This window comes from Asparagus officinalis, chromosome 5 (assembly GCF_001876935.1).
Source record: "Asparagus officinalis chromosome 5, Aspof.V1, whole genome shotgun sequence".
NCBI classification, from domain to species: domain Eukaryota; kingdom Viridiplantae; phylum Streptophyta; class Magnoliopsida; order Asparagales; family Asparagaceae; genus Asparagus; species Asparagus officinalis.
Window position 1 is genome coordinate 92,143,597 of NC_033798.1, and position 72,089 is coordinate 92,215,685.

The window sequence follows — 72,089 nt, forward strand, 5'->3', positions numbered from 1 at the left end:
TCATCCCATACGAAAGATACCCCTTTCTTCATGAGTCTTGAGAATGGTTGGCATTTGCCTGATAGATCGGAGATGAACCTACGAATGTACGCCAAACGCCCCAGTAGATTACGAAGTTCTTTAAGATTTTTCGGAGGCGGAAGCTCTAGAATAGCCTTGACTTTATCAGGGTCAAAGCGAATTCTGTTAGCTGTGACTACAAACCCAATAAATTTACCGCTGACTTTCTAAGAATGATTTGGTTGGGTTTATCTTCAATTGGTGCGTCCGCATGAGCTCGAACATTATTTTCAAGTCATGCAAATGATATGCCTTGTCATGACTTTTGACCACTAAGTCATTAACATAACACTCCACAGTCTTCCTTAAATGCTCTCGGAAAATAGTGGTCATGGTACGTTGATACGTAGCGCCAGCATTCTTCAACCCAAAGGGCATTACTGTATAACAATATACCATTGAAGGTGTTCGAAAGGAAGTATGCTTCTCATCATCACGATACATCTTAATTTGGTTGTACTCTGGGAATCCATCCATAAAGGACATACTTTCGAACCCTCGCGTATTGTCAATGATGACATCAGTGATGGGTAAAGGAAAATCATCCTTTGGACAAGCCGAATTTAAATCTCGGAAGTCGATGCATACTCGAATCTTCCCGTTCTTTTTCAGAACAAGAATGATATTGGCTACCCAATCAAGATGTTGTTCATCACGGACAAATCCTGATTTAATGAGCTTTTTGACTTCAATTTCGATTGCCTCCATGATCTGGGGTCGAAATCGTCGTTGCTATTCCTTAACAGGCTTACCACCTGAGGATCAAGACCCGGCATGTCTTCATAATTCCAAGCGAAGACGTTGATATATTCATGAACAAGAGCTACGAGATTCTCCTTCTCCTCAGATGATAGGCTATTGCTTATAAATATGGGTTTCGGGTTGGACTCGTCTCCCATCTTTACTTGAATAATTTTTTCATCAGTAGGAGATTCATGTTGTTCAAAACGATTTTCTCACTGCATGCCAAGTTGTCTACTCAATGGATCTTCAAACAAGGGTAATTGATCATCCTCTTGAGTCTCAATTGGCTGAGCTGAAGTCATGTTGACCATGAGTTCTTTGAATATGACACCAGTGCTGACATCTGAATCCCAACAGGTCGATTCAGATGAAGAACTAGTGAGGCTTCCTTCCGATTCCTCCATTGTCTTGAAGCACCATATTATTGGTGGGGATTCGTATCCCAACCCCTGCGAGTTTTGTGATAATAATCGTCAAGTTTCCCTTTCAGAACATAGGCAGACTTGATAGGTGTTTTCTGTCCTTTGCCGAAATTTAAACCTTCCTTGCGGATGAAGTCATATCTCATTTTCCTCATGAGGTATCACGCTATTGTTGAAAAGTACAAGAATTGAGGACCTCTTATTTCTTTTTTAGCTTCTTTGTAAAGAGTTTGCATTGGACCATCAGTTTGCCCAAAGATGATGTCTTTTTGACCATTATTCTTGGCTGATACTATAAAGACTACTTGTGAAGAATCGACCTGTCGTCGACTTGTCACAAAGGATGATCGATTCGGCATGTGCAAAGAGGATTCAGCATACAGTCATGAAAGAGGATCTGATATTACTTCAATACTACAACCTGGCATATCAGAGTTATATTCAACATACGGTAAGTAAGCTAAAGCATCATTGTTATTGAAGATAACTTCGCTGTCATCGGCGTCATTTATATTCAGACTTTCAAGACCAATTACGACGGGTTCAATATCATTAAAAACAAGACCATGTTCATACTCAGACTTAGTATCGGACTCATTGCCTCTATCAAGGTCCTCAACTAGTGGTTCATCAATTGGCTCACCATCAAGGTAGTGGATGGAATTTGTAAAATAATTCTCCACCCCTTTGAATGGTTGCTTTTCTGCAACCACTATTCGGACTTCACCACTCTCGTCTACATATTTCATTCATTAATGTAGAGTGGATGGAACAATCAAATTGTTATGGATCCATGACCGACCCAACAACAAATTGTAAGACGTCTCTGCATCAATAACATAGCAGGTGACATCTGTCCTCAAGTCGCCCATTTGGCATTGGAGTTTGATTTTGCATAGGGGATGAGTGTTTGAAGCATTAATGCCATAAATGGCGGTTCCCGTTGTTGGCAATCGATGCAGTGAGATCCCAAGATGGCAAATGAGCCTCAAAGGTATGATGCTTCGAGCAGAACCAGGGTCGACCTAAATTCGATCTACCCGAATAGAACCGATATACCCCGTGAAGTATAAGGGTCTATCATGCTTCAGATTTCTCACATGCATATCTTCCAAAGAAAAGGTAATGCATGGCATCCGTCCTCGAAAGATCTGATGACATTGAGGACAGGCCTCCAATGTTTCCTCTATCGGGTTTGGTGAAAGGTGAGCAAGGAAGGTCTCATTATCCACCAATGCTTTACGGAGGGCTTCTCTTGTCGATCGCAATAAGAGTAAGAGCTCGAACAAGGTAATTCTTGTTGGGATGTTAGCTAATTGAGCTAACACGTCAAACTGCAAATGACCTTTCAAACTCTCCGGAACATCCTTCTTGAGTGCCTTATTGTAACGGAGTTCCTTCCCCTTAGGATCATGGGCGGACACTGGCGCTTTATCTGCTGCCTCCTTCTCCGGTCTTAGCGGGGCTAATGCTGCTTCAGGGTACTTCTTCAAATACTCCTTTCCTCCGCGGGTTCCTGATGTCTGCACTGGTTGTGTGGCAAATGCTGGTTGTTCGTCTTCAGAACTGCTGAGGGACGCAGTTTTAACTTCCTCATCAGGAATGACAGATACAACATTGCTAGATTTTCGCCTGGATTTGGACTTCTTCGAGCCTGCTGAAGTCCATTGCCATCTACTAATAGATCAGGGTGAATCCACATGACTTCCCCTTTGGGAGTGGTATAAGGAACCATACCCTTCTCATCCTACTGATGAGGATCGAGGTTCATAGTCCTTGTCTCTACTTGAGGAATTGGCTTCACACCATCCTGAACTTGAACTTCTGCGAAGTCTCCGAACTGCAATGAGACCATGTTTGCCGACACCTTCTTCTAATCCGTTTGAAGGGTCATAACACATGGATCCAACAAAGCTTGAATTTTATCTTTCAAAATATAACATGCCTTGGTCGGGTGGTGCACCGTCATGTGGTACATGCAGTAGTTAGGATCATCGGCCCTCGAGACTTCTTCAGGTCACCTCAAATCGGGGAGCTTGATTTTGTTTGTCTTTATCAAAGACTTGAGGATCGGGATGATGTTCTCATCTTTGAAATCATATTTCTTCTAAAAACGATTATCAGAAGAATTGTCTTTTTTCTTTGCAGATGATTTAGAAGGGTTGGTATCCACCGCCAAAGTGTCTTTCCCCTTTGATTGCTTTTAAGGGTTAAAGTTGCTTTTATTCCCTCCCGTTTTAGGATGGTACTCCTGAGGTTCTTCTGCCTCTATCCTCTTGAGCATGTTCTCGACCTGCTCTCCCTGCCACACCAAATCTTTCCACGAATGAGCTTCAACTGTGCCCATTTTGGACAATATGTTGATGGAAAGGTTGTTGCGACACATCTCCATAAGGGTAGCTTCAGAGACTTGATCGTGTGAATGCAATGATCGATTTCTGAATCTTTTGACAAAGTCACTGACATACTCTGTCTTCTTCTGCTTTTCGGCCAACAGTGTAGCCATAAACACCTCAGTGTCATCATCAAAGAACCGAGCTAGGAAGAGCTTCTCCAAATCTCTCCAACTTTTGATTGACCCGAGCTCGAGTCTGTGAAACCATTCAAAAGCTATCCCTTTCAAGGTACTGATGAAAAATCTAGTCATAATGAGATCATTACCCACTATGTGTCTAGTCTGTGCCTAGAAATAATAGATGCATTGGGTTGGAGAACCCTTGCCATCAAATTGCACCAAATTGAGCGACTTGAATTTTAGGGGATATGGGACGGTATCCCATTCAACTGGATAAGGTTTAGCTACCCCCAGGTCTTTGAAGTTTTTGTGGAGCTTCAATGCATCAAGCTGCTTCTAGAAATGATCCAATTTTTGGTCCCGTACCTTCGTACGAGGATTGGACTCAGCTTCAGATGATTTAGAATGAATATGCAGAATCCTTTCCTCCTCATCTTCTTCATCATTGCCATCTTGATTTTGATGGCTATTCTCTTCTTCGGCACGTGAAGGTCGCCTAGGCCTTGATCCCGAAGCTTGGTGATAGACTTTCTTCTTTTTCTTTTTTTTCTCCCCGAGAAGTTTCTCTACCATTGCTTCCAAGCGTCTGATAGATTCCTGTTGTTGACAGATGGTTGATAGTTGCTCTTCCATCTGCCTCACCATGTCTTCCTCACTCCCAGCCATGTGAGCACTTGCTTGTTCACTTTGATTAGTATTAGACGGCTAAGAGGTTGTGATGGCTGAGTTCTCAGGCTCTTCATCAACATCATCTGTAATGCCTGCCAATCACCGATAATCAAATGAGATTACCACACTAGTACGAGTACGAGTATGCTAATATACTCTCTGTCCTTCGACAAGCATTTCACCTAACCCCGGAGAGTACTCAAGATCAGAAGATTCAGAAGAATCAACCGAGGTTTTGTTCTTGCCCTTGCTGACCATGTTGATCGTCACTTTAATGTGGCGATTCTTGGGTGCTTTGTTTTTTGGGACGAAACCATTTTCTTCTTGATGACGAGATCGTCAACGGCTCAGTCAACCGTTGAAAGACTAAAGATTTATGTGCTGACTCCCCACATGGTTATTAGGAAAGTATTACAAAAATAAGCTTCTCATAGCAATAATGAGATTGCATTTGACTCATGCTACGTTTGCGTGTGAGATAATCACAGAGGTCGACGGTAAGACAACCCCCAGCTAACTCCGTTGGCCTAGCTATACCCTAGCAGACCCTCTAAACGATAGAGGTTGACGAACTTGGGTAGATAGACAAACTTCGTCATTCAGATGTTTATGACGAGGTCCGTTGATACGACGAGCTTGGCGCATTCGCCTTCTCGCTCGACTTTTAACTTGAGGTTCGTTTTTCTGGATGAACCTCGGTACGAACTGTTTGTTGAGTTTGCTGAACCTCTCTTTGAGGACGAGGTTTATTTTCTGATCCTACTCGGGTACAAGGATGAGGTCCGTCATTCTGATATTCCTCAACCACTCGACCCTCGTTAGACTTGTTGACCTTAGGCTAGTCAGCTCTCGGTCAATAATGAAAACCGTTTAGCGAGACCAAGGCTCGAGCCCAATGGTGAGCTTGATTCTAGCACTAATATTGTCAAGCACGTCTCGACAGTGGACCAACAGAAACTCTCGCTTTAGCCGAGGTTGGATGAGGTTTACGGTCAAAAGCCAAGGTTTGGCTAGTAGAAGCCGAAGTTCGGCTAGGTTGCTTAACAACCCATTTCTTAGCCTGACGTCTAGTTGTTGGAGCCTCATTTTTGAGAGACATAGACTTTTCCTCGAGGTTAAAGTCACATGGGCTGAAGTCTCATAGGAGACTCGATGGCATTTTCGTGCCTTAGTGGGACTAGACTTACCAAAGGAGAGAAACTCCTCGTACTTTGTCTGGTCGAATTCTATCACCAAAGTTTCAACCTTGGTCCCTACTGCAATCTTGTCTGACTGCACCACCACCATCTTATTGGAAAGAATGGCTGCTCCCACTGTGGTCGTCATCTTCTGTAGGGTCAAAATATTGAAGTTTGATTGATTTCTTGTTTTAAGAAATGAGTTCGATCACTTATTACGAATCCCTTACAATCACTCGCTCCCGATTATAGAGGAAGAGAAGATTGATTTGACTTCTGTTTTGTTTAAAAGTAGGTTCTTGGTGACAAAATGATGCTTCTCTCGATGATCAAGCCGAGATTGCTTCCCGTTGACGATCAGATCAAGATCACAAAAGCTTCTGACAGTGGCTTAGATCACGAAGATGCAGACACTGATCTCTCTTCCCGCGATAGCTAAAGATCTTCCAAAAGTCCTTTCTTCATAGCTGCTTGCGGTTATTTATAGAGTTTTAGCATGTAACCAACGTGCTAAAATTATGGGTAGAGGGCGTAACTACCTCCTCCAATTCAACCCATGTTGGTTAATAGGGCGTAATATGCTCCTGAAGTTTAGCCCACGTGGCTGACTAGGTCTTGGAAACCGTTACAGCTGGATCTCCCGCGGACGACGAACCTCGCTGCATGGCAAAGTTCATCTGATTGAATGAGCCTAAATATGCAGCGAGGTTCGTTTTCTAAGGCCAATTGTGTAGTATAGCGAACTCTATCTTCATGATGTCATCTAATGAGCTTCGTATTCACTAACGAACTATGTCTTCGACAGCTGAGTCCAACTACGTAGCCAGTCATGTGAGTTTCCTTTTGACGGGTCTCATCTTCATTGATGAGCTTGACGTCTGGTGATGAGCTCCGAACCTCGTATCCAATGATGAGTTTCGAACCTCGTATCCAACAATGAGCTTCGAACCTCATATCTGATATGACTCCTCGTTGGGTGATGAGTCTCCTCTTTGACCAAGACGAGGTTCGTCTCTTTGACGACCTTCGTCATATCTTGAAGTTCGACATTTTTTAATGCCTACAAGTACTGACAAGGTTCATGTTAGCTATGACACAGGTTTGTAGATTTATGATGTCGGCTTTTCAGTGCTCTCTTCTCCTTCTAGACCTCTTCATTTATCTAACATACTTTTCCTTCAGTTGTTATTTTGAATTTCATCCCAACTCTTGTGTTGTTAAGGACCAATCCTCTGGACTCCCCCTACTTCATGGGAGAATTAGAGTGGACCGACTTTATTGCATCCAGTCACACCGACCCATTTCTTCTCCAGCTGCTTATTTGTTTGAACGTGTCTCTATTGATCGTCAGCATGACCGTCTTTGCCGCCCTTATGCTCATACCGTTAACCATGTCAGCTTCACACCAACAACCTTCCCTACTCACCTCGAACCGCCAACAATAAACTATGTTGCTTGTCTTATGGGAAAATCATCGCATCCCACTCTCCCTCCTATAGGCGCCAGAAGTAATTCCCCTCTATTAAGGGTGGCAAATAGGTCAGGTCGGATCGGATCGGGTCGGGTCATAGTTGACCTGACCCGTGTAAGTGTGACCCGACCCGTATATCCGAACTGATCCGAACCGTATTCGAAACGGAACTGGATATAGTAATGAAAAATTGAAACCAGCCGGATAGAGATGCGGTTTTGGATCTGGTTCGAAAAAAATTATCCAAATACAGTTTCGGATCTGGATATTGGATCCAAATGTTGAATACGGTTCGGTTCAGATATTAGGATCTTTTGCGATAACGTATATAATTGGTTTTGGTAGATACTTATGAAGCACATTTTCCAAACCCGATCCAACCCGACCCGTTTCAAAAATACCCTAAAGGACAAATTTTTGTTTTAGACCTTTTTAGAATTTATTTTCAAAAATCGACCCTTTCAGATTTATTTAGAAATTTCGATCCAATTTCAGCCACTTTGTTGAAACTAGATTCGAATTTGCGAATAAAGTTAAAAAACTTCACGGAATTTAGAATTCCGTAAAGTTTAGTCCTTAATTAAACTTTACGGGATTCTAAATCTCGTGAAGTTTAACATGGTTGTCATAGTTGGCCAAGTGGTTAGCTCAAAGAAAGCTAAACTTCAATTAAAAACTTCAACCATTTAAGTGGTTTAATTTTCGAATCTCATCCTAACATATTTTTGTCCTTGAACATTTAAAAAAATTTGCAAGGCTAGGATTTGAACCTTGCGCTTCCCATCCAAGTCTTATAATGTACCGTTTGGCAAAGGGTTAAGGAAACTTAACTCCTTCTTAACAAGCCAAACAAAAAAAATTTATACAAGGGTTAAAGTGAGTTAACCCTCCATAATTTGCTAAACATAAAAAATATAGAATAGTTAAGCTAATCCCTCTATAGGGATTAAAATAAGTTAACCCCTCAAAATAAGAGGTTTACTAATACTCCTATTTAGAAGGATTAAGAGTTAACCCTTCTAATTATAAAGAAAATAGTCAAAATCATCGTAATTCCCAAAACACTAAAACTGATCACAAGGACTAATAATTTAGTCATTCAGATTATTGAATGAGCTAAGTACATTAATCATTCTTTTTAACCTCTCTTCCTTAACCCTTTGCCAAACAAGACCTAATGTTATTACCACTAAACCTATTGCTCATAAGTTCTTATTTTATGAAATTTGTTTAATATAAAATTCGCAGAATTTAAAATCCCATGAAGTTTAGTAGCAATTTACCGCCTGAGCAGAGTTTTTTAGTTAGCACTAATTAATTAAGGACATAACCTCATGGGATTTTAAATCACATGAAGTTTTTTAACTTTATTCGTAAATTTTAACCCAATTTCGAAATTTGCAAATAAATCTAAAAGGGATGGATTTTTGGAAATAAATTCCTAAAAGGGTCTAAAACAAAAATTTGTCCTACCCTAGATCTAAGCCCAGAGAGCGGAGTTTCACCGATCGATTTCTCAAAGCCAAAAATTTTCCTCCGCTCCTCCGCTCGCCTCTCCTCTCGTCGCTCGTCTGTTCGCCGCTCGTCGTTCCTCCTCTCGCCTCTCCTCCGTTCACATCTCCTGGCGCTCGGCGCTCGGCGATCCTCATCTCGCATCTCCCTCAAATCACAGTCGTCGAACCCTAACTAGCTAACAATCTCCGCCGCTTCACCTCCTCAGCCATCATCATTCGACGAGGATAACTCGATACCCTAATTTGATTGGTAAAAAAAATCCTAACTCACTATCCCTAAATTTTTAAAATTCTTATCTTCCTTTTTGTTTTATGCTTAGGGTTAAGATTTTTTTGATTAGGTTTTTTAATTTCATTCATGATATTGCAATGTTGAGTTATATTTTATTGCATAACATTGCAATCATATGTAATATTTGTCATATCCGATTCATATCCAGTCCGTATCCGTTTCCCAAATATCCGATTAATATCGGTGATCATATCCATATCCTATATCTAATATCCGAACCGTATCAGTTTCCGTTTATTGTGTATATGGTCATGACATTTTTTAACGATGAATATCCGTATCCGTGTTAAGTGCCATATCCGAACCCTATCCGAACTGAATGCACCCCTATCACCAACACGGGTGAAAGTCACATGCAACTATTATGAGCTTCTGAGCTAAAACAAAGCACTGGTGAAAACAGAAGAAGTGAGGTCATCTGAGCAGAATGGTAATGGAATTCGGCTTTACCCAAAAGCTCAAACTTCAGAAGTTTATGTCAAACTGAGTTACCATCCTTCGTTGCGTAATGATGGAAAACAAATGGAGCAATTGCATATTGCCTCCATTTTATATAAACTTGATACAACCACAAGTTGAGGTGAGAAGTTAGCTTGCAAGAAGGGTGTAGGTGTTCCATTAATTACTTTACAAGATCATTTTCATGGGAGCATGTATTTTTTATCCTAGGCAAGTTTATATCCATTTTAATTAACTCAGTTGCCAACCTTTAGCAAATCAAATTCTTTCAAGTTTTTTTAGTGAGCACACTGTTGTACTTCTGAATTTTCAATTTTCTTCATTTTAATTTGTTAATTCAGAGAACTTCATCATAGTTGCAACAGCTATTAGTTATAGTTTCAAACCTTGTCAGTATAAAACAAATGATGCTTTTAACCCAAATAATCCTCTGCAACCCTCTATACACTAGCGACAAAACCCTAGCCGTGACTGTCACCTTCCTCACCATGCTCAAGCTCGCGAGTGGTCTCTCTGATGGCTTATCTTCCTACGCTTCATATTTGATTGCATGAGCAAATTCTACGGACTTGCTTGAAACCATTGATTTAATTTCATTATCTATTAATTAAAATATAAGTAAACTCTATTATTGTTAATAAAAATAGGGATTGGGACTTCGAAGCTCCCAGTTTTCTCAACCTAATTTTTTATATGGGCTCTTCAAGCTTTTGCTCTACTTTTGAGTTGTTTCAGAGGCTTGAGGAGCGGAAGTATTTTCAGGAAGGAATAGTGCCACCTAGGCACCGCATCAGCAATTATGGAAGTAGAGGAACTAGATTTTAGGGGTATTTGTTTCACACTTTTTATGGAAAAGGAATAAGATTTGGATCTGACAAGGGCAAAACCGTAAATAAAGAATTCTTTATGAATCCTGATCCTGAGTTTTGTTCACAAAAAATTTATAGATTTTGAAATCTATAAAGTTGTAAAAGTGTGGTGTTTTTATGAAAGCTTAAATCATATTTTCTTCACGGACCCTAGATCTGGTTTTCCGTTGCTCCCGCTATTCATCTCCTGCCTCTTCCCAATCTTCTTCGCGCCTCTTCTCTCGTTGTTCTTCGATTTCTTTTTCCAAGACGAGGCTCAACGATAGTTGTCGGTGATCCCTTCTCGAACTTGTTATTCGATTGTTGGCTTTGATTTCTGTTGGTGGGTTCGGTGGGTTTGCTGGCTTCGGCTTCTCCCGCGAATCTTCTACCGCCTCTTCTCAATCCTCTTTGCGCCTCTTCTCGAATCGTTCTTCGATTCTTTTTCGAAGACGAGGCTCGGCGCTAGTTGTCGGTGATCCCTTCTCGAACTTGCTATTCGGTTGTTGGTTTTGATTTCTGTCGGTGGGTTCAGTGGGTTTGTTCCGTTCGGTGGGTTTGTTGGCTTTGGTGGGTTTGTTGCTTCGATTTCTGAATTATCCCCTTAAAATCTACCGATATGCGCTTCCTTAAAAAAATTTTATTTGCTTGGGTGGATGGAGTTTGTGATGCATTACATATTGGTTTGGCCTTGTTGCTGTCGGTCTATAAGGGTAGGTGGAGCTTGTGTAGCTCCTTTGGTTTGTTTTCTTACTGTCATTCAGGAGCTTGTGTAGCCCCTTTGCTTTGGCTATGTTGCTGTCGGTTTTGAATCTCATTCATGAGCTCGTAAAGCTCCTTTTTTTTCTATGTTGCTTTCGGTTTTGAATCTCATTCATGAGCTTGTATAGATCCTTTGCTTTGGCTATGTTGCTGTCGGTTTTGATGATCATAATACAGCTTGTGTTGCCTCGGTTTGTGTGGTTTTGTTGTTGTCAGGCGGAGCTTGTGTAGCTCCTTTGGTTTGGTTTTTTTGCTGTCAGGTAGAGCTTGTGTAGCCCCTTTTCTTTGGCTATATTGCTGTCGGTTTTGAATCTCATTCATGAGCTCGTAAAGCACCTTTGGTTTGGCTATTTTTCTTTCGGTTTTGAATCTCATTCATGAGCTTGTTTAGCTCATTTGCTTTGGCTATGTTGTGAGTTTTGATGGTCATAATACAGCTTGTGTTGCTGCGGTTTGTGCGGTTTTGTTGCTATCAGGTGGAGCTTGTGTAGCTCCTTTGGTTTGGTTTTTTTGCTATCAGGTGGAGCTTGTGTAGCTCATTTGCTTTGGTTTTCTTGATGTCAGGTGGAGCTTGTGTTGCTCCTTTGCTTGGCTATGTTGCTGTCGGTTTTGAAGCTCATTCATGAGCTTGTGTTGCCTCGGTCGGTGGGTTTTGTTGCTGTCATTCAGGAGCTTGTGTAGCTCCTTTGGTTTGACTATGTTGTTGTCGGTTTTGAATCTCATTCATGAGCTTGTGTAGCTCCTTTGGTTTGGCTATGTTGCTTTCGGTTTTGAATCTCATTCATGAGCTTGTGTAGCTCCTTTGGTTTGGTTATGTTGCTATCGGTTTTGAATCTCATTCATGAGCTTGTGTAGCTCCTTTGGTTTGGCTATGTTGCTTTCGGTTTTGAATCTCATTCATGAGCTTGTGTAGCTCCTTTGGTCTAGTTTTTTTCCTGTCGGTTGTGTTGCTGTCGGTTTTGTTGCTATCGGTTGATGAATTGCTGGAGCTTGTGATGCACCATAGGTGATATTTGGCAATGATGTTAGCGTTTACTGAGAATGCAATCTAACTTACAACGTTTATTATGTTCAGATGAGGCAATATGTGATGAGATTGCATCCTACATTGAATTGACAATGTCTAGGTGAGGCAATCCATCATTAGAATGCAATCTTATAGGTGGGGCATTCAATTTTGATAAAATGACCTATTCCTGAGTCGTACAATATCAACTAGAATTGGTACTTATAGTTTAATCAATTCCAATAAAAGTTTTCATTACAATATCAATAGTTTTTGCAAGTACAAGTACATGACATGCGGTTTATAATAATTAAAATAATACAAAATATCACTAGTAAAATTGCTGAAATTTTCCAAGCTAGTAGTTTTTCGACAAGTTTCAATTCTTTCTTCATCCTCTTTGATTTCAAAAAATACTTATCTCCGTACCTATTTTCTTTGACATATTAGTTCCCTTGGTTGCTTATTTCTCCACCTTTATGAGCCTATTCAAAAAAATTACATTCTTTATTTGGGTATTTTGCACACCCCCAATAACGCCGCCCCTTATTTTTACCATTCTAGCACACTTTCATGGGTGTTTGGAGATTGCAATCGCACCAAACTTCAAAAATTTTATTGTATTTTTTTGATATCATATTGATGGAGGGGAGACAACTTACAAACTATGAGAATTTAAAAAAGTGGTAAGAATAAGGGATACATTGGCACAATAAACCCTTAATCCAAATTTATAGTCTCCAAAACCTTGGAACTAGCCGTTGCTACAGTATTTTTTCGGTTTTGGATTTTGTTAAACAGGTAAGAATACCTAAGGTGTTCTTACCATTTATCCTAAAATTTTCTCATTCCAAGCCAAACTAAAGAATAGGAATTGGAGGGTTTCTATAAAGTTGGATTTTATTTTTTCATGTCATAAAAACAAACATAGAAAGGAAAAAAAAATGATTCCTTGAATCCATAAACTTGTCTTAAATTTTTTTTATGGAATAGGTAAGAATCCATAAAAAATCGGATTCCTAATTCAATTCTTGCCCACTATTGAACCAAACACTCCCTTTCTACATAAACAATCTTTTTGGCTCGGAAGTAGCAGAACTAGCATTTACTTCATTCACTTCAACTATTTCATGGATACTTCCCCGCAAACAAACATGCCCTTAGTGAAAGGGGTCTTCACTCCAAGTAGATATAATTTGGGGTCATACCAATCACTTTAAGTAGACATAATTAGAAATTAAAGGAAAAAAAGAGTGAATCACAGCTTGAATCACTCTTAAGCAGACATGATTTTGCATATTAATACATGGAGTGGATGCCAAGTGTTGACTTGTGAAAATAGTAGACCATCTAAATTACTTGTGCTTAAAGATAAAGCCACTAATAGCACAAGTGCAAAATTTTGCCCATTGCCCCTCTAAAAGGTCACGTTCTTTATCTTCATAGTACCTCATTCGCATCCAAGACTCCATGGATTATGACGATCTTTGCGAACTGTGCGACGATGAATTGGAGGATGTCAAATAGTCCAAAGGATACTCCAACGAATCCAAGGAAGAGGAATTCTCCCTTGCACCCGCATGATCTTCACAGAGCAATTCAAACCGTGCACTCACTTATATCATTTGCAGCATGGTAATGAGGGAGTTTCAATGCTCAGGATTTTTTTTCCTTTGCCTCCCAATCCGAAGTTCATTTTTCTTGCGTACTAGAATGACTAAGTCTAGTCGTGATCGTGGCAACACTCCATACACTAGCGACAAACTCCTAGACATGATCGTTGCCTTCTTCACCTTGCTCAAGTTCGCGAATGACCTCTTGAACAACTAAGCCTTAACCACGAATTAGTTCATCTAGCTAAATAACATCTGAAATTTGAGGATCTCAACGAAATATTGAAAGAAAATCCTTATCCAAACAAGATGGAGCTAGAGCTTATTTTCCAACAATTTTTCCTTTGCGTCCCAATCCGAAGCTCATTTTTGAGCATACTACTAGGATGCCCATCACTTCTCTGCTTAAGAAAAATGACTTGCAAAAAAAACATAAGCTTGATAAAATTAACTCTCATCACATACTACTGTGCATGCTTCTCTACTGGGCAATGAGAGGAGGCACTATATTAATAGAAAAATAGAGAAGAAGAGGGGTTTGGTAGCTGATAACTTTAATGTGTGGTATTAGTTGGTTCATCAACTCATCCACGGGTGAAAGTCATCAACCATTATGAGGCTCTGAACTACAGCACTGCTCTTTGTGAATTAGAACGGAAATGAGGTCATTTGAGCAGCATGTTTCTGGAGTTTTGCTTTATCCATAAGCTCAAGCTTTAGAAGTGTATATCAAACTGAGTTACCAACATCTGTTGCATATTTATAATGATGGAAAATAAATAGGAGCAATTATATATTGCCTCCATTTTACATAAAACTAATAAAACTCACAAGATGAGGTGAGAAATTAGTTTCCAAGAGCGGTGTAGATGTTGCTTTAATAAGTTTACAAGATCATTTTTATGGGAGCCTTATGTTTAGGTTAAACTTTACAAAGCCCCACTTAAAGTTTGAGCATTTCCCATATAACCCTCCTTATCTTTCTAAATGTCACAAACTCACCTAAGTTTTGCCAAATTAATGGTGTTACTTCTAACTTTCTTACTTACGTGGGAGTTTATGAAACCCCTTAAGTGTGGGATTGATGAGATAACCCCCTTAACTTTCAACATGTCACAAAATTCCCTTTATGTTTTGGAAGAGAACCCCACAAACTAATAGTATTAGCGGGCTTTCTGAAAATTATTTAAAGTTGAAGGGGTGTTTTTTGAGAACTACAAGGCTTAATTTCTGTGGCATTTTGAAGGTTAAGGGGAGTTTATCTAAGAAACACCCAAACTTAAAGTGTGGTTTTTGTGAAATTTACCCTATGACTTACCCTACACAATCTTCTGTCCATTTCTTTAGGCACTATACTCTCGGGCATTTGGCTACCACCAAGTTCTGTAAAATTTTGCAGGGCAAGCTTTGCTTGGTTTTTTGTGCTGCTGAATAGTAGAATTATTGCATTAATTTTTGTTGTATGCTTTCTTGATGTAAAAGTTTCTTATACTTGCACCATGATTTTATCTATAAGAATTATATAATTGAGTATTGACTTTGTAGAGCCTTGAGTATCATTTTAAGTTCCTAAAAACTATTGAATTATTTACAAATTTCCACTAGTTGAGACATTTTAGCAGTTGTCAAGTTAAGAATGTGACGAACTCGTGGTAGAGCCAGGAGATGTAATAATTGTCATTAACAATACACTATTAATTATATCATTAAACTTATTTCGAACAATTATAAGAAGAAATGGATAATCTGAAGGAGAAATTTTCAAAACAGCCCCGTTCCTTAATTTATTCCTAAAATTCGACTCATTTCACTTTTATTTAGTGAAATCGACCTAGTTTCTAACCACATCAGTATCATGGCCAAAAAGTGGGTTGTTCAAAAAAAAAAAAAATCTAATTAGTCGGGGTTGGTAACCCGACTAATTAGAAGCAGATCTAAGGGTTGCCAACCAAAATGGTTAGGTTGCCAACCCCGACTATTTGGGGGACTAATTTCAAGTCTCTGCCAAATAGTCGAGGTTGTCAACCCCTGCTATTTGGGAACCGGCCAATTGGAGCTTGAAATTGGCCAATTATGACCAATTTAGCACGAAAAAAATTGTTAGGGTTGTCAAACCCGACAATTTTGGTTGGATTTGGCAATCCTGCTAATTTTTTGCAAAGACTTGAATTGGGATATCGAGAACATACAACGTGGTTTTTTTTAGAAATCGACCCAGTTTCTGGCCATGAAGCTGACGTGGCAGAAACTGGGTCGATTTCGCTAATAGAAAAGCGATGAGGTCGATTTTTGTGATAAAATGTGGTAGTGAGTATATTGAAAATTTCTTCTAATTTTAACTATTAAATTTACAAAACAATTGCAGATGTACATAAGAGTAGAAAACTTATTTCAAATATCTACTTTTTAATGTAAAACTCTTTTGAAGTTGAAAGAACCTAATTTCACCAATCTACTGTTGAAGGGAAAACCATGAAACTTTGAAATTCATTTTCCTGTTCTACTTGAAATGCAAAATAAAATTACATGAAAAGAAGATGTATGTCTCTATAGGGTTTTTTCTATATTAGTCTCCCAGAGTAGTTAGATGATGGGGATATTATGTCGTCTTTTTCATCTTTTGGTACCATAACAACAGCTATACTCATGCATTCAAGGCCAAACCCTAAAAAGAAGGTCGTCCGCGTGAGCACAAATTAGAATTTTTTTAAGCAATGTCATACTTAAATCCACTGATTTTGAATCTTATTTTGGTGAATTTTCATGTTGATTCGGTTGATTTGATGATTTTGTAATCTTTCATTTTTGGTTAACAACTGTCCTATTGTGGTTAATAATTTAAATGATGAATATAACAAATGCACTAATTTCATAACACTTCAAACTATTTGGGGACTAATTTCAAATATGAAAGACTTGGGGGACTGATTTCAAATATAAAAGATTTGGAAAGATTTATAGGGAACTAATTTTAAATATGAAAGATTGGGGGCTAATTTGAAATATGATAAATTTAGGGGACCACTATGGAAAAAACAATACCATAAATTGTAAGCTATACTATAGATATGTTTCTAAAAAGCTTTTTTTAGGTGAGGGGGTAGAGGATATGACCATCTCTGGCACCCTAGCCTTGCCAATGTCATGAACCTTCTGTTATTCTTTGTTTTCTTTTGCTTTTTTTGTTTTTATCTCTTTATTTTCACTGTGCAAGGGTACAAGATGGAGTTAATTTTTTTAATATATGTTAGGTAATGTTTTTAATTTATGTGATCAAAATTTTCATAATTAATTCAAATTTTATATTAACTGGCTGATTACATGTTCAACATCTACTTTTAACTGACTTTTTACATTTGGGTACCTTGTGGTATGCTATAGGTACACACGGTGCCCTAATATTAGCTATCTACACGAGCAACCCTGATTTAATTACTGAATGTTATTGCAATGTGACCCAATATCTAAATGGTTACATAGTTCTTTTTGCCATTTTGAAAGAAGTACAATCAATAATTTCAGGGTTAGTCATGTTCTATGTTGACCCATTGACCACCCGTGTAATGACACCATACCACAATGTATTGGCTCTAACCCACAATCAACAATTCTAGATAACTAGTGACACCTTAAATTTAAATCCAAAATCTTAGTCTATTTCTGCAATTAAGGACTCCATGCATTTGTTGATATATAGACATCCAAATACCAGCGCAATTTCCTTTTGGAAAATGAAGAAATATTCGTGAACAAATTGGGACGATAAGGTTCCAACTTCTCTTAAATTAAATATGCTCCAAACTAAGCTATAATGTAAGTATAAACCATGGGTAATCATATATAAAGATAGATAAATCTTTTGTTTAGAGATTACTTGTCCTAGATCTATGGAAAGATTGTCACACATTTGTTCATCTTCGAACAACGGCCGAAGGACACAACATTAGAACGGTGAGAAACCCCTGCATGTCACCCCACACTATCGCGTATATCACAAACTTAAGAGGAAGAAGATGACAACTATCATATTTTCTATATTAATTTATCTTGCTTACTGCATATGTATTTATAGGGAATGAATACACTAAACCCTAATTTTAGTCCAACTAAGATTAGTGCGTGGGTCCCACAAAAATCTAACTTTAATAGAGTTGGATTAGTCCACTTATTTAGGCGGACCATGTACAGAATCAACATACTCTCACTCGCACAAATGAGTGGGTGGCTTTCATAGCTCCATGAGCTGATTCCCTGAGTCGTCGACTTCCCTAATCAATTTTTCTAGATTCTTCTTACTCGTCAAGTATATGTCTATACATTGTTAGTGCAGCGTGGAGTGTTGAGAACCTGGATGCGAGTCGCCTTGCAGCCAGATTCATTAGGATCAACACATGGATCTCTCTATGAACGAAAATACAATTCCTAAGAACAAAAACACAAATAAAAAGTGTTAAGTATGAAAATTTGATTTTTCAGTCTGAAAAATTAGCTGATTTTATTATTATTTTGATTATATTTATCTAATTAGGTTTGGATTTAAATTCTTGATTATCTTAATATTATTTCTAAAGACAAAAACCGATAAGTTAAGGGAAATGGAAAAAAAGACCGAAGTAAAATCCATTGCTTATCTTTCGCTCTCCTTCGACATCTCATCGGTCTCTTCTTCGAGCTATTCCTTTGACATCAATATCGAGTGATCTTCTTTTTCTTAACCGCTAATATCAGAGTTCTTTTTTCTCACATCTTTCCTTCAACATCAACCCTAAACATCATAAGTTATTCACTTTTTTATATGTTGAGACAATAGAATTTTTTTAGTCTGTTTAGATTTTATTTATGATATTTATATTACACATGCACACCATCCGATATGGTAATCTGATATTTTTTCATGTCCTCCGATATATTTCCGATTTTCACTATCCGACATGAATTTTAGCTATCCGACATAAACCCGACATCTGACATTTAAAACATTGGTTCGGCCTACAGTGGGCAAGAGCTACCCCTTACAAGTTGATCCCATGTCCCAAAACCTCATGCGAGGTTTTAAATATCGGCTGATAATTCAATATTATCCCCGAGTTATCAGTTTTGGAAGCTTTCCGATAGAATAAGTTGGTATTTAAATCAATTATCATTTTTTGAGGTTTATCGGCGATAATGCGGTGATAAATGTGATTATCAGCCGATATTAGTGGCTCTAAAAATCAGAATTATCCGGCCACACTATTGGGTTGTGATTTTAGGTAATGGGCAGTTTTTGAGTGAACTTGAAACCCAACCCGACCCATTCTTTACAATAAAACTTAAACCCGATTTTGTAGCCCTAATCATTCGTTCTCTCTCCCCTCATTTGTACGGTTGTACCCACTGTCTTAATCTTCGTTCCTCTTTGGACTCAGTCGACCTTAGCACTCGCCTACGCCCACTTCGACACTCGCCTTCGCTCCTATTCGGACTCCACTGACCTCAACGCTATCGACTTCGACCATTCGACACTGCTCTCTCATCGACGTTAATTTTATCAACTTGACAATTTCGACTGATGCTGAGCTCTTTCCATCAACGTCATCATCAACTGATCGACTCGACAACGTCGACCGACACTGAGCTCTCCATCGATGTCGAGCTCTCTCTATCGATGCTGAGCTCTCTTTATCGACGCCATCATCAACTGTGACTTCGACAGTTCGACTTGGACTCCCCATCGATGCCACGCCCTCAACACAACTTCTGAAGTTCTAGCAACTGGTGATATTCACTATTCAGTTGATTTTTTCTCTGGTTATTTAGTGAAGGTTGAGAGAATGATAGAGGGGAATATGGTTAGATTACAATTTGGGGTATTATATTATATATGTACATCATACGATATATCACTACGATAAATAGTACTTATCCCCGATATATTGCCTATTTCTGCTATCCGATAAGGATTTTGGCCGTCCGATAAATCCCCGATAACCGATATTTAAATCCTTAGTTATCGGAAACATATCGGATGATCAAAATTTATATCGAATCCCGGTTACTGGGGATATATCGAGGTTAAGTAGTAAAAATTAGAATGACATCGAATAGTGAGCATATAGAGTATAATGTCCTAAAATGTAATCTAAGCGCTTTTAATAAAATATCGAGAGAGGGTCTTCGAGTGTGATTGTTTGCAAAGGTCTTCGAGTAAGAAATTTGCGAGCTACTTGGGGTAGAGAACAATGGAGGGGGAGAGAGAGTCACATGATGATTGGATGTGGAATAGAATCGAATGACACTGTTTGTGTTTAGTGGATGCGGGTCTGTTATAGAAAAAACATGGTTCATCTCCATATCCAAATCAGCTCACTTAGAATCTAAATTGTAGATAATCATGCGATTTTTAACCCACGATAAATTGGCTGCTTTATTAGATATACACCGATATACGGAAAAATTGGCCAAAAACGATATGCAATGATTTTTTGAAAAAATTGTATTGGCCAAGGGCCAAAGCCTATATATTAACGATAAATTGATAAGGTCGGCCTATTTTTAAAACACCGCTCTCATTTATCACGCTATAGAAAAATATTGACTGATTCAAGTCCTACATATTGGTATTATATTGCTCTTTGATTAGTAAAATGTTACCATACACGTTGGAATTTTAAAAATAACATTATATACCATCTTAATATTCTACCTGACTTAGCACAAAAGGCAGGTGGGTCATTAAGAATCACTTCCAAAAAGCACTAACACTATTTCTCCTTTGCAGAAGTTTGCCTAGTAGGACCGATTTCTTGATTGACCGAGGGAAAAAGTCCTGTCAAGCTGAATCGGGAGAATTGGTTTCTTGATTGACAGAGGTACAGTCATAAAGCTTCTGTTGACCTCTCTTATGCATTAACGTACATGTCACTACTAATAAAACTTGAACTTTTGACATCTGAAGATACTGGCTAATACTGGCTAATCGAAGAGGTAGCTGAAGAGACAATGTTGCTATGGTCACCTATCACTGGTATGGAACATCATTCCCTTGGTTGATGCATTTGTTGGTCAAGATAAACTGTTCTTAGACTGGTAGAGAATAGTTTTTTGCATGTCATATCAGATCTTAAGATACACGTTTCATATTGTGAACTGGGAGATGTTTCCTGAAATTGTATTACTTTTTCTTTTGTAGTTCCTGATTTTCTTGTTACGATTCAAGTTGCAAGGATACGGGTAGGATTGCTTGTATGAGACGTGACAAAATTGTAAAATGGAGGGTACAGGGAAATGGCTGAAATGTATTGCCTGAAATCATAGTTTTGAACTAGATAGGCAAGGACCCTTTGAAATTGTTGGTTTGAATTAAGTATGTGCTGAGACGGACCCTATCCTTGTCGAACAAATTTCACATAGTGGCAGTGAAGCATAAGATATACATCTAAGAAGTGTATGACGAGTGTTTTAAATTAAAACATGTATTATATAACTTAGTAGAATTCTGATAAATATATTAATATTTTTATGGATTCTTCAAGAAGTGTCAAATGTCAATGTCTGGCACGTGAGGGATTCGCTGGGCAGGGGTACGACTTCATGATAGAAGTACCTATGCAACATAGGTTACAATATTAAGATGTTTGAACTGTATAGAATAAATTAAAATCTAATCAGTTTGAAGTTATCGCCTTTCATGGTTTACCTTTGTAAAGTCAGATTTTGCAGTATTCGGAACTTCCTACTGATAAGAGATGGTTCCTGTGCCTTGTGCAGGTTTTTGGCTTGTGGAAAGGTCAGGAAAATAACTCATCCTCTTCTAGGAAATAATAGGTCCAATTATTCTAGATTACATGATCATGGAAAACATTCTGTCGCTGGATTCCCATCCACATGCCAGACATCATCTCAGCAAAAGTTTTCTCAGGAAGGAAATGCCTTATTTACAATTAAAACCATGGCACAGCTTTCTTCAGCCCACAGTTCAATTGCATATCAACCCCAGCTTGCTTGGAGAAGACTTTCTTTGATATCCTCATGCAGAGGATATGCCGCTTCAGTTTTCAGGAGTGTCAAATTCTCTGCTTTAGCAAGTGAATCAAGATCTTCCAGATTACATGAGTATGGAAGGCATTCTGATTTTCGTCTCAGGTGCAGAGCATTTTTACATTCTAAAGCTTTTTGGGGAGGGAAGACAACGTATGGAGCTAAGGAAAATCTGTACAAGAGTTTTTCTTTTAAGCAGTTCTCTTGTTCTTCAGTCAATTGTTCAGCAGCATATAGAGCCCAATTTGCTTGGAAAAGCTTTTCTAAAATACGCTCATATAGAGGTCAGGTCTCTCCTACAGTGAACAAGATTACATATGCCATGAGCTTGGCTTTCACTAGATTTCATATGGTTCCGAGTGTTCTAGCATTTTTTGGAGGAGCATGTTCCAAGGTTGCTTGGGCAGATGGAGATTACTTTTCAACAGGGAACAATTTGTACACACAAGCACAAGATGGCCATATTTATGTCACTTATTTGATATTTTCAGTGTTGGAGTTCTTCATTTTGTTGTTAAGAGCAGTTTATTTGGCATTTTTATTCTCGCCGATCATAGTAATGGCTCCATTCGCAGACACTTTAGGGATTGAGTACAGGAAGACATGGCTTCGACTTGTTCATCGTACTCTAGAAAAAGCTGGGCCTGCATTTATCAAATGGGGTCAGTGGGCAGCTACACGGCCAGACCTGTTCCCTGGAGATCTTTGTACTGAGTTAACAAAGCTCCATTCTAAGGCCCCTGCTCACAGCTTTGCTTACACTAAAAAGACAGTTGAGAAAGCATTTGGTCGTAAAATTTCTGATATTTTTGAGGACTTTGAGGAGGAACCTTTGGCATCTGGAAGTGTTGCACAAGTTCATCGAGCTTCTCTTCGATTTCGATATCCGGGTCAACGGACAAAACATATGGTTGTTGCTGTAAAAGTTAGACATCCAGGTGTTGGTGAATCAATTAAGGGGGATTTTACAATCATCAATACGGTTGCCAAAATCTCAAAGTTTATCCCAACATTAAAGTGGCTGCGCTTAGATGAAAGTGTACAACAATTTGCTGTTTTCATGATGTCTCAGGTTGATCTTGCAAGGGAAGCTGCCCACCTGAGTCGTTTTATTTACAATTTCCGCAGCTGGAGGGACGTTTCTTTTCCTAAGCCTCTTTATCCACTTGTTCATCCTACTGTTCTAGTGGAGACATATGAACATGGAGAAAGCGTTTCTCACTATGTTGATGAGCTTGGAGGAAATGATCGACTTAAAAGTGCTCTTGCTCATATTGGTACTCATGCACTCCTGAAGATGCTCCTGGTATGATTTTGTTTATTTTTGCATGTAATTATTTTTTATTGTCAACTGTAATTTAAAGTATATCTGCAGAAGTAAGCAGAATATTATTATTCGACGTTGAGTTTCCAATTAGCAGTTTAGTCTGGCTTTGTTGTGAAAATCAAGTTTGCAATATTGAACAAAAACTTGAACTGTTGGTTTTAACAGAAGTTTACCAATAAACTCATGAAACTTTTACTATATTCCTAGTATTTCATCATTTTCAGTTCCTGTCTCGTACCTTTCAATGCATCTGTTGATATGTACTCTTCAACATGATACTTCTGTAGTTTGCAAGTATGTATCACAGAATGAAATGATTTTTCACTTGGTTTACTGTTTTCTTTCTGTTTGTATTAGATTTAGAATAAACTAGTTTCTCTGTCACTTATGATTTGTAGATGCATTTCTTTTCCTTCAGGTCGACAATTTTATCCACGCAGATATGCATCCTGGCAACATTCTTGTCCGAGCCCCACGATCCAAACATCCAAATAAAAGGCTTTTCAAGTCAAGACCACATGTTGTATTCCTTGATGTAGGCATGACAGCAGAGCTTTCAAGTAGTGATCGTGTGAATTTGCTAGAGTTCTTTAAGGCTGTTGCTCTTCGAGATGGCCGTACTGCTGCTAACTGCACATTGAGGTTATCTAAGCAACAGAACTGCCCAAATCCAAAGGCTTTTATTGAGGTACTGTTGTGCTTTTAAGTTACATAGTTGTATGAAGTACTGTTTTTGTGTGAAATTACAATCTAGTGGTATGAATTGCCCATTTTTACTTTTGCTGGCATCCATGTTAGTCTTCCTTGTTGCTGTCTTGCACTAGCCTCATGTCTATAGGAAATCGATGCTTGTGCCTTATATTTGCTATAAATCTTTGCCAACAATCTAAAAGCCAGCCTCTTAAAATTCACTTATCATTTATGCAATAGTGGAGTTCTGTAAGGGATGTGGTGAGCTGAGGCTGCTTATAAATGGAGATGAGAATCAATGGGCTCTCGCTTAGGACTGTTGTTGTTATGTTTAAAGGATGAATTAAGTACAATTAGAGTTTAAGGCTTTTTTAAAAAGTACATGAGACATTTAGCTATGATACAGATACAAAAAAATAACTATACAACTGTTAAATTCTGTATTCGGAATTACGGATGCATCGCAGGTTGATTTAGCACAGTACAGTACAAAAATCAACTAAAACATACCAGTCAGATTTCGTAGTAGTAAAATTTTGATGTGAGATAAATCATTATTTGCATGAAAAATCATGTGTTTTAGATACTCTGGAAAAGTAAATCTGATATGAATCAACAAAGTACCTATTCAATTATTTTATATGGATGTGTCTATTCCATGGAGCACCTCCTTCATGGTCAATTGTATAGTATACCATCTTATTGAAATACAATAGAAGGAAACTTATTTACTAACAAAAACTAGAGAAGACGAGCAAGATTGACCTGTGTGATGCTACGACATTAGTTGAATAAAGTCATAAAAAATAATAATTTGAGAATTTGGTTTACATACATCGTACACGTAACCACTTATAAAAAATAGCAAATTATACTAAATACTCAATAACTTACAACATATACCAATTGTTGAAATACAAAATGATTTTAAAATTAATTTAATTAACTATTATAGGTCTAAGAGTGATTTTGGAAGTGGGTGGGTTTAAAGTAGGGATGTCAAATGGGTGGTTTTAGTTGGGTCTTGGTTGGATCATAAATGGGTGGTTTTAGTTGGGTCTTGGTTGGATCATAAATGGGTGGACATATTTATGACCACTTGACCATTTATGACCCATTTAGCATTTGCTAAATGGGTCACTTCTCATCCACACATTTACTAAATGGGTGGTTCATGGGTGACCCAATAACCCATTTAGTTATGATGCTTTTATATATATGTAAGTTTCAGAGATCTATTTGCAAAAATTTAGGGGTTTTCTGTAAATTTTCAGGGGGTTTTTTGCAAATTTTCAGGGGTTTTTTTGCAAATTTTCAGGGGGTTTCTGTAAACTTGTAGGGCTTTCTGCAGACTTTTAAGGGGTTTTCTGCAGACATTTTGGGAGTTTTCTGTAAACTTTTCAGGGGCTTAAAACTGAGAAACAAATACTAGAAATAAATGAAGAATTTTGCCTATTTTTACAAGTTTCTTATCCACAACAACAGCAAACAGATATTATGACGTGCGTTAACATGTAGATATATGCACATATAAGTTTCCCAGGACATTTCGAACGGAAACCTCACTCTCTTGCATCTCTCGTAAGTCACATACATATATCAAACACGCTTGCTGGAGCATCCACTGTTGCCGTTCCATATAAGTACAAACACATAAAAAATTTATATTATAAAAATATACACAAAACTTGTAAAAGACGACGGTGACAACTTCCCCTGTTACGTGTTTAGGATTGTTAGTTAAAGAAAATGTACATTTCCCTAAACTAAGCCAGTATATTCCCATATATCTTCTGCTGTCTACTCCTATTATGTAACACTGCTCACATCAACTTTAAATCTTAGGAGCAAAAAATAAATCATGACACAAGAATCATCCAAACCGTTTCTAACTCTTCGATGAAAAATGAGCAAAAAGATGGGTAGCCTTCTCGAGATAAAGCTAATATTTTGTTTTGCAAGATCCATTGCTCATCAATGTAATGTGTAGTAAGAGAATCTGATGTTGAAGAGGTCCACAAGTCTGTAGTTAGACTGATTCTGCTAGGGACTAGATTCAAAGTTTGTTTAAGAATTTTTTTTCTTTCTTGTACAACTTAAGCAAATCAGCTTTAGTGTTGTTTCTCGAGATATGCTTGACTTCAGGATTTAAAAATGTATGTAATTCGCGTATCCCTCAATGTTCCACAAAACAGAATGAATAACCATGCAATGCAATGACCTTAGCCAACATATCTCTGTAATTATCTTGATCTAATGGCGTAATTTTTCACGATGAATCAGCCTCATCTATATCCCGTTTTGGACAAGAATGAATATGCCTCAACATATTTATTGTACCATGACCAACTAACATAAACTTGGTCATATTTTTTGCACTGAACTTTAGCTTTCCCATCACTATCAACAAGCAACTCAGTAAAATACTCCCAAACTTTTGATTTTGCTCTTCTTTTACGTTTAGATATAGTTTCATTATCAGATTCACTACCATCATCGCATGCAGTTATTCATTCAAAGACATGATTGAATGATTCTGCTGATGATAACTAGGGACAAAAAATTGCAGGTAAGAAATCTACATGCTAAAAATAGCGACGAGAAAATAATAATAGTAATAACAATTGGTGAATTTTTAAAAATAAATCCCCAAATGTTTCCAAAAATAAGTGCAGGAATCGGTTGGGTCTGAATAAATTAAAAAGGAAAAGTTACACAATCACAGCACAACAGTAACCAAGCTTCTAATACTCGGTGAATTAAAACCACAGATCAAACAAATCCCAAATTTGGGATTCTCTGTGACAGAAACAGATTGCATATGGCTCAACATGATAAACTGGTAAGAAAAAAAGATCAAAACTTAAAAAAATCACAACAAAAAATCCCAAGGTCCTTTGGAAAACAAAATTGTGTTCAGGGCCCTTCTATGAAGTTAGGAGATCATATGACCAGTGCCTGGTGTCGACTTTGGAGCTGGTGCTTTCGCTAATAAGAAATTTCTAATTGTTCTGCTGTAATATTATAATTCAATTGATACTGTATAATGAGTGCGCTGATTTAGAACTGGTTGTATGTTTCCGTCTCCTTCCTCTTATGATCCTTCTTCACAAAGCCCCCCCTCTAATGGGATTTTTTTGTATCGCCTTGATTTTTTCTTTTTTTACAGGTCATTGTATGGACAAAGAAAGACCCGAGTCAAGTATATCACAGATCAAACAATTGTGATTCCATCTCAAAGAAACTATCAATTACACCATAATTTCATAAAACAACACAACCCTTAATTTTCCAATTCATCCCGAACCCTAATCAACCAAAAACTAACCCTAAACTTAACAATCGATCAATCAATCACCGTCATTGTTCCTTATCGAACATTAAATCGCATTTAGAAACAATTAGATCAAAAACCAGAATCAAAACTTACGTACTTCGCCTCTTGATTGGCTCTGAATTCGTTTTCCAAAGTTGTCGATTGTCTTCGTCGTCGACTTAGTCAAAGGCTTCGTCGCCGATCACCGCTGTCGAATTTCGTGAAAGGGATCGGGATTAAGGGTTTGAAGAGGGAGAGCGGCGGATGAGAAAATTTTCGATTTGGATTGAGAAGAGAACTCAGATCTGAAACTTATTTGTTACCTGAGTAAGTTTGGGTGGGTTATGGGTGGGTCAAGACCCGCCCATCTAATACCCATTTAACCTCTATAGAAATAGTTACCCACCCATTTAGGCCCATTTAGATAAATGGGTTGGTTTGGATGTATCTCATATTGGATGGATCTGGGTGGGTTATTAGGTTTGGATGAGTGGGTTATTGGGTTTGGACCAGAATTGTCATCCCTAGTTTAAAGTAAATGGAGGTAAACTTTGGTTTATAGACAAATAACTCTTTTTTTGAAGTTGATGATTTAAATAAAATTAAGTGTTGGTTAAAATTTGAGTTTATAGAGAAAAGATTCACCTATAGTTTGCGATGATCCAACACTAGTGTGAAAAAAGCCAGTAAATTAATAGTTTAAACATTTTGTTTAAAAATACACCGCATGTGTAATCAATTGGAATAAAAATATAGCTATTTTCCACTATGTAGGAACTTACATCGTATACTAAGCTATTGTAATACAAATGAATTTAAAATCAATTTTTGGGAGCGTCGTAGTATAGCAACTTACATTGGATACTAATTTGTTGAAATACACATGGATTTAAAATTAATTTTGTGGTGTGTAAAGTGTACGATTGATTTTGGAAGCCGGGGTGTGTTTAAAAATAAATAGAGGTAAAGCTTTGGGTTCATAGGCAAAAACCCTTTTAAGAAGTGGACGAGTTTAAAAATAAGTAGGGACAAAAGTTTGGTTATAGACAAAAGACTCTGTATGTGTAGAATCAATAATAATTTAGGAAAAATTTTGGGTTATATTGGCAAGAACCCTAGTAAAACTTGAAAGTGGTGAATTCAAAAATCATAAGGGTGAGGCTTTGGGTTTATAGAGAAAAACATAACGTATGGAATTTGTTGGGTTTAAAACTTAATGGGGTTAAATATTTGTGTTTAAAAAAATCTAAATAAAACTTTTGATTTATAGGTGAAACACTGTATGGAAGTGGGAGGGCTAAGAAATAAATTAGGATTAAAATTTGGGTTTGCAGGTAAAATACCTCTAGTTAATCTTTAAAAGTTGATGGGCTTATAATTAATAGAGATAAAACTTTGGGTTTATAGGTAAAAAACTAAACTATGGTAGTGGGAGGGGTTAAAATTCAATGACGGCTAAAATTAAAAAACAAAAATTACAAAACTTTGGTGCAAATAAGGATCGAACTAGGTATAACTGGATTTCATCTTAGTGATATTCCGTTAGGACAAACTGTCATTTAGTTAAGGCCTGTCATAATTTTATATATATAAATAAAGGAAATGGGATGAACAGTGCTTACTCTAGCCAAGAACTTAGCTAGGCACTTCTCATCCCAACTAACTATAGCGTGTGTGTATATATATATAAATGAGTGATAGGATCAGAGGAAAGTGTTGGTTAAAGCTTCTTGAAGGCCAAATACTTGTAACACTCACCAGAAACAGAAGCAACTTTGACTTAATGAAGCTTTTCTCTATTTTGTTTAGCTGTTGGCTTCACGAAACACTTCTTTGCTGTCTAGATCAATTGAAGCCATCTCAGTTCAACAACTATTGCTTTTAGGAATCCTCGCTCCTTAGTTCTGTAGGATACAACTAACTATATTGGATTTCCATATAGACGATTATGATTAAGTTACTTCTCTAGCCTTTAATTTTTCATTTCGTTCTGTAACCATTTTTATCTGTGTAACAGGAGAATATTTCTTCCAGTTCTGTATTTGAACCATATATGAGTTTCAGATTAAAAGCTTGATAAAACACATAGAAGCATTTGGTTACCCTGACACATCGTTCGTGGTGATGTACATGTTTTGGACTCGTGTCGGAGAAGGATTCATCGAGGACACAACATGGACACGTGGTTCAAAGCAAAACACAATTTCCGCATTACTTATTACCCTAAACTTAAGGTTTTAAATATCAGGTTGAGGAAAATATGGTATGTCCAAAATTAATATTGAATTGCAGACATTGGAAAATATCGAGGATATATTATAAATATTACATTGTCATATCGAATGACGTGCATATACAATATAATGTCCTAAAATGTAATCTAAACATACTTAATGAAACTAAACATACTAAAATGTAAATAATATATGTTTAAGATCACTAAGCAATTGTGGAAACTTGGGGAAAAGAACTTACTAGAACTTGCTAGAAAACTTCATAGGGCTAAAATTTTTCATAAAAATATTTAAAATTTTTGGAAGAGTTATATTGTTTAGTGATATATATTAAAGGACATATTGGCCTACGTATCGGTGATATATTTGCCATGTCGGGGATATATCGCCCAAAATTTGTCAAAAGCGGTAATTGTTGAGACCATATCCTTTTGCAGCAAGCCTTGTACCCATTTCGAGTCAAGAGATAGATAAATGATATAATGGTCAGATAGATAGGCTTTATCAGGGATAATTAGAACAATGCCTAAACTTATTTCTATGTTATATTCAGCTTAGAACCAATAAGTTTTTGAACCTGAAAACTGAAACCATTACTTAAGGGTTTGAAAAACACCCCAAGGTTATCGATAGCGGATAGCGACACGTAGCGGTGAGGCATCGCTAAGGTTATTTCGGGCTATTGCGGCAAAATAACGGTAAAAAACACAGTCAAATAGCGGTCTAATTTAGATATGTATAAATACTAAAAAAGAAAAATTAAAAAAAACCTAAGAAATCTAAAAGTACATATTGGATGATTTAAAGAGATCCTAAATATGAAATAGATATGTAACCATCACGTAATATCGAAGATGACTGGAGGAGTCAAAAAGTCATCGTCTTCAAGAAGAAGAGCGTAGCGGTGACAGGACTGCCCTAAGAGGAGCTCACGGTGAAGGAGGTGAGAGGAAGTATCAATATAGGTGCCAGAGGTTATGAGAGGTGGTGAGAGTATGCTGAAAATCACAGGAGACGGTAGAATGCAATGGTCAAGAGTTGAGTTTAATTTTAAAAAAGTAAACCTTAAACCGTTTTTAAATAGCAGTCAAAAAGTAAATTTCGAATGCAATCGCTCACTATTTACTGTTATGACACATTATCGACTGTTTTTGCAAACAGACATATTCCGCAATATGTCACCGTTATTGCGCGATAACGTAACGGGCGATAGCGTCGCGGGAAGGGACCGCTAACGCTATTAGCGTCGCTATTGCGGGGCTATTTACCGCTATTTATAACAGTGAAACACCCTCACATCCCATGCAATGAAAACTAAACTATTGCTATTAAGCCTTAGTTCTTAGCTAGATCTAACTTGATTCTTTAATTGTTATAGATAGAAAACGTTACATACAAATATTATGAGCATTTTGATTCAATATTTGATGTAATGTAAATATTACATACATTCACATAATTGTGTGTACGTGTGTCCCCATATCTTGCCCTTTACAAAATTTCCATTGTCCATGTTCGCATCTACACCATATTCGTGCGACCTAGAGCTGAACTTCCATAGCAACTCTCTTCAGCTTTCCTTTATAATTATGCTTATTTCAAAATACTTGGGAGCTCAACAATCAAATATCTTTTGATTTTAGGTAATGATTAAGTGAATAAAAGCATAACCTTTAGAACTTCTAAATTTGCAAATTTAACCCCTAAATCTAGATATTTTATAATTTACCCCCCAATTCTCCCTCATTTGATGGAAATAATCACCATCAAACACTGTTAAGGGATATACCATGGATATTCTCTTTTTAAAGCTTAATATCTATAATTATGTAATGACACAAATACCGTTGAGTTGGATACTTGTTAATTAACCTCGTTTAAACGTTTCCCTACCTTTTTTTTATTTAAACTTATCTCCTTTCTCATCCCAGTGTCCAAACCCACGATCCCAAAACTTCCCTTTTGGATTCTTTAATTTCTTGTTCGATATTCCGACTGTTATATTCTCCTCATCTTCATGTTAGGTTCTTGTAGTATAACCTTCTGAGGTTCTAATTTTACTCAAATTTATGTTGGTCATCCAGCGACAGGAAATACTGAAATAGTTGGAGCTCGAGGCTCAGGAGACAAAGTGCAAGGCCTAACATCAAATCTCAGAAGGTTAGTAGAGAGCAAATGGGGAGTCCTTAGGGTAAATTTGGCAACTCCCCTTTATCTCATTGTGGCCTAAACCAGTTTAGTTCATGATCGGAGGAGGTGGAACAGTCCTGGCCTGGGTTAAGACCAATAATAGGCCTACCAAAACCAATTTAAGTCTGATCTAGTTTTCTTGCCAAACTAGGAATGGTGTAGGATATTTTTATTTCACTAAATCGGTTCCAGAGAAGTTGAAAACAAGCCTTTAGCCCTTTCTTGATATGATTCTGAAGAGATGCCATTGGGTTTGGTTGGATTGAGGGGACTTGAAGCTCTAGTAAAGACCCAAATGTGGCCAAGTTAGTATCTTTTTTGTTGAGAATATCAACTAGGTCAAATCCTATTGGGGAGTATTCTGATTCTTATCAGTTTTTAGAGAAGTTTTTGGTTGAGTGTGAAAGTTAAGTACATTCAGATTTCAAAATCAGGGAAGCCCTGGAGAGATACCCAGAGTTCCTGGGATCATACTCCAATAGTGATAAGAAAATTGTCAACAAGAATAATGGTTTCTCAAATTTCTTTCTCATTTAGATACAATTACCAAATTTCTAAGAGCTTTTTCAATGAACCATCAAAATCCAGATGAACCTCAAGCTAAATCACACACTGAAGTTGATCATCTTAAGAATTCAGAAACAAGAGAAACCAATGAAAATGAAAATACTTTTCATAGGGCTTATAAAGTTTGCTATCTTTTCCTGTTTGTTTCAAGTGATGCGCAAGGGCCTGACAAGACACATTATTAATTGGAGATATGTAGAAATCAATGTTGAAAATAACAGTAACATATAACCTAGGTTACTCGGACACGGTGTTTTGGATGCCGTGTCCGTGTCCAACACGTGTCGGACAAGGATTCATAGCGGACACATCGTGAACACGTGGTCCAAAGCAAAACTAAATTTTCCTATAACTTAAACCCAAAGCTAGTTTCTTTTGTAATATTGGGTTCAACACCAATCGGTTTTGGAACTTGAAAACTGAAAGCCATTACTTAAATATTTAAAAATACCCATCATATTATCTCATCCAATCAAAACTAAACTTTTATCGATTAACCTTATTCTTAGTTTGATTTAACTTGATTCTTAATTATTATAGATAATAGAAAGATACAAATGTTATTGGTATTTTAATTCAATATTTTATCTAATGTAAATTGCACACACTAGGTTGAATGTACGTGCATTGCACGTGGATAAATATCATTATTTTTTCTTTGTAGTTTGTTTCCTTGTTATAACTTGATTGTGAAATGTTTCTATTATTTCTATGTGAAAAAGTATCAAAATTACATGGACAACTCACATTAAGCATAATTTACTATAAATTGTACATGAAGGTCAAATCCTTTGCAATAAAATAGTACATGAAGGTCAAATTCTTTTATGAAATTTGCGCAAATAATTTGATTCTCATAGCAATCGTATGTGGTTATCTTATAATTTGCGGAAATTCACGTTACAATATCCTAACTTTTATACCCTACATAATTTAGTAATCTAATAATTTACCCCTATAATGTGTTGCCTATGAGGCTGATAGACTCTTAAGGAAAGATCGTATACTAATATACGTAGATCTTACTTATGAGAAATTTTCAGGATAATATATTTATATTCTCTCTTTATGTTTTGGATTGTCGAAGTTAGCAAGCTATATATGAAATGACTAATTGATATAGTTCATGCTAGTTGACTTGTTATTTGTTGAGACATAAAATTGCTTTATAGTTAACCTTGACTATTTTATGTAATTGGAGATATGCTCAAGTCTTATTTTTTTTGTTTTTTAATTAGTATAGGATTCCTCTTTAGTAAGTGCCCTTCTCCATCCCATTCGATTAATGTTGCACTTCAAAGTTTTTTTAGCTTAGCTACCTCAGTTACACCTTCTATTAGAACCCAACTCTATTTCTTAGTACCTGGAGGCTAGTGACATTCTGATGAGATGTAGTTATTCTAATTCAAGCCTATCAAAATAATTGTAAGCGGTGAAGATCCTAGATCTTTTCAAATGATATATGTTGGACATCTCATAATCAAAACTTAAGAAAAACTTAAACAATACTTATTTACTAATTTTGCTCACAAATTATTTTTTAATTAACGTATCTACTAAGCATCTGAAAGACTTGCAATTGGTGAAGAACCTAAATATTTTCAAACAATACATATTGCACATCTCATAATCAAAACATAATAAAAACTAAAATGTGTGGCTAAAGCTAATTTATACATCTTTTCATGTGTCTACAAAGTATAATATTGGAAAGATAGAATGTTTAAAGTAGAATGCATTAAATAAGAATTTACTTGTAAATTCAAAGTTCGTATTTGAGCATTTTTACTCACATAATTCTTTATAATTAACATGTCTATTGAACATTTCAAAAGCCCAAATATCCAAGTTTTCACTCACCAAACTACCCTTTTCCAACCATTAAAAAAACCATTTCCCTCTGAGTTGGTTGCTTCTAGTAAAATACTGTATCTGTCCTATTTGATATAGTAAATTATTAGGCAAACGATATATCTCATGTTTGGTGCAGATAACTATGTGAACAAAGTATAATATTTTAAAGGGAAATATCAAAAAACTCCCCTTAGCTTTGGACAATAATCAAATAACCCAACATAACCTTGAAAATATCAAAAAACTCCCTTCGTGCGGGGGGTGGGGGGTGGGGGGATCAGAAAGCCTCTTTATCTTTGAGATTTTATAAGGAAATCACGTTAAAAGCGATGAATTTGGGGGAATTTTTTGATAAAATCTCAAAATTTGAGGGTTTTTGATAAAATCTAAAAGTTAAAGAAAGGGCTTCTGATAATCACTGTGCTCAAGGTGGTTTTCTATTATTATATCCCAAAAATCTGCCACATAAAGAAAATCCATGAAACCATTCTGATATTTAAATGTAGGACAAAATTGACTAGCAAAAGAGATAATAATTACTTTCAAAAAAGTTAACTTCTAGCTAATTTATACATGTGTTATGCTCATGTCTGCACAGGTGCGTCTATTTTATTTCATTAAAGTTACAGTGATGAGTAAAGTTGAGGGAATAAAACATTTTCGGAGGCAAATTTACAATTATCATGATTCAGAGAAAAATTTAAAAATACCTACAATTTGGGGGATTGAAAAAACCTAAATGAAAATATGGATAAATTTCACTGAACTCCCAATAAGTTTGGTGTTTAGGTTTAAATCCCCAGTTTCTATAAAATTCTTACTAAACCCCAAATAACTCTTGACATAGAACCCTCAAAATTAAAATTATTAGTTCATGGGTAGTCATATGACCAAAATACGGCCCTATAATTTTTAGTAAAAACCCCAGTAAGTTTTATGTTTTTTTGACTTAACCCCCAACAATTTTTGGCAAAAACCCCCTAATAATGAGGTTGCTAGTAGTTTTTAGATTTTAAAGGGGTTTGTTTCTAATTTTAGATTTTTTTTGGGTGGTTGTTTGTACTTATTAAATGTTTTGGGGCTTTTTGTAATTTTTAAAAAGTTTTAGTAATTTGCTAATTTAAAGGGTCTATTTGTGGTTTTTTAAAGATTTTTTGATAGTTTACAATTTTAAAATTTTCAGGGTGCTATGATTTTTTAATTTTTTTCATTTTTCATGTGTCTGTTTGAATTATTGAATTTTTAGGGTGTTGTTTTTAAGGGTGCTATTTATCATTTTTCACTTGTTTTTTTTGTAATTTTCTCATTTTTAATGTCTGTCCGACTTCAAAATTTTTGGGGTTTGTAATTTTCAAAATTTAAAGGGTGTTATTTGTACTTTTTACATTTTAAGAGGTTGGCTTTAATTTATGAAAGTTTGGGATTCATTTCGAAATTTAGAATTTTTAGAGGCTTTTTATAGTTTTTAGATTTTTCAAGATTAATTTATTATAGTTTTAGATTTTTTTATAGCTATATGTTTTTTTAAAAAAATTTCAAGGTTTTTTAATATCTCGATTTGCATGGTGTTTTCTATAGCTTTTAGGAATTTAAAGGGGGTTATTTGTAGCTTCTAATTTTTTTAAAAAGTTATTTGTAATTTTAGACTTTTTAGGTAGCTATTTGTAATTTTTCATACTTTAAGGATTGTTTGAAAATTTATGGGTTAACTTGCAAATAAGAATGATGTTAGGGGTATATACTGGCCTTGAGGGATAATTTTCATCAACGTGAAATTTTGTGGTGATGACATTTTAAAGGTAAATTACAAAAAAATAGAACATTTTGGATGTTTTCTAAAATTATCAAACTTATTGAGGATTTAGTGAGAGTTGCAGATATTTTGGGAGTTTAGTGGTCAATGCCATAATTATGGGAGGTTTATTGAAATTTAATTTTTAAAATAATTTTTAATTTTTTTTATTAGGGATAGTTACCAATTATTTTTTAATTGTGATCAAAAGATTTTTCCTTAGCCACTGTTTGATCTCTTTTAATATTAAATTTTGGTTAAATATTTTACCTTTAAAATATTTGAATATATATATATATTATTGTCTCTCTACCATAAATCATCTATATAAGGAGGACTCTAGGTGGTTTCCAATCCAGAGGATTTATTTCATTTTTACATAAATCAAGATATTCTTTATTCATTTGACATGGTCTAGATTTTGTAGGAATGTCCTTTTCATTAAAACCATCAATATATGGTAGAGAAACAATATGTTTCTTTCTTTCCCAGAAGGCATTTGGAAGGTTACTACATATAGTAATCTTAAATTTTTCTTAAGGTTACTACATATAGTAATCTTAAATTTTTCTTCTATATGTAGAATAACCTCTTTGATTATACATTTGCTGAAGTTGGGCTGATAATCCCATTAGTTCAAATAGGAATTCCATTCACTATTTGTTAAACCATGGACAGATCAGCATACTGAAGCTGTTAAAAGGATAAAAACCAATGTTAAATGCCTACCTTGTACTCATTTAACAAATAGTGAATGGTTTAAAATAGTTGAAACTGATGCCTCTAACCTAGGATATGGAGGAATCCTTAAACAAATTGATCCTAATACTAATAAAGAACAATTAGTTAGATTTACCTCTGGTAAATGGGATAAAGCCCAGTTTAACTATTCAACTATTAAAAAAGAAATGCTTTCTATCATTAAATGTTTATCTAAATTTAGAGATGATATTCTTAATCAAGAATTTCTTTTAAAAACATAAAGAAATCGGACAATGGTTTTTTAAGAGCTTTTCAAAATCTGAACAGCTAGAATTTAAAGACAAGTATTATACAGACTTGCAAGAAAATAAGAAATTAGAATATTTCATACCATGGTTTTTAAAAAATTATATACAAAATCAAGAAAACCAAATTAGAGTAATAGAAGAACATTATAAACAGTGGAAATCAGCCACTGGTATGAATATAAGATCTATATATCCTCCAACAGATGCTTTAAAAATATCTGGAATTCATTCTAGTAATCTAGAAACTAATGCCTTTGTTAAACAAAATGAAGCAAACGATGCAACTCTAAAAGAGTTAAATAAAATAATTAAACAAAATAATTATACAAATCTACATTTACAAATTGTAGGAAACCAGTTAACAAGAATTGAAGATGATTTAGATAAATTAATAAACAAATTTATTCTGTACTTTGAGCATTTTAGGAACTTAGCTATAAGAAAAATGCTTGGATAAAAAAGAACTTTATAGGTGGTTTTATCATAACCTTATTCTGTACTTTGAGCATTTTAGAAAAATATGGTAGCTTCTCTTTGATTATACATTTGATTATAATTGGTATGAGCATTTCATTCTTGAAAACTCATACTGTTAAGATTTTTAACATCTGTAAGATTTTCATGTCAGAACTAATTCCTTCTTCGTTTGCTTTAAGCAAGACCCTTAATAAGGGCAAAAGAGTAAAAAATACTCAAAGTACAGAATATACTTCTGAAATTGAGGCCTTAAATAAATGGACAATTCCTGCTATCCCTAATAAAGATATTTATAAAATTGGGTTTTTCGATTATAAATCTTTAATAACTATTAAAACCCTTGAACGAACTACGACTGTAGATCGTGATGAGCAAACTTTACAATTGCTTAGTCCTGTTGATATTGAACCTTATATGGACAAATATAATTATATTCACATAGGCTTAATACAAGTCGCTTTTAGACCTTTAACCCTTCAAGGATTAAATGCTTCAATATTAACTTGTTTAAGAGATGCTAGATGTTTAAATTGGACCCAATCTTTAATGGGTATTATGGAAACTAGTCTTTGTAATGGACCAGTTTATTTTAATGTTTATCCTAACTTAAATTTATCTTTGACAGACCCCCAATATATTTGAGGCAGTAAGTTTGAATATAAAAACTCATGGTTATAACTTTCTCTCAGGATCTGAGACTATAGCTATAATTTATAGAATTCATTATAAAACTTGGACTTCTTTAGCTCCGAAAGCTAAGATGCATTCGAAACCAGGAAAAACGATTCTGGTTGAAACTAATATTTTATCATCAAATATTGCTGTTAATAGACAGATTAAGTGGGATGAAATAAATTTTCCGGATAGTTGGGTCATATCTAACGCTGTTCAACCACAACCAATTATAAATCAAGAAATTGATCAAATAACTCAAAACGGTTGATGGAGAAGTTGAAATTGTGTTTAATCCTTCTAGAACCATTCGTTTATCAGACGTAACAAGTACATCTAGAAGATCGATTTCCAGGTCAGGTTCTTATAGAACTAATGATATTAAAGGTATTAATATTTCAGGGTCTGTCAAAGATAAACTTAAGTTAGGATAAACATTAAAATAAACTGGTCCATTACAAAGACTAGTTTCCATAATACCCATTAAAGATTGGGTCCAATTTAAACATCTAGCATCTCTTAAACAAGTTAATATTGAAGCATTTAATCCTTGAAGGGTTAAAGGTCTAAAAGCGACTTGTATTAAGCCTATGTGAATATAATTATATTTGAGGCAGTAAGTTTGAATATAAAAACTCATGGTTATAACTTTCTCTCAGGATCTGAGACTATAGCTATAATTTATAGAATTCATTATAAAACTTTGACTTCTTTAGCTCCGAAAGCTAAGATGCATTCGAAACCAGGAAAAACGGTTCTGGTTGAAACTAATGTTTTATATCAAATATTGCTGTTAATAGACAGATTAAGTGGGATGAAATAAATTTTCCGGATAGTTGGGTCATACCTAACGCTGTTCAACCACAACCAATTATAAATCAAGAAATTGATCAAATAACTCAAACGGTTGATGGAGAAGTTGAAATTGTGTTTAATCCTTCTAGAACCATTCGTTTATCAGACGTAACAAGTACATCTAAAAGATCGATTTCCAGGTCAGGTTCTTATAGAACTAATGATATTAAAGGTATTAATATTTTAGAGAATAATATTCCTCATGGATTATATAAAGATAATAAAGAAAAAGAGAGAAATTCTCCAACTAGCTCTGAAATGAGTTTTAGAATGCTTGGTTAATATGAATATTAAAGAAAACCAAAGTATTAAAAACTTTCTTAATAAAGAATTTTACGAAGAAAAACATAAAGAAATCAGACAATGGTTTTTTAAGAGCTTTTCAAAATCTGAACAGCTAGAATTTAAAGACAAGTATTATACAGACTTGCAAGAAAATAAGAAATTAGAATATTTCATACCATGGTTTTTAAAAAATTATATACAAAATCAAGAAAACCAAATTAGAGTAATAGAAGAACATTATAAACAGTGGAATCAGCCACTGGTATGAATATAAGATCTATATATCCTCCAACAGATGCTTTAAAAATATCTGGAATTCATTCTAGTAATCTAGAAACTAATGTCTTTGTTAAACAAAATGAAGCAAACGATGCAACTCTAAAAGAGTTAAATAAAATAATTAAACAAAATAATTATACAAATCTACATTTACAAATTGTAGGAAACCAGTTAACAAGAATTGAAGATGATTTAGATAAATTAATAAACAAATTTAACGAAGTTATACCTTCTTTAAAAATTCTTGAAATAAATAAAACCCTTAACACTGATAGTGGAAAAGCAAAGGTTATGATAAAACCACCTATAGATATTTCAGGAAATAAAACCCTTAACACTGATAGTGGAAAAGCAAAGGTTATGATAAAACCACCTATAGATATTTCAGGTTTTAAAAGAGGAGATGAAGTAACCTCTGATATAATAGAATTATTAACTAAAAAATTTAATAATTCTAAGCTAAATATGGTAGCTTCTACTTCATCCATTATACAAACAGATTCTTCAGAAGAAGAAATTGATAATATTCAGGATAATATTTCTGAAAATGAGTTAACTCAAGGAGAATTATTAACTTTAGAAAATCAATTTACATCAATTAATAAAATGAAAAATCCTTCAAAAAGAATTGAAAGGTATTATTATAAAAGACCTACTCCTCCTGATGTTTTATTTGAAGAAAATGACACATATATTCAAAGTGACTATAATGGCCGAAATATTTATGAGTGGAATATTGATGGGGCATCAGATTCTCTTATATATTCTACCATGCATCGAATGATGATGTACTCTACTGTTTGTAGACAAAATGGTAATACCGATAGAATGATTGCCTCATATATTTCATGTGGTTTTACTGGTGTCCTTAAAGGATGGTGGGATAATTATTTATCCTCTAATGCCAGAGATGAAATTTTAAATGCGACTAAAATTGTTAATGGTGTCCCACAAGAAGATGCTATTTATACTCTTATGTTAGCAATAACACACCATTTTACTGGATTATATCAAGATAATGGAGAAAGAATAAGGACATTATTACAAAACTTTAGATGTCCATCTTTAACTCATTTTAGATGGTATAAAGATACTTTTCTAAGCAGAGTTATGATGCTTGATAATGCAAATAGCTCTTATTGGAAATCCAAATTTATAGATGCTTTGCCAACTTTATTTGCTGATAAAGTCAGAAATAAGATAAGAGACGAACAGGGAGGTTATATCCCCTATGAAAATCTTACCTATGGTTACTTAACTAATGCCTGTATTAAAGAAGGATTAGCTTTATGTAATGATTTAAAACTAAAGAATCAACTAAAGTCTCAAAGACTTACTAAAAAAAAGAGTTAGGTGAATTCTGTGAACAATTTGCTTTTGATCAACCTTATAGAGTTGAAAAGGAACCAATAAAAGATTTTAAAAATAAAAAGCATTCTTCTTTTAAAAAGAAAAAGAAAAAATTCTTTAAAGAAGAAAAAAGAGAAAAAAGGGATAAGCATAAAAAACCCTTTAAATCAAAGAAAAATATAAAAGAAATCCACTGTTATAAATGTGGTAAATTAAGACACTATGCTAGTAAATGTTATACTAAAAAGAAAATAGATGCCATAGAAGATGAAGGCCTTAAAAGGACCTTATATAAAATAATGATTAATAGTGAAGCAGAAGAGAATGAATCATCCTACTCTGAATCTGATTCTGAAGAAGATACACCTTGTGTATGTACAACTAATAGTTGTGATGAATCATCCTACTCTGAATCTGATTCTGAAGAAGATACACCTTGTGTATGTACAACTAATAGTTGTGAAAATAATGCTGACTATTGGAAAGCAATAGTTAATATGAATGGTTTATCCATCAATATGATATCTTCAAATCATGAAATAATAACTAAAATTATATCTGAAGATATATCTTCTGAAACAAAAAGAGAATTAATAGAATCTCTTTTAAAAACTAAAAAATTGATAAACCTAACATTGAAAATGTTTATTCTATGTCTGAAGTTGTGAAGAGACAAAAGAGTCAGGCTTCTACTTCTAAATCTCTTTCTTTGTCTAGTTTAAACAAAGAAATTCAAGACTTAAAGAAAGAAGTTAAAGACTTTAAAACAAGAAAATCAATTTATTCTTAATAAAATAAATGAACAAAAAGAGGATCAAAATTCTCTTATAATATCAGAAGAAACTCCTGATAAAGAAAGTTCAGAATTTTTACAAGTTTTAAAACAAGTTACATCTCAAAAATGGTACATAAATATTACTCTAGCTATAGCTGAACAAGTCGTCATACCCGACCTTGTAGCTTTAGTAGATAGTGGTGCAGATTTAAATTGTATCAATGAAGGAATTATACCTTCAAAATTTTTTGAAACTACTACTCAAACTCTAAGTAGTGCTAATGGAAATAAATTAGATGTTAAATATAAATTACCTAATGCATATATATGTGTTCAAGGAATTTGTATCCCTATTCCATGTGTCTTGGTAAAAAATTTATACCAAGATGTTATTCTAGGAACTCTTTTTCTTCATAATATAATGCCTATTATTAATGTAGACACTCAAGGCATTAAAGCTACTTACAAAAATAATGAAATAATGTTTGAATTTATTTCTGATCCTCAAACTCGTTTATTAAATGAAGTTAGAAAAATTATTCTTAAAGAAAATCAAATTAATTTTCTTAAAAAAGAAGTTTTATATGTTCAAATTGAAGAACAAATTAAAATGAAAAAAGAGTTAATAACTCATATAGAAGAAAAATTTAAGATTACTATATGTAGTAACCTTCCAAATGCCTTCTGGGAAAGAAAGAAACATATTGTTTCTCTACCATATATTGATGGTTTTAATGAAAAGGACATTCCTACAAAATTTAGACCATGTCAAATGAATAAAGAATATCTTGATTTATGTAAAAATAAAATAAATTCTCTTATTAAAAAGAAATTAATAAGGAAATCATATTCTCCTTGGAGCTGTACAGCATTTTATGTAAATAATGTTGCTGAACAAGAAAGAGGAGTACCTCGACTTGTTATTAATTATAAACCTTTAAATACAATCCTCAAATGGATAAGATATCCTATTCCTAATAAAAGGGATTTATTAAACCGCATTAATAATGCAAAAATATTTTCTAAATTTGACTTAAAATCTGGATATTGGCAAATTCAAATAGAAGAAAAAGATAGGTATAAAACTGCTTTTGTCGTTCCTTTTGGACATTATGAATGGAATGTCATGCCTTTTGGATTAAAAAAAATGCCCCTTCTGAATTTCAGAATATTATGAATGAAATATTCATTCCATATACAGATTTCATCTTATCATATATAGATGATATTTTAATATTTTCCCAAAATTTTGACCAACATGTTAAACATTTAGAAATATTTAGAAACTTAGCTATAAGAAATGGCTTAGCAGTATCTGCTCCTAAAATAAAGTTATTCTTAACTCAAGTAAGATTCTTAGGACATAATATTCATAAAGGAACGATTATTCCTATAGATAGAAGTATAGAATTTGCTTCTAAATTTCCTGATGTTATTAATGATAATAAACAACTGTAAAGATTTTTGGGTTCTCTTAATTATATTGCAGATTATTATAAAAATCTAGCACAAGATATAGCTATCTTATATAATAGATTAAAAAAGAATGCTAAACCATGGACAGATCAGCATACTGAAGCTGTTAAAAGGATAAAAACCAATGTTAAATGCCTACCTTGTACTCATTTAACAAATAGTGAATGGTTTAAAATAGTTGAAACTGATGCCTCTAACTTAAGATATGGAGGAATCTTAAAACAAATTGATCCAACTACTAATAAAGAGCAACTGGTTAGATTTACTTCTGGTAAATAAGACAAAGCCCTATTTAACTATTAAAAAAATGCTTTCTATTATTAAATGCCTTTCTAAATTTAGAGATGATATTCTTAATCAATAATTTTTATTACACATAGATTGTAGCTCTGCTAAAAGTGTTATAGAAAAAGATGTTAAAAAGCAGGGGGTTAACCCAAAACCAAAGTCAAAATGATCAAAGGACTTATAGTCCTAACGAATTTTTTGAAAACTCAAATACTGAGCCCAGTTCATGGAGAACTATAGCTAAAAAGAATTACTCAAGTAACCAGGCTAAAAGCCCAAGTTCATCTCAAGCCTTTTATAAAGGCCTGGTCAATGATCTTATAAATAAAGTAAACCAGGAAGATAATCCTGAGCCATTTCGACGATAGTCAAAAGGGAAACAAAATGGACTCCTAAAAAGAAATCAGAAACAGTTCTATATCTAGAACCTGAAGATGTTTCTTCCATGAAAGATATTGATCATATCAGAACTAGATATTTAAATGACAACTATTATCCCACTTTGTCATTAAAATCAAGGTCATGGATGAGAACCTTAATTACGCAAAAGGGAATGGAAATAACTCATTTCTGGGGATCTGAAAATAGAACTATCCCCCCAACTTCAGCAAATGTATAATCAAAGAGGTTATTCTACCTCGAAAATGGGCTTTATACCCAAACCAAGATTTACCTTTGGTCAAAGCCCAGAATTCCAGTCAAATCTATTCTTTCAACTACTGGGATTATCAGCAAGTTTTTTACAATATATTTTTATATCAAAATCCCAAAAACAAACACACTTGGCTGATAAAGCTTTGTCCTGAAGCTCTTCAAAAGGGTATCCCTTCTTGGTTTTATAATTGGTGGACAATTTATGGGGCTGAGTTAAGCATCCTACCTGAATCAATAGCTAAATTATATTCAGCTTGGGTAGAATCTCACCCTGTTATTTCTAAAATGGAAGACAATAATATTGTCGAAGGCTTATGTGCTGTTCACTTCTTCTCTGAAACTGAGATTCCATGGATATGGACATGGACATTTGAGTCTGATTGGGATGATCTTCATCTACCTATTCTCAAAAGAAACCATTATTGCAGATGGTGGAACGGAATCATTATAGATGAGAAAGTTCAATTGATTGAAGAAATTATAAAAAGAAATCATAATATTCTTGAAAACTGTCTCAAGAAATCCAGAAAGTTAACCCAATGATGCAGTTAGCTAAAATGATTAGGCGGAAATATCCACAAGCCTCAGAAGCAGAAATTTAGCAAAAATGTCTTGATCATATGAAAAGACAATTTTTTGAAGTATTTGATACTATGGACACTCAATCCAGTAAAAGTATTAATTCTTGTGGTGATGATAGCACTCTGCCTGATGCACAAGAAGAAGAAGATATCTGGAAGGCTGCAATGGGTATTCTAAATCAGACTCCGACATCTGACCTAAAAGGTAAAGGAAAAGAACTTTAATGAGCTGAGTCTCGGGGAGCCACTCATTAGATTATTCTATACTTCTTAAAGAAGCTTTATTCTAAAGGAACTTTTATAAAGCCCCTTTTAGAAAGATGCTTTGTCAGTGCGGTGTCAGTGTATTGTTAGTTGGCAAGTGCTTTGTATCTTTATTCTCTCCTCATCTATATAAGGAGGACTCTAGTTTGTTGTAAGAGTGTAGTTTTTTGAGTCTAGTTTTATTTTCCAATCTAAGAGTGAGTCTGTGAGTGTGGAGAAGTGTCCCTTGTAAGATCCCTTCTATAAATAAGATTGAAGAACCAGATATTATCTTAAGAGTGGGTCGTCGAACCGTGTAAGTTCTTTTTTCGCTTTATTTCTTGTTCATACTTGCTTGTTAATTAGGATTAGATTAAAATGTAGTATCCAAAAGGGTTAAGAGCAATATTGATCGTAGAAAGTTTTTCCCAAACTCACACTTTTATAAGGAATATGTATGGTACACAAACACACGGATATAGAGACATGTATAATCATGTCTCTGTATCTTGCATTTTGTAAATTTGCTGTCTAGTGTCTGTAACCATGTCTGTGTCTGCACATGTATATGTGCTACATAGCATATTACACAACGCTCTCCTTGTTGAGGGTTGCAAAAAAACATAACCTGCAGAACATATGTTATTTTCTTTATTAATTGTTTAGATATTTTATAATAACAAACTATTCATAATGACTTTAATAATTAGACTCGTTAAAATTTTCAAACATGGTGGACCGAAAGAGTGGAGTAGGGTTTAGAAGCCTTCGTGTTTGTTGAGAGTAGTTAGGTGTAGATGCTGGGGAAGCTCTCTAGGTGGAGATAGGGTTAGTGTTTTCTTCATCGGGGTGAGAGGAGATGGGATAGGTGAGAAGGAACCAGAAAGGAATGGAGCCTTGTTGTTGGTGAGAGGATTCATCTTCGGCGAAAGCGCAAGAGGTAGAAGTGATCGAGAGTTTTTCTTTTTCATTGAAAGCATGAGAGGAATAGGTGGAGTGGGAGGAGTGGAGGAGGTGTTGGAGATGGTGTCATGGGATTGCTACGGTTTTCCATGCAAATGAAATTGGGGTTGGGAGATTTTTGGAAACTTATTTGGGTTAGCTTGATACTGATTTAGACGGTGCAGATATTATCATGTGTCCAAGTTTGATCATCAATTTAACAATTTAACAAGCGTTAAATAACGCCTAATGTAACGCAGATAAATACATTTTTCAGCGTTATTTTCTCTTTTAAATGCAAGATGGGTTTTCTACCTTAGCTTTATCACTTCGGCTCTGTTAGGTTTCGGAACGGTTTTTTTTTTACATTGTTAGAAACATCATTTAACCTTTAAAAATCAACCCTATAACTGAAGGGGTATTTTATCCAATGTTGCAGAACTGGGGTAAATTTGCAAATATCTAGGTTGGCTTTTTTTGGGGTTTTTTTTTTTGGGGTGGGGGGTGGGGTTTGGGGTTGCGGTTAATTTGAAAATATAGAAGATTTGAGGGGTATATTTGAAAATATAGAAGATCTGATGGTATATATGCAAATAACGTTTTTCTAAACCGTTTAGTATAAAATATGCTAATCAACTATGGAGGAAAACTAAGAGGCTGTGGAAACCACCAAACCTTTAACAGTCTATAAAAATCTATTCTAGTGAGCGAAAATCCTAGATCATTATTGTTAAACTCAAAAAACTAGTCTAAAAGAGCATAAAGTTACTGAATATACGAAATCATGATTTGCGTCTTCAACATAAGCCATAATAAACAGAGATTGAACAGCAAATAAGAGTTTGGTAGTTGCTTTTGCTTACTGGAGATAAGACATGACCTTTGTAGACATAAGACTGTTCTGCTTAACTTCATGGTATATTTGTTTACTTATGATTCTTCTCCTCCTTGTGTGTGAGTGGGTTGATACGACAGTGAGTGTTGGTAGTTGGTGTATCTGTTTGACAAAATGACAAAGTTATTTTTTTTATTTTTTTGTTTTTTTTGGGTGTGTGTGTGTGGGGAGGGGGGTGTGGAGGGATTGGGTTGGGCGAGGTTTGTAGGCTTAATAATGACATAGGCAAACAATAAAATGCCAAGTATTTGTCTCTTGTTCACTATTTACTTGGTATGTAAAGATAGCATCACCTGCTCATATGTTGTTTCAAGGAAGACTATTGTATGATTGAGGGCGTTCTCAAGTCATTTTCTCCAAAGTTGTATCTTTCTTGGACTATTTCTTATAGTAAAAAATTTATAACTTCTACCACAGCTGTGTTATTTAGAAATCAAAATTATATTCCTTCTCTTTTACTCAATACTACGGTTAGCATTGCCCTTGTGTTCTTTGTTTTAAATCAGGTTTATGGCACTCTTTATGACAGTCAATCGTGTCCCAAGAGTTGGTTTCGAAAGTATGAGAAATGCTTAACACCTGTAGGACACAGTACTTGTAGTTTACCTAAGATTTGTATTTTAGAGATTTGTTTTATCCTAAGATTAATTTTACTCACTATAGCCCTGTGATCTAATAACACAGGACACTCTAGTGAGTTAAAATTTTAATAACATGTTTGGTTCAATTTGTTATTAATACCTCTAATGCCTATGTTCTATGTGGAAATTTGTCATTATAAAGTGGTATAAGATTAGAACATAATAGCAAATGTCCAGAATACCCGTCAACCTACTAGTCATGGACTTTAGCTAACTCTAACTTAGTTGTAGCTATGAGTTGAGGTGTACGATAACGACACTTTCTAATTAGTTAAATGTTGTTATAGAAGACCCTCTGTTATAATAACAAACCTAAGTTATGCAACACTTGTTTAATATCAGCTTCTTCTATCATAGTCTTTTAACTTTCTAAATACAATAATGCTTAAAAAAACCAACTTAGGCACACATAATCAAATTCCCTCGTGAAGCCAATAGAACCCAAACTACATGCTGCAGGTTGTAGATGCCTTCATTTTGTTTTGACCTTAGTGTTTTATTACTACTGACTGCAATAACAAATTGATCAAAAAGACCTGACAATATATTTCAAACCATGGAGTAACATTCAAGAGATGCTCCGGTTCTGATTACTTTTTTCCAGTCAGAGTGATTGTCTTTCGATTATTTTATTCGGTACAAAGACCATAACAGGTGAAGGAAACATGTAGATGGAAATCTAACTAGTTTTTATTTTATTCGGTACATTACCATAACAGGTGAAGGAAACATGGAAATCTAACTAGTTTTTAGGAAAGTTAACTGGTAGGAGAGTCTTCTTGGGTCTAGTTCCAATTGGTAAATTGTCCCAAGACTACAATAACACCCCCTTCGCCTCCTTTATTTAGTCCAAAATCTCAGGACTATTTTGAACCGATCACTTCACTATTTTATTTTAAAGGATAAAGGCTTATTTCCTCTAAATAGTATCCAATCCAAACATGGTCTAAATTCTTACTTTTATGTGAGGCCGCAAAATCTTCATATATCTAACGTACTCCACCAAATCTCTTTAAGTTGTTTTAGATAATAGTAAAAGTGACTAACTCTATAGAAACCTAATCAGGGATGCTGTGTAAAAGATCCTAACACATTAGGTGTAGTACAATATTAAGATTTGATGGGCCTAATATAAAATTAATAAAAAAATTTAGGGTCTAATTTGTCAAAAGCCTTCATATTTTCAGGACACGTCAACTTTTCTGATAATTATGCAACTTGGATAGAAATCTCATATGTCATTCTTTTTCTTCTATTGATTAAGAAACTACAGTAACATTTAGTAAGAATAGTTTATGGAAAATTTTCTGAAGAACTGTATATGGATAGTTATTTTAAGAATCACATACCTCATTTAAAATGTAGAAAACATAAAAAAAATGATTGTTGAATGAAGAAAAAAAATTAAGTGTAATGTTAAAAATGATTTTCACTTAAGAGTTTAGGTGTATTATACATAGAAATTTTCATCTGTACATACAAATATCAAATGTAGTGTATTTATGTCGACATATATATATATAGTATATATATGATATATATATATATATATCATATATATATATATATATATATATAATATACTATATATGACGAATTTAATGGGTATCCTTGTGCAGTATGGAGGGGATTTCCTCCTATACCCTCGTAAAATCACATGATTGGCGACATTATGGATTGATCTCGCTCCGTTGAAATCTTGATCTACATATTCTAAACCCCAAACACGTACCAAGTTTGGGTGAACGCGCCGTCGTTCGGTTGATCCTCCTATCTGAGCCATGGTGAAAAGTTCTGAATTCATGAATACCGTTAAAATTGATATAGAAGTGGATGAAGGGTCAAACGACGACGGTTCACCCCCAGAACTTGGGTGTTGGAGTTCTTATGAATATGTAGATCAAGTTCAACGGACCGGATTCATCCACAATGTCGGCCTCGATATCATGTGATTTTAGCGGCGTCAATAGAGGAATCCCCTCCTAATGAACATAGGCATACCCATAATCTCTCACCCGCTTGTCTCTCTCCTCTCTCGTCTATATATATATATATATAATATATATATATATTATTATATATATATCTATATAATATATAATATATATATATTCCATATTCTTCTCAGTAATTATACTCCATGTCCACAAGGTTTAAGATATCGGTTATCAAAAATATATTGAACAACCAAAATTCATATCAGAATTAGATTATTTGAGATATATCAGGGATAAGTAGTAAAAATCAGTGTCATATTGAATGGTAAGCATATATAATATAATGTTCTAAAATGTAATCTAAGCACATTTAATGAACCGTTAACAAACTCATTACTAATAAAAATGAATCAATAACTGACTCACAAAGAATATTCTCTGTTCAAAATTAAATAAAAGTATATAATAATCTCTATTCAAAGGAATCAGTCATAATTACAAAGAATCAGTTAGAAAGAATAATCAGTCACAAAACATAATCTCTGTTCAAAATTGTTAACCATAGTGAATCATGCGTCATTAAGTTATACAATCAGGGAATTAAATTAATATATATACTACTCATCACCAATCAGATTAGAGTCCAGTCTTAGAAGTCTGACCCGAAAATTTCATAAAACAACACACCCCAAAATTCCGTACCTGGCTTTCACGGGTGAGGGTCAAGGCTCGAGGATGGTTGTCAAGCTTTGAGGGTCGTCAAGATTCGAGGATCGTTGAGCTTGGAGCGTCGAGGATCATTGAGTGAGAACTGCGGAGCTTTGAGGGAGAGTCGTTGAGCTTCTCTAGGAAGCTTGCGAGCGCTTTAGGGGAGAGAAGGAGGCAGAGAGGATTAGGGTTATGCACTGGGTAGATGGAGAATAGAATAGGACACCATTGTTTTTTTAGTGGGTGGCACGTTGAGTATGGAAAAAAGGGTTTTTGTTCTCCAAATCTGAACCAGTATTAGAATGTAAATTTTAGCAAAAATTGGGTGATTTTGAGCCCTTGAGAAATTGGCCGCTTTATCAGCTTTACATCAATATATCGGGAAAAGTTGGCCAAAACATATATGCGATGAATTTTTGTAGAAATTGTATCGGCCCTGGTCTAGACCTGATTTATTGGCTATTAATTAATAAAATAGGTTGATTTCTAAAACCTAGCGCACATCATATCCCATTTGATGTCTCATTTCTTAACTATAATTTGGGCCCTCTACAACAACAACAACCACGCCTTTGTTCTAAATGTTTGGGGTCGGCTACATATGGATCCTATTTTTTTCATTCCATTCTGTTATGAGTCATCTCATCCGTTAAGTTAGTCCTAATCATATCATTATTAATTGCTTCTAACCAAGTCATTCTAGGGCTACATCTAGATCTCCTAGTCCCATTAACTCTAATATTATCGATTTTTCTAATCGGTGCACTAAGGTGTCTCCGTTGTACATGACCAAAACATCTTTATCTATTCTCACTTATTTTATCCTCAATAGGAGCAACCTCTAATTTACTACGGATGCACTCATTTCTTATTCTATCTTTTAATGTTTACCCACAGGACCATCACAACATTCTTATTTCTACTACACTCATTTTTTGATATTCTAAAATTTGTACACATCGATTGAGACTTTGCTTCACCAATTTAAAAGACATAAAAGGCATGAAGCGTATTATTGGTTTTTTTCCCCTTCACTCAAACATGATAGAGCTTATTATCTCTCTTTTGAGTTTTTAACTAGCCTGCCTCATTTTGACCCTGTGAACTTTATTTTCATGTATGTAATTATCTGCATGCATGTATTAGTTACCCACTGATACTGATCCCATTGTGTTACTTGCAGGAAGTGGAAAAATCATTCTCCTTTTGGGGCACCCCTGAGGGGGATATTGTCCATCCAGCCGAGTGCATGCATCAATTACTTGAGCAGGTTCGGCAGCATAGAGTCAATATTGATGGCAATGTTTGCACTGTGATGGTAACAATGCTGGTTCTGGAGGTAATCCCTTGTTCCTTTGTGACATCTATGTTTGTTTGCACATTTCTTTGCTCCATGTTATGTGGTTTCTGCATGGTGAGTGTCGGAAATTTTTGTTGTTTTTTTAATGTTCAAATTGTGTATTTTAGATTCGTATGATCTTGGTAGAATTTTCTTGTTGTGACAGAATTTAATTCATAACATCTCATTTTTTTTCTTTTATCCTTTGCCACAACTTGCAACTGAATGAGCTGGATTAGTAAATTGAATTGATCAAACTGGTACCTGATATTTTTAATGGTGAGTAGTGTTATAAATGTCTGATACCAAATCTATGGCAGATGGAAATATTCCATGTGGATGACATATATAGGCATATTTAGTAAATACTGAATGTCATTTTAAGGACACATCCTAAATATCCAACATAATCTCTTAATAAGGCAGTACATTGATCATATAAAACTAGTGTTGATTATACAGTTAAGTTTATTTAACTGGAATTTAAATAGGATTCACTTCATGGAATCAACGTCATCAGCAAATCAATTTATTTGGTAGTTTTTGATAAATATATACACATCAGAGAGAAATTTCAGTTGTTTTATCTAAGGCAAAAACGATGAAAGAGGGAGGATAGTTTTTTACAGTAAACTAGGTGAGTGGAGAATTCAGCTATTTATTTAATGGAAAACAGTGAAGAAATCAAGAGGGAAAATTTTCAAGTTGTTATTAATGATCACTGTTGTTCTTGCTGCTGTTGTGATTGCTGTCATCATGGCTGCTGTTGGTTAGAAAAAATCTCCCTAAACTTCCACGAATCCCCCAGCAGTGTTAATGGATCAATATGCTAATAATCAAAATAATGTCTTATGAGGCCATTAACACTGTAGGGGTCCTTGGGAAATATGAATGTTTAAGAGGGAGGGAGGGAGGGAGGGAGGGAGGAGGGGGTTGGGTTGTGAGACAACCAAAAGTTTTGGGGAATTTACCGAAATAAAAGCTCAGGGGGATTTGTTGGAAATGTTCAAGTGTTCAATGTGGGGGTTGTCAAAAATTTACCATTTACTTTTCTACTAGTTCTAGTTTGTCTAGTAATCCAAAATAAATAAATAAATAAAATCAACAATATATGTGTGGTTAGTGATTATGATGAACACAAAAGGTATAAATATGTTTTATCTGGTATAGGCTTAGCTTCCAACTCTTAATTAATTACACAAGATCAAGGAGAAACATCCATGCATTCATTTTACCGATTTTGTGCAACTTGCAGGGTTGGCAGCGCAAGCTGGATCCAAGTTATGATGTGATGCACACACTACAGACTTTGCTTTTTAAATCTGATTGGGCTGTCTCTCTCAAGTACACAATTGACGGTCTCATGGCACCCTGAGTGTATTTCTTTACCGCTATCTCTACAGTCAGTAAAAGTTTGCATTCTAGAAGATGTTAAAATTCAATTTTGAAAAAAGTTTTGCCTCTTGTTTTTCAAGTTGTGCTTCCACTTGATACCAATTTTGTTTTTTGAAGTCATTAGGATGATTTTTGTAATAATACGAAGGTACATTTAACTTGTCCTAATTCTTACTATACGATATCCCTCCGCATATCAAGTTCATTTTTGCTCTGGATCTGAAACATACATCATAGTCGTAATGTATTCTATGTACCGAAGATGTTCAATAAAACCATCAGATGTTTTGGCATGACAAACTGAAACTTGACAGTTCCGTTGCTTACATTTGTCCGCTAAATACATTTGTTGGTTGTGGATGCATAGTAAATTCGGGTATACCTCCCTTTTTTATAACTATGATGAATTTTGTTTTTGTGGTTTTACTTGTAAGGAAATGCTTGATTACGAGATGGACTGTGTTAATTGAGAATCGAATTCAGGTTTGGTAGTTCTTCGGCCTAGAAAGTTGTCAAATTGTTTGCTTGTGTCAAGCTTCGAGGATTATTTTTGAGATTCTGTATATTACACGCATTATACGATGCTGTTTCCTTAGCTATCTGGGGGTGACGACTAGTCCTGGGGGCCCCTTGGCAACTCCGCTGCTAACCCGGCTAAGGGCTAAAAATGTTTTTTTGGAAAACCCAGGTTAGTTATTTCTAGCAATATGTTCCACAAGCAACTAGTCCAAAGATCAGATCAGTCTTTTCTAATTTTCTCACAAGATTTTCTTCCGTCCACCCCTCACCCATCGGTGCAAATTTTGATTATATACTTAACCGGATTAATGAGTAATTGCCAAACACAACTTTTGGTCCTTCACAGAAATCAATAAATGTTGTTTTAGCTTTTAGGCAACGGGACTATTTAAAATATGGTCGCTTAAAAAGGTCTCCTTTTAAGAAAAACATTATTTTTGTCCTAGATTTCATATGAAACTCCAGTATCTTCTATTCTACTCATTTATTGTACGTCCTTTTGGTAACCATTTGAAGCTCAAGGGACAAATTGAAGCCCAAAACAATCAGTTCAAATTTGAAATCTCTAGGATGTCATTCCTTCAGGATTGTTTTGTATGACTAGGATAGTTGTCCTAGAATCTAACATTCTTGGCTTTGGATTAAGACTAGAATTTTCTAATTGGAGTCTTGAACTTCTTAGTGGGATAGATATTTAAAATTTTTGGGTTGGACTTCTGGACTAAAGCGTGGATTCTCAGACTAAACCTTGATTTTACGAACTATTTGGATTAGACTTGGTACTAATTTGTATATTTAAACATGTAAATATTAAATATATTAAAAAATTTATAACAGATAGTTGACATCAAATATTTGACTGAGTTAATTATAAATATTTTTATTATTTTATATTTATGTTTTAAATAATGTGTAAGGACCCCACCCTGCTCTGAGTAAATTTCGACCTTAGATCCTAATCGAGTAGTTATGTGCTGTTAGATTTTCTCAAGTTCTAAGATCATGACACGTGTCACCATGCCTTTTAGCTTCTAGTGATTATCAAATTTTCTTTTATGATTTTTCAAATTGGGGTTATGATTGTTAATTATGAGTTTTGGGTTCCATAATGCTTTGGACCTTAGAGATAGGTTAATGAGCTGTTTATGCTAATTAAGCTTAACTAGTTTCAGACCCGTGCGATGTACGGATTTGTTTAATATATAAAAATTAATGTAACAAAAGAATGTAAAGTAAAACAGTAATAATATATAAATAGTCAGAAATGATACAATCTAAGTTGCATATATAGTTTGGAAATTAGAAAGTTTAGAAAACTTGAATCAGTTTAAGATCATATATAGTTTGAAAAATGTAATTATGTAAAAACGGTATTTAGAAATATGACGGGGGTTATTTTATTATTTAGAAGGTAGAAAAATTCAAAATTAAAGTGAAATGTCAAAAAAGTACCAAAATTGGGTAAACTTTAAAAAAATTAAAAAATTGAAAGGTTTGGAAAAATGTAAACATGGGAAAATAATTTTTAAACATTTTGTGCGAGTCATTTCAATATTTAAACTGTTATAACTTTCCAAAGAAATTGGTAAAATAAAAGTGTAATGTCAAAAAACAAAGAAAATATAATACCTATCATATAAGGGGTGTATGACATCCACCTGACGAAAATAAGAGACAATGTAATACCTAAATCAAATAAAGTCAGTGTAAGAAAATTGTATATGATTGCAATTTAAAAACATCATCAAACCATAAGAATACGACATAAGAAGTACTCAATTAGTTAAATAAAATGTAACTTTCACATGCTCTATATAAACATAAGAAAGAACAAAAATATTGAAGTGAAATGCATTGCCATTGGAGAAAAATAACAAAACATAATATAAGAGAAATACATTCTAGTAAGATTATATTGAGTTCATCACTTACCAATAGTAAAGATAAACAAAGAAACAAACAGATCTGAAACAGAAAAATATAATTATATAGAAAGTACTATGAGATATATGCAAGGATATATGAGCTAACACAAGATGATATATCCTATCAAAGAGATATACAATATGATATATGTATAGGATATGTAAACTAACACAAGGGGTAAACAATCTAAACAAGATAGTGGATGATATAGAAATGAGCAATGCACAATGGCGATATAAGATATGAACATAAATATGAATGAACGCCAAAGCACACTCAAACAAGCAATATGATCACGGAGTTCGGACCTTCCGTCCTACGTCTCCGCTCCCCACTCCCGGGGAGAAATCCACTAACACAATCCGGTTTGGAAGCCGGAACTTCTTCTACACACTCGGTTTACAAGTTCACCGAAAACTCTCACACAACAAACACTATGCAATCACACTCTACACCCACTAAGTGTTGGACCTAGCCGTGTCTCCCTCGAGTGCTCGGTTACAACCTCTCTCTAGGCACGTCAACCGACGTCACTCCTCTTGGGACGATCCCTGACTCTCACCACACACTCCTCACTCGGTGTACAAGTGTATTACAAAGTGATTCTCACAATAAGCACAAATATAACAAATGATTGTTCTCAAAACAAGGTGAGAACTCAATTAAGCACAACTCTTAGTCACAAACCCACAACCCCAAATTATACTATGAATGTAAATACAATAAGCTCAATAGGTTGTGTGTGAAAACTCAATGTAGTTCTAGCTAAATAACAATGATAATCAAATATATAAAATAGCTAGAAATAGAGTTTAGAAAACTTCTCAATATATCAAGAGTTGGAGGGAGAATAGTTGAACGCCCAAACACCAATAGATGATCTCCTCAAACTCTTGTAGAATTGAATCACAAAACCGAAACACTCAAATGCTTAAAAGCTTCTTAAAACAAACTTAAACAAACACGAAACAAGTTTAAACCCTTGTTAAAATCTTTTAAACCATTCTCTTGTTAGTAGGAGAGCTGAAGGCAATGGGGTATTTATACCCTCTCAAAACTCAGTCAAAAACTCAAACAAAATGACCAAAAAAACATTCTGCAACGGCTCTAAAAAGAGCCGTTGGAACTACAGCGGTCGACCGATGAAAATCGCGGTCGACCGCGAACAAGGTCAGAAACTCAGGAGACATCCAGAGAGTTCGTCGGTCGACCGGCGGAAAATTTCGGTCGACCGGCGGTACTGTAGCAGGTATATCCGATTTTATAAAATCAGTTAAAAATAGTAAAACAGCTCCAAATAAAAATATGTTAGAGAAAGAATTTCTGAAAAATCATTTCCCAGTTGAGAGAAATAAATGTTTGAACACAGAAATACAGTTTCTAAAAATCTGCTGTGATACACGATTTTGTAAAATCAATTAGGCACAGTAAATCAACTCCAAAAATAGTAAAATTTTGAGGAAAGTTTCTAAACATGTAGATAAACATGTCAAACAAAGAATTTCTTGAATATCATTTCCCATTTATGAAAACTCATCTATTTTGTAAAACATGCACGAACATGCACGAATAAAAATTATGATTTTGTAAATTCCATTAAACATAACAAATCAATTCCAAACTTGATGAAACTTTGAGAAATGTTTGTAAACATGAAAACAAACATATTAGAAAAAGAATTTCTTAATTTACATTTATAATTTGTGAAAAACACTGTATTCTGCAAAAGCACTAAAAGACGTATATATGAAAAAACATGTGATTGTTATTTTTGACTCAAAACAAGTTTTGAAAACTTATGGAATATTTATATGGACATAATAAAAGTTGTTTATGATGTAAATATAGTCCAAAACTTATTTTGCATAAAAACACTTATAGTTACGAAAATCACAAATATATATGTGTGTATGTTTGAGCTTATAGAATTAACACACATGATATAAACCTATACTAAATATACCCAAGCAATGATCTTGATCTTCATTGTAGCTCAACTTGGTACACGTTGCGGATGAAGCTAAACTTGGATCTTGAACTTGAATTGTACGATGCTTCACTCCATAATTCCGCCAACCTCCATTTGATATCGTCGTTAAAGCGCTATTCCATCCATCCTCCAACAACTTGTTTGTCTATAAAACATAGGAATGCACAAACACTAGACAAACAACATTAGTAATAAATTGTTTGTTAAACATCATCAAAACAAGAAGGCCAACAATCTCCCCCTTTTTGATGATGACAAACAATTTACAAAAAGAAATATATGCATGAAGGAAATGAATATAAGCATAGGTGAGTATCAAACAAGTATAGGGATTGCTCCCCCTATCAAAAAGCCATATAGAATATATGCGATGAAGATCATGGCAAAACATATGTGAGCAAGCATACATGAATATGCTAAAAATTTACTCACATACATGAAGATGATGAGAACACATATAAATATGTCAATATGAAAATAGTGTCTCATTAACACAAAAAATATAAAAACCATATAAAAGAATAGATTTATGAAATCAAAAGAAGAGGAACATGAGAATCATGCAAAACGTTTTCAAATGAAAACAATTCAACCAAAAGAAATCATAAATCAAAGTTTATATTCAAAAACAATGTTTGATCAATAAAGAAAAATTTTCTTTACATAACTTGATCAAACCACTCATAGAATACATTATAAAGCATATTTAAAATTTGAATCATCTATTTGTGCTTATATAATGAATTCAAAATAACAAATCAAAGCAAAATTTTCATAGCTCAAAAGTAACTCATGAACTATGGATTTGAAAAACTAAAAATCATCTTTGATTTTCAAAAATCAAGAGAGGCAACTATATCTAGCTCTTGAGCTAGTATTAACCCATATGAACATTTTAGCATCCGGTAAACATGATTTGGGAATAAACACCCAATAAATCCGGAGGGTTATATAAATACAAACCTCTCATCAAAATCAAAACTAGGAATTATGAAAACAAAAGAATTTGACCAAAGAAAATTTGTTTTCATAAAAAGTTTCAAAGCATAATTTTCAAATAACCAAGAAAAAGGAAAAATAAGAATACTAAAATTCTTGGTTTAAAATTTAAATTTGTTTTGGTACCCAAGAACTCTTGGTACCAAAAGATTTAGGGACATGACCCCTATCATTAAAGCTCAAAGCCTTAGGGTTATGAACCCTCTTAGGCACATATGGTGCACTAACATGGTCAAAACAATATTCATTCAAATGACCCTTCCGATTGCAATTTGTGCAATGAAAGAGATCCATTTGTTTTTGTGGACCATTAGCTCGTGCACGGGAATCATTTGCAAATAAAGATTTTCTTTTAAAATTATTTTGCAAATGAGAAACATTCTTAAACAATGGTCTATTTGGAACATATTGCAATTTAGAAGCTTTTTGTATATCAAAACAAAATTTAGCAAGATGTCCAAACCTACCACAAACATGACATTTAAAAACATGTGGTCTATGAAAAACATTTGGCAATCTAGAATTCTTTTTCATGTCAAAGCAAAACTTTGCCAAATGGCCAAACCGACCACATAGATCACATTTATACACATTAGCATGCTTATGATGAGAAATAGATGCATGTGCATGTGTGTGTACATGTGATGAAGAAACTTGATGAGATGCACAAGAAGGATTAATATTCTTATGTTTTTGTGCATCATAGCAAAATTTAGCTAAATGGCCTTTACGACCACAAATGGAGCACTTGTAAACTTTGCTATACAAGTGTGCATAGTGTATGGGTGATTTACTAGATTTAGCACACTTGTCCATAAGTTTCTTATGGTTATTAATGCATATTTTCAAAGTTGAATCTAAAGATGAAATGCTATTTTTCATAAGATTCAAATCTTCATTTTTAGGCACATATGCATTTTTAGAAGTAGAACATAAATACTTTTAGAAGTAGAACATAAGTAGTCATTTATAAAAGAAGCAGTGTTATTTTGTATGTTCTTTACTTCTAACATGGCATTATCTCTTTCATGAGTTAAACTAGCAACGTTTGAAGTTAAAGAAACATGATCCAATTTTAATTTTTCATTGTTTTCTTTAAGGATCACATTTTCATTAGAAATAGTTTCAAACTTAGATGCTAACAACTCATGATCGGGTTTCAAAATTTCATGCTTGCTTTGTAAATTAATGAAATCATTTTGCAATTTGTTAAAGGCATGTAATAATTTTTCACTAGCATAAACAAGTTCATCATTAGGTAAATCATTTATGGTTTCGAACTCGCAAACCTCACTAGGGCTATCGCCTAGTGGCCGTGTGCATGATGAAGCTCCAATATTACTTGAGGAAGAATCCGCCGGAATCCTTTGGATCTCCTCCAAGTTACCATGATGTGCTTCTATGAATGTCCACAATGAATCAAATGCATTTAATAAAAATTTTAACATAAGCTTGTTCATAATAAACATCTTTTTATCATGTTTGCTCCACTTGGATTTCTCCAACGTGGGCATAATATAAGCACAATCAATGATTTCCCATTATTCGATATTTTTAGATTGAACAAATATTTTGAATCTAAAGCACCATTGAGCATAGGGGAAAACATTGAATTTAGGAGCAACACTAGAATCATAGCCTAAACAAGATACATCATTCATATCCATAATTTGTAAAAATATGCAAGCAAGATACAAATATAATCAAAACAAGATTAGCACAAAGAGATAACTTGGATCTTTAACTCAAGGCGATTAGACCTTAAATCAAAGAGCACCAAGCTCTGATACCAATTGTTAGACCCTAGAGGGGGGGTGATTAGGGTCTTATGCTAATCTAATCCGATTAAATACCAATTAAAACAATTAAAACTTATTAACAAGTTATCCTAGCAAGAGTGAAATATAACAAGATATGTAAGCTAGGATAAGCAATATGAACAACAAAGAGATATATCCTATATGATGAATATATATATGCAAGGATATATAAACTACACAAGGATAAACAATCTAAACAAGATAGTGGATGATATAGAAATGAGCAATGCACAATGGCGATATAAGATATGAACATAAATATGAATGAACGCCAAAGCACACTCAAACAAGCAATATGATCACGGAGTTCGGACCTTCCGTCCTACGTCTCCGCTCCCCACTCCCGGCGAGAAATCCACTAACACGATCCGGTTTGGAAGCCAGAACTTTTTCTACACACTCGGTTTACAAGTTCACCGAAAACTCTCACACAACAAACACTATGCAATCACACTCTACACCCACTAAGTGTTGGACCTAGCCGTGTCTCCCTCAAGTGCTCGGTTACAACCTCTCCCTAGGTTCGTCAACCGACGCCACTCCTCTTTCCTCACTCGGTGTACAAGTGTATTACAAAATGATTCTCACAATAAGCACAAAATATAACAAATGATTGTTCTCAAAACAAGGTGAGAACTCAATTAAGCACAACTCTTAGTCACAAACTTAAACAAACACTAAACAAGTTTAAACCATTGTTAAAGTCTTTTAAACCATTCTCTTGTTAGTAGGAGAGCTGAAGGCAATGGGGTATTTATACCCTCTCAAAACTCAGCCAAAAACCCAAACAAAATGACAAAAAAACCATTCTGCAACGGCTCTAAAAAGAACCGTTGGAACTAAAGCGGTCGACCGATGAAAATCGCGGTCGACCGCGAACAATGTCAGAAACTCAGGAGACATCCAGAGAGTTCGTCGGTCGACCGGCGGAAATATCGGTCGACCGGCGGTACTGTAGCAGGTATATCCGATTTTATAAAATTGTTTAAAAATAGTAAAACAGTTCCAAAAATTATGAAAGTTTGAGGGAAGGTTCTAGACATGTATAAAAATATGTTAGAGAAATAATTTCTGAAAAATCATTTCCCAGTTGAGAGAAATAAATGTTTGAACACAGAAATACAGTTTCTAAAAATCTGCTGTGATACACGATTTTGTAAAATCAATTAGGCACAGTAAATCAACTCCAAAAATGGTAAAATTTTGAGAAACGTTTCTAAACATATAGATAAACATGTTAAACAAAGAATTTCTTAAATATCATTTCCCATTTATGAAAACTCATCTATTTTGTAAAACATGCACGAACATGCACGAATGAAAATTATGATTTTGTAAATTCCATTAAACATAACAAATTAATTCCAAACTTGATGAAACTTTGAGAAATGTTTGTAAACATGAAAAAAAACATGTTAGAAAAAGAATTTCTTAATTTACATTTATAATTTGTGAAAAACACTGTATTCTGCAAAAGCACTAAAAGACGTATATATGAAAAAACATGTGATTGTTATTTTTGACTCAAAACAAGTATTGAAAACTTATGGAATATTTATATGGGCATAATAAAAGTTGTTTATGATGTAAATATAGTCCAAAACTTATTTTGCATAAAAACACTTATAGTTACGAAAATCACAAATATATATGTGTGTGTATGTTTGAGCTTGAAATATTAACACACATAATATAAGCCCTAAACTAATTTACCCAAGCTTGATTGGTCTTCAATATGCTTGACTTGGTAATCTCGCGGATGAAGCTTGAACTTGATTTTTAATTTTGAATTGCAAGGCTTCACTCCACTATTCCGCCAACCTCCATTGGATATCATCGTTGAAGCTCTATTCCATCCATCCTCCAACTACGTTGTTTGTCTACAATACATAGGAATACACAAACACTAGACAAACAATATTAGTAGTAAATTGTTTATAAATCATCATTAAAACAAGAAGGCCAACAATCTCCCCCTTTTTGATGATGACAAATAATTTACAAAAAGGATATATGCATGAAAGGAAATGATTATATAAATTATAATTCACATGCATATAAACAAGAAAGAATATACATATACTCACAATATTTCTCCCCCTTTGACAACATCAAAAAGGGGACAAAAAGAATAAGAGAGCGAAAGCTCCCCCTATCAATAAGCACGGGTGAGTATCAAACATAAAAAGATATAGGGATTGCTCCCCCTATCAAAATGCCATATGGAATATATGAAATGAATATCATGGCAAACATATGTGAGCAAGCATAAATGAGAAATATGCTAAACACCACTCACATACAAAAAGACAATGGGAACACATATAAAATAAAATATGTGTCTCATATCCAAGAACATAAAAAATATGTATAAAAGTAGATTTATGAAATCAAAAGAAGAGGAACATGAGAAACATGCAAAAAAGTTTTCAAATGAAAACAAATCCATCAAAAGAAATCATAAATCAAAATTTATATCCAAAAACGATGTTTGATCAATGAAGAACTTGATCAAACCACTCATAGAGTACATTATAAAGCATATTTAAAATTTGAATCATCCATTTGTGCTTATATAATGAATTCAAAATAACAAATCAAAGCAAAATTTTCATAGCTCAAAAGTAACTCATGAACTATGGATTTGAAAAACTAAAAATCATCTTTGATTTTCAAAAATCAAGAGAGGCAACTATATCTAGCTCTTGAGCTAGTATTAACCCATATAAACATTTTTGCACCCGGTAAACATAATTTGGGAATAAACACCCAATAAACCCGGAGGGTTATATAGACACAAACCTCTCATCAAAATTGCAAATAAAGATTTTCTTTTAAAATTATTTTGCAAATGAGAAACGTTATTAAACAAAGGTGGTCTTTTTCGAGCAAATTGCAAATTTGGAGTATTTTGCAAATCAAAACAAAATTTAGCAAGATGTCCAAACCTACCACAAACATCACATTTAAAAACATATGGTCTACTAGAAGCATTTGGCAAATGAGATTTAATTTTCAAATCGAAACAATATTTAGCCAAATGACCAAGACGACCACAATGATCACATTTATACACATGAGCATGCTTATGATGAATAATGGGTGCATGTGTGTGTACATGTGATGAAGAAGCTACATGAGATGCACAAGAATGATTAATATTCTTATGCTTTTGTGCATCATAACAAAACTTAGCTAAATGACCTTGACAGCCGCAAATAGAACACTTATAAGTTTTGCTATACATGTGTGCATAATGAGTGGATGATTTTGATTTAGTCTTGGCACACATGTCCATAAGCTTCTTATGGTTATTAATGCATATTTTCAAAGTTGAATCTAAAGATGAAATGCTATTTTTTATAAGATTCAAATCTTCATTTTTAGGCACATATGCATTTTTACAAGTAGAACATAAATAGTTATTTATAAAAGAAACAGTATTATTTTGTATATTCTTTACTTCTAACATGGCATTATCTCTTTTATGAGTTAAACTAGCAAAGTTTGAAGTTAAAGAAACATGATCCAATTTTAATTTTTCATTGTTTTCTTTAAGGATCACATTTTCATTAGAAATAGTTTCAAACTTAGATGCTAACAACTCATGATCGGATTTCAAAATTTCATGCTTGCTTTGTAAATTAATGAAATCATTTTGCAATTTGTTAAAGGCATGTAATAATTTTTCACTAGCACAAGCAAGTTCATCATTAGGTAAATCATTTATGGTTTCGAACTCGCAAACCTCACTAGGGCTATCGCCTAGTGGCCGTGTGCATGATGAAGCTCCAATATTACTTGAGGAAGAATCCGCCGGAATCCTTTGGATCTCCTCCAAGTTACCATGATGTGCTTCTATGAATGTCCACAATTTGTAAGCACTATCAAAGGAAACAAGCTTGTTAGAAATAGAGGAATCAAGTGCATTATGCATATATTCTAACACAATCTTGTTCATGTTTGCTCCACTTGGATTTCTCCAACGTGGGCACAATATAAGCACAATCAATAATTTCCCATAAATCGATATTTTTAGATTGAACAAATATTTTGAATCTAAAGCACCATTGAGCATAGGGGAAAACATTGAATTTAGGCGCAACACTAGAATCATAGCCTAAACAACATACATCATTCATATCCATAATTTGTAAAAATATGCAAGCAAGATACAAATATAATCAAAACAAGATTAGCACAAAGAGATAACTTGGATCTTTAACTCAAGGCGATTAGACCTTAAATCAAAGAGCACCAAGCTCTGATACCAATTGTTAGACCCTAGAGGGGGGGTGATTAGGGTCTTATGCTAATCTAATCCGATTAAATGCCAATTAAAATTAATTAACAAGATGTATTCTTGCAAGATAGATATACAAGAGTTATAAGCAAGAATAAGCAATATACAATATGATATATCCTAGCAAAGAGATATATAGCAAAGTATATATGCAAGAATATATAAACAACACAAGGGGTAAACAATCTAAAACAAGATAGTGGATGATATAGATAATGAGCTAATGACAATGGCGATATAAGATATGAACATAAATATGAATGAACGCCAAAGCACACTCAAACAAGCAATATGATCACGGAGTTCGGACCTTCCGTCCTACGTCTCCGCTCCCCACTCCCGGGGAGAAATCCACTAACACAATCCGGTTTGGAAGCCAGAACTTCTTCTACACACTCGGTTTACAAGTTCACCGAAAACTCTCACACAACAAACACTATGGAATCACACTCTATACCCACTAAGTGTTGGACCTAGCCGTGTCTCCCTCAAGTGCTCGGTTACAACCTCTCTCTAGGTACGTCAACCGACGCCACTCCTCTTGGGACGATCCCCGACTCTCACCACACACTCCTCACTCGGTGTACAAGTGTATTACAAAATGATTCTCACAATAAGCATAAAATATAACAAATGATTGTTCTCAAAACAAGGTGAGAACTCAATTAAGCACAACTCTTAGTCACAAACCCACAACCCCAAATTATACTATGAATGTAAATACAATAAGCTCAATAGGTTGTGTGTGAACAAAGAGATATAAATCAAAACTAAACTCAATGTAGTTCTAGCTTAATAACAATGATAATCAAATATATAAAAAAGCTAGAAATAGAGTTTAGAAAACTTCTCAATATATCAAGAGTTGGAGGGAGAATAGTTGAATGCCCAAACACCAATAGATGATCTCCTCAAGCTCTTGTAGAATTGAATCACAAAACCGAAACACTCAAATGCTTAAAAGCTTCTTAAAACAAACTTAAACAAACACTAAACAAGTTTAAACCCTTGTTAAAGTCTTTTAAACCATTCTCTTGTTAGTAGGAGAGCTGAAGGCAATGGGGTATTTATACCCTCTCAAAACTCAGCCAAAAACCCAAACAAAATGATAAAAAAACCATTCTGCAACGGCTCTAAAAAGAACCGTTGGAACTACAGCGGTCGACCGATGAAAATCGCGGTCGACCGCGAACAAGGTCAGAAACTCTGGAGACATCCAGAGAGTTCGTCGGTCGACCGGCGGGAATATCGGTCGACCGGCGGTACTGTAGCAGGTATATCCAATTTTATAAAATTGGTTAAAAATAGTAAAACAGCTCCAAAAATTATGAAATTTTGAGGAAAGGTTCTAGACATGTATAAAAATATGTTAGAGAAAGAATTTCTGAAAAAGCATTTGCCAGTTGAGAGAAATAAATGTTTGAACACAGAAATACAGTTTCTAAAAATCTGCTGTGATACACGATTTTGTAAAATCAATTAGGCACAGTAAATCAACTCCAAAAATAGTAAAATTTTGAGGAAAGTTTCTAAACATGTAGATAAACATGTAAAACAAAGAATTTCTTGAATATCATTTCCCATTTATGAAAACTCATCTATTTTGTAAAACATGCACGAACATGCACGAATAAAAATTATGATTTTATAAATTCCATTAAACATAACAAATCAATTCCAAACTTGATAAAACTTTGAGAAATGTTTGTAAACATGAAAACAAACATGTTAGAAAAAGAATTTCTCAATTTGCATTTATAATTTGTGAAAAACACTGTATTCTGCAAAAGCACTAAAAGACGTATATATGAAAAAACATGTGATTGTTATTTTTGACTCAAAACAAGTTTTGAAAACTTATGGAATATTTATATGGGCATAATAAAAGTTGTTTATGATGTAAATATAGTCCAAAACTTATTTTGCATAAAAACACTTATAGTTACGAAAATCACAAATATATATGTGTGTGTATGTTTGAGCTTGAAGTATTAACACACATAATATAAGCCCTAAACTAATTTACCCAAGCTTGATTGGTCTTCAATATGCTTGACTTGGTAATCTCGCGGATGAAGCTTGAACTTGATTTTTAACTTTGAATTGCAAGGCTTCACTCCACTATTCCGCTAACCTCCATTGGATATCATTGTTGAAGCTCTATTTCATCCATCCTCCAACTACGTTGTTTGTCTACAATACATAGGAATACACAAACACTAGACAAACAATATTAGTAGTAAATTGTTTGTAAATCATCATCAAAACAAGAAGGCCAACACACACAAGCATGCACCACTACATACACGTAATGCTATAATAAAAGGATACAAAAATATCCAATGAGAATCTTCTTTGATGACTGTAATATAAACCTGTTTCACTTGGTCATAACTTGCCAATTCTACAGCATTTATTATAGCATTACGTGCAATATTAGGACCAATCTCAGTCCACAGAGCACAAACTCCTTCCTAACATTTTGAAATCTTTGACAACTTCAGTAAAATAACATGACTGAGAAAATATAGAATTAATTGGAGTTCAATATAAAACCTGTCTGACTATAGTAGAGTAACCATTCGGAGCTCCTGAATAACGTTTTGGTACACCCGTTGGAAGCTTGCCTTCAGCTTAAAGTCGTACTTTCACCAAATCGGTTGGATTAGCGACTGTTATTGCTATAACACATATTTAAAAATTATAACACAAACATGTTATAAAATTGGCAGGAGTAGCCTAAAGAAGAAATCTTACCTTAGAAATTAAAAAAAACTCAAATGTAAATTGGTCAAACAGATGCAGTTTCACTAACACGGACATTATGAATTAAACTATAAAATGGACCTAGACCTACCAGTTGTAAGGCCAGCAAGTATTTTCCTGGTTAGAAGAATATCTCCAACGAAATTCTCACCAACATACAAGGATTTAAACTAACAAAAGAGCCAACAACTGACAAATAAGGAATATAAATATCAAGCAAATTCACATTTGATAAATAGTATAAACTTACCGGCTCATACAGTCCAACCCGTAGGCCTCCAAATACACATTGACGATGTAATCCTGGCACAACACCTTTCCAAAGTGTTGCCAGGCCTTCTTCTCTAGCAATTGTAGATATAGTGCCTAACATGCCTCTGTATTTTGGTAAAGTCGCTACATCTCCTAAAACCGCTTTCTTTTGAAGCTGAAACCTGACTTTTGCAGTGTCCAAAGGAATGGTGCAAATCTTGAACATGAATTTATTCAAAAAATCTACTAATTAATCTCAAACTACTACAAAACTAATTCTCTTGTTCAAAAACTAAGAAATATATTTTATAACCTAATTTCAGCAATAATGAGAATCTAAATTTTTTTAAGCAAGTCACAGGAAGAGTACATTAAACTTGATAGAGGCAAAAACTCAAAACACCTCACACTTGAAAATAATAACACAAAAATAGCCTCACACTTGGAAAACCAAAGGAAATGTTCTCATAATTGGAAAAACCAAACCAATGCCCACACATTTAGGAAAATGTGACGCCCCAGGTTTCGCGCGATGTTGCAGTCCAAGACGAAACCCAGAATGTCAAACATACCAAGCACCAAACACCGTGTTATGACATGTTTTACCATCACAATTACTATCTCTCTAGTGAAAACAAAAAATAGGTGAAGGTACAGACAGGCAAATAAAAGAAATAGAGTAAAGCCAAATATACACAGAGGAAGCATGAGAATAATCATTAGTGAGCCCAACTAAAATAGAGTATAAATACCTCCGAGTATGAAATAAACCTCAAGTACAATGAGTCAAACAAAATATCACTATGACTCTTAGTCTCTACAAAATAAAATACAAATCTAGAGTCTGAACATAAACAACTAACTGTGGAGTTCTGAAATAACTACTAAATAGTAAATAGCTAGATGGAATCTATGAGAAAATCTCATCAACCTGCGACTCTCCGTGCGCCTGACTCACTGCCTGCAAAAGGGGAAAACAACGCGCGTCAAAGCGCTATAGCGAGATCATCTCCACCTCTCCCCAGGGGAAGGGGTAGGAGTATATAAAAAATAGTGTTAGTACATATACATATAAAATCATTCATAAAATTCTAACTGGAAGTTAATATTTAGGAAATCACAACACGAGAGTTAGTACGTCGAGCGAAATAATCCAAACAAGGAAACCCTTATGTATATACCATGTCTCAAATTGTGGCTCCCTAAATACTGACTCTAAACCCTATGAATGAAAGCAAGAAACCAAAAGGAAAACACTCCAAACCTCAAACATGTAGAATAAATATCTCATCTAATTACACTTAGGTAGACAGCTCTAACATAAGAGGGATCTCATCCAGAACAAAAAATCAATCATAAGCCATGTCATGTAAGCCACAATCTTAAAGGAAATACCCTACTCACGGAAAACCAATATGAAAGCAAAATACGATAAATAATACTTACATATGTGCATCTCCTTATGCAATAGCGATACAAACCAATATGAAAGCAAAATACGATAAATAATACTTACATATGTGCATCTCCTTATGCAATAGCGATACTTTTATAATATTATTACTCAATCGCTCTGCGGCAATAGGTTTTATCTCGCTATCCCGGAATACAATGAAATGACGATACTTTTGTAATACTATTACTCAATCGCCCTGCGAAAATAGGTCTTATCTTCCTATTCCGGAATACAACGGAATGACGATACTTTTGTAATACTCTTACTCAATCGCCTTGCGAAAGTAGGTTTTATCTTCCTATTCCGGAATACAATGAAATATACTATGCTCTTCATATTTATCAACTTAAATTAGGACAAAAATATGTTGACACCACATATTCTAAACATACATGCATATATCTCGGTGTGCGTGTCCATAACTGGTGTTCACTGACATCTCAGGTGTTATACAACTCATAAACATTAAATCATAACAGTGCAAGGTCGAGAGACTAGCTCGAAAACTCAGTAGTCGAACAAAACATGCACAAGGCCACTGACTGTGTGGCGGTTGACCGAACGAGAACGGCGGTCGACCGCGACGAGTTCCAGAGCCTACTCAGGCCTCTGTCCTGCACGCGGTTGACCACCGCTATGGCGCGGTCGGCCGTGGGCTGATATTCCAGATTCTCAATCTGGTTGTGTGTGTCGTGTTCACGCCGTATTTAGGTGATTCAAACATGATTAAAACTCAAGCAGAAAAAGATATAACGTATACCAATAAGTAAATCATATCACATATTACTCATAGCATGCCTTATTATTCAAAGCAAATAGTTCATCATAAAAAAAATATTTGTAATTTTCCGCATATATATATAATACATCTTCACTCACACTAGGAATTCCTAGCGGACTGTATACACGATTCCTAGGAAACTCTATCCTAGCTCCACAATATGACACATGGATAATCCTAACGATATTAGAACTAGAGCTCTGATACCAACTGTGACGCCCCAGGGTTCTTAGAAAACTGAGAAAAATCGTGAAAGTTTAATATATAAACCAGGGAAAACGAATATAGGCTTTAGAAAACCAAAACCAACTCAAAATAGGAATTTGACTTCTACAGGTTTCACAGTCGACCGTGACGGTCGACCGGACTGGAATTTTCTAGTTACACATATTTGGCCATTGTGCATGTTTCGACTCTTTTCTTTCTCATGTATGAACTCATTCATATTCAAAACACATGGTATCATACTCATACCCCATTTAACTATATTTACCAAAATAAATATCCATAAATCATAATTAATCTCATATTAATTATATTAACATAAATTTTTGGGGTTTTACATTCACCCTCCCTTAAAAGAATTTCGTCCTCGAAATTCCGCAGTCGCATCGCAGAGATTAATAATACGAGAAAAGCACAAAAGGGGATAATCCAAACAAGGAAACCCTCACGTACACATCTCGTATCATTAATCTCCCGATTTGAAATATAAGCAATATTTAAACTTAACAATCTAAAATGCGTACATTCTCACTTAACCCCTAATTAGACGGAACTAGTATGTCGGGCGAAAAATCCAAACAAGGAACCCCCCATATATACACCATATGTTCTGAATAATTAAGAGCTAAGTGTTGAATGACCCATTCTAGCGTTAAATATAAATGTGACTAAACAACACATATAATCAAATCTATCAACGCATATAAGCACATTTAAATATCGACCTTACCTGTTCAAACAGATGTGGGTAGTCGCGACGAACATCCTCCTCGAGCTCCCAAGAAATCTCTTCAGCTCCTTGCCAGTTCCACTGAACTTTCACTAATGAAATGACTTTGTTTCTAAGCTTTTTATTCTCTCTAGCAAGAATGCATACCGAAATCTCTACGGTGGTCAAATCATTATGTATCTCAACCTTTGGTGAATCAATCACCCTCTGTTGCTCTTCGTCACGCAAATGCTTCTTAAGCATCGAAATATGAAATATATCGTGTACACTCGACATCGATGCCAGAAGATCTAATCTATATGAAATAGTTTTAATGCGCTCAATAATCCTGGAAGGACCAACATATCTCGGGGCGAGCTTCCCCCGTCTACCGAATCGCTGAACGCCCTTCATCGGTGATACTTTCAATATAACTAAGTCTTTGACCTGAAATCCTAAGGGTCGTCTCCGCTGATCTGCATAACTCTTTTGCCTACTCTGTGTAGCAAGAATGCGCTCTCGAATCAAAGCCACATTTTCCATGGTTTGCCTAACTAGCTCTGGGCCAAGTAATAGACTATCATTTGGCTCTGCTTAACATATAGGCAATCTGCAAGGCCTCCCGTATAAGGCTTCGTACGGCGCCATCCCGATGGTAGCTTGATAACTATTGTCATAAGCAAACTCTATTAATGGAATATGATCCTCCCAGCTGCCTTGAAAATCAATGATACAAGCCCACAACATATCCTCCAACACCTGGTTCACTCTCTCTGTCTGATCGTCTGTCTGAGGATGAAAAACACTGATGTGTAATAACCTGTTGCCGAATGAATCCTGGAAACTCCTCCAAAAGTGCGAGGTGAAAACTGATCCTCGATCTGATACAATCATGTCTAGAACTCCGTGAAGTCGAACTATCTTCCGGATAAATATCCTCGCATATGTCTCTGCAGTATAAGTAGTCCTCACTGGAATAAAATGTGCCGACTTCGTCAACCGATCTACTATCACCCAAACTGAGTCGTTCCCCTTCTTCGATTTCGGCAACCCTATAATGAAGTCCATAGAAATGTCCGCCCACTTTCATTCTGGAATGAGTAAAGGCTGAAGTGTTCCTGCTGTTCTCTGATGCTCTGCCTTCACCTGCTGGTAGGTAAAACACTTAACTACATACTTTGCAATATCTCTACACATATACTTTGCAATATCTCTACACATACCACTCCACCAAAAGTGTCTCCTTAAGTCCTTGTACATCTTGGTGGTTCCTGGATGTACTGTATATCGGGTATGATGTGCTTCATTAAACAACTCCCTCTTCATCTCTACACTAGCTGGCACAACCAACCTACCCTTTATCTGAAGGCCTCCATCTGCTCTAATGGTCTAATCGTCCTTGGGCTCTTTGGAAATCTCCTCCTTTCGGATTTGAATCCAAGAGTCCTCTAACTGAGCTCTGACTACTCTATCCCTCCAAGATGGCTGCACTGATATAGCTCCTAAGTATGCGCTAGTCCTACCAATCTCTGGCCTAAAATCGAACTAGCTAAGAGTGAGAAGATCTCTATACAACGAGCACCTCAAAGCCGCGATCTCATGTCGACGCTTCCTACTCAAAGCATCCGCTACGACGTTCGCCTTCCCCGGGTGATACTGAATCGCGAACCGCTACGACGTTCGCCTTCCCCGGGTGATACTGAATCGCGAACTCGTAGTCCTTAATGAACTCAATCCATCGCCGCTGCCTCTAATTAAGTTCCTTCTGGGAGAAAAGGTACTTCAGACTCTGATGGTCTGTGAATAACTCAAACTGTACCTCGTACAAATAATGCCTCCACGCCTTCAATACAAAGACTATTGCTGCTAGCTCCAAATTATACGTGGGATAATTCTGCTCATGAGTCCTTAACTGTCTCGAGATATAGGCTACAACTCTCTGGGTCTGTATCAATACTCCTCCAAGACCTGATAAAGATGCATCAGTATAGACAACAAA

General features: G+C 34.8%; 1 protein-coding gene and 1 pseudogene across 2 annotated transcripts; one reads left to right on the forward strand and one right to left on the reverse strand.

Annotated features, from left to right (window-relative positions):
- LOC109840176 (uncharacterized aarF domain-containing protein kinase 2-like) lies at positions 8,538 to 52,644 on the forward strand. 2 transcript variants are annotated; one of them, XM_020408718.1, is made up of 7 exons: positions 8,538 to 8,823; positions 20,314 to 20,404; positions 20,491 to 20,559; positions 21,303 to 22,878; positions 23,318 to 23,587; positions 50,794 to 50,949; positions 52,205 to 52,644. In XM_020408718.1, exons 3-7 carry the CDS (start codon positions 20,543 to 20,545, stop codon positions 52,322 to 52,324), a joined length of 2,139 nt encoding a protein of 712 aa, XP_020264307.1. In that variant the 5' UTR covers positions 8,538 to 8,823; positions 20,314 to 20,404; positions 20,491 to 20,542; the 3' UTR covers positions 52,325 to 52,644. The 2 variants fall into 2 exon arrangements, with proteins under 2 accessions (XP_020264307.1, XP_020264308.1); XM_020408719.1 differs by having other exon boundaries at positions 20,317 to 20,404.
- Positions 66,163 to 72,089, reverse strand: part of LOC109842169 — an 8,421-nt pseudogene continuing 2,494 nt past the window's right edge.

Excerpts from the sequence above, each read along its gene's own strand:
- LOC109840176 (XM_020408718.1), top strand. Across the intron at positions 22,879-23,317 it reads CACTCCTGAAGATGCTCCTG|GTCGACAATTTTATCCACGC; the intron begins GTATGATTTTGT and ends CTTTTCCTTCAG. Across the intron at positions 23,588-50,793 it reads ATCCAAAGGCTTTTATTGAG|GAAGTGGAAAAATCATTCTC; the intron begins GTACTGTTGTGC and ends TGTTACTTGCAG.